Genomic DNA, 72089 nt, shown 5'->3' with positions numbered 1-72089 from the left:
TTAATTTTCGTTGAGTCTCATTCTATTTTCCTATGGGTCTAGGCAAATGTGACATGATTATGTTGTCTGAGTCTGCTTGAGGAAGAGGCGGCCCATGTTTTGGTAACTGGGAGCAAGTCCATTGGTTGTGAAGGAGTCCCACAGGAGTCTACCAATTACAAAATGATAAAAGGTGCCATTGGGGGTAGGAGAAGATGCAAAATGTGGAACACCCAGTTGTGTCTCTCACAGGATTTCTAATCTAGTTAGGGAAATCAGACAGACACAGACACTCAAAATGATGAATAATAACGTAAGTACACATGGAATGAGTCAAGCAGAGATCTATAGGATCTGGGGAATAGAAGAGAGAAGTCTGGTCAAAGATAGGGTAGTTAGAGTTGGCAAATCAAAATACAGGATGCCACTTACATTTGAATTTCAGATAAATAACAGATAATTTTTATCACACATATGTTCATGAAACATACTTGCACTAAAACATTATTGTTTATCTGAAATTCAAATGTAAGTGGGTGTCCTGCATTTTCTCTGACAACTCTAGTCAGGGGAGATTTTAGAGAAAAAGTCTAGTTTATCCTAGGGCTTTGTGGATATAAAAACCTTTAGAAAAAAAATCAGATCTTTAGTGGAAAAAGGAAGGTGTATAATGTTTAAAAGGTGACTCCCATTTGCAAAGGGAGGGTAAGTAAAATATATAGTCTAGAATTAAGAATTTATCTTGAAGAGAAATGTGGGCTGGCAGGAATTTACCACCTGAATTACATGGAAATTTTCAACTGATAGGTTCAATGACTTCTGGATTGAAGATGTGAAATTTAGGTAGATATGATTCTTTTGTTTTATAAATAAATGTATGGACTATTAATGTGGAAGAAACACTGGCAGTCATCTCTCCCCTCGTTTACAGATGGAAAAAGCACAGCCCTACGTCATGGAGCCAGAACCAGAATTCTGACCTCCTAATTCTCAGGCCAATGTTCTTCCTCTTCTCCATGCTAGTTACATTCTTCTTATTTCCCAAATGAGTAATACCAGATAAACAATGGGCCAAACCAACAATTTTTTAGGACACGGTGGTGAAAGCTAAGTAGTGAAAGTCTTTGCTAAATTCTGTCATGAATCACTCAAATCTTCTCAATTTTGGAAATCTTTCTTGGGTGTTCAGATTATTCCGTAAGGCCCTACTTCTTTCGTTAGCCCTCAGTGGGTCAAATTACTACTGATATAAAGTTTAGGGAGGCAGTTTTTCTCCTGAGTTCTGGTAGTTGTTATTTTCCACAGACAACTAAATTCTCCACACACAGATTTGTGCCAGAAAATAATCTTCCATGTGTATCAATGTCGTAAGCAGCAACTGGCCTGGGCTGAGCATGCAAATAAGATTTGGCTTCACTCAAATAATTATTCCCTTAGTTACTTAACTCCTCTTTGCACTCCCCGCAGGAACCCTTGCACTGACCTAGGAGTAGCTCATGTGACACCCTTTCCTAGGCCTACCAATACATTCAACCATCATCAAAACAATTTCTTGAAAAGAACCCAGTAATTCATAAGGTTAAGTCAGTGCTCCCCTTCCAGGTGTGATAACACTTATAATGAGCCAGCATCATTAATGCCATAGAATACTGAAGAGTCTAAAATGGAAATGTCATCTCAGAAGTCACCAAGGATTGAAAGTCATGTTTGAGCTGAATGTTCATGGGTATTGGTGGTAACCGAACATTTTCTGGCAACCCCGAGCCCATGTCTTGTGGATAGTTATCTACCTTGTTTATATGTTTGTTGGGTCAAAAAAATCAATTCATTCATTCATTTATCAGTGGTTTGGGTATCTTCCATTTGTATTGCACTGTCATTGCCTCATTAAAAGCTACAGCTGGGGAGAGGTGATGTTTAGAAATTGTCTAGTCTTCTCTCTATTTTACATACTATTAGGAAACCAAAACTCAGGGAAGTGAATTTCCTAAAGTCACATCTTATGAACAAATCTTATGGCAAAATCCTACTTCTCCTGTCCTCCAATCCAGACTCATCCATAGATTGTCTCAACCTTGATGGAAATCAGTTCATAAAATGTAACAATTGGAATTGCATCCCCAACACAAAATAGCTACTAAAGATTACAGCTGATGTTTGGCACTTTTACTGTTAAATAAACACTAAATTGACACTACCAACTGCCAAATGCTTTCTGCTAGTTTGGAGAAAGTGGTGATTTTAGGGAAAGTCACTCTTCTTTTTGAGTTTCATATTCCTAATAGTTTAGGATGAGAAAAGGCATAAAGAACAATGGGTCAATGTCACACTGCTTTTAAAGGGATAAAATGGGAAGCCACATACTACCATTATTAAGATACCAATGTGATTAGCTGCCTGTACAGTAGTGAGTTTCTTGTCAGCTGGAGTATTCAGCAACTACACGACCCTTTGGCAGAGATACTGTATAAGACATTTTGAAATGGGTGGGAGATGGAGCTGGAAGATGTATTTAATGTTTCTTCCATCTCTAAGATTCTGTGATCGGAAATACAAAACACTAAAGGAAAACCCACATCTGATCATTCAAATCTAGAAGCAATGACAATAACAACATGAATGAGGCATCATATAGGACGCCTAATCATAGTACTGGCTCAAATATGGAAATCCAGTATCTATATAATCATGTTTTTCCTTTCATCCTCATGCAAGTAAGAGTCAAAGTGTCAAGAGTAAAGGAGATTGCCCGAGAATTTCTCTTTTTACAAAAAGGAAAAAAAAAAAAAAAGGAAAAACTTACTGGATGGAAGTGGGAAGATGACTCAGCAAAATAACCTGAGAGAAGTCAGGTCTGCTGTGAACCCAGGTGTTTGGGTGCTGATGGGCTAATGAAGAGGCCAATAACTTGTCAGTGGCAACTGGGAAGGTTTTAGAACCTGACTTGGAACTTGAAGCATGAATGGATGACCACAAATAATTTTCAATTATTTTTCCACTAGTAATAACTACTATTTAAAAGTAAATTTCCTTTAGATGCTTAGAAATGAAATGTATAGCTCTGTTTGCTAGCAAGCTGGCTGTGGTACTACAGAGAATCTTAATGCATGAAGCTGAAAGAGGGGCCTGAGATGCTGCAACACACCCCTCCCCATTTTGCAGAAGAGGAAACTGAGCCCAAAAGTAGTTCAACAACCTGTCTCAGGACACATAGCTAATAAGTGACAGAGCTTAGATTAAGATCAAAGTTGCCTGGTTTTATTTTGATTGAATTGGTGGTCATATATTAAACCATTTCCCGAGTTTCACTTTAAAGGGTATTATGGAGTAAGCCATTACCTCATGTGAGTGTATGTTACTAGGTCAATTTTTGCATTGATTATGTTTCCCTCCCACCCCAGGGCAGCCCCTGACCTGGGCTCATCATTTCTATTTTAAAGCACAGGGCAGATCAGATATGTACACCTAGGAAATGAGTTTTCTTCCTGGCAGGGAGTGTGTCACAGAAGATCTCTCCCACCATGTCAGCATCTCTATTAAGAATGACACTCACTCTGCCTTCCCCCAGTGATGACAGAGTCCTGGCCGTTTTTCTTCTTTACCGATGGATTTCCAGGTGACTGACAGGTGGTTGTAAGGGTAATTCCTCCTCGACAATTTCCCCCAAATTCTATTCTTTGCCCCACCATTTTCCTAACTACTATCTTGAGAATAATTGTTCTAGGGGGACCACTCTAGCAAGGTTACACATATTCTCTAATTTGCACATTTCTCTCAGAACTGGGAAGAAATAAAACCCTGCTAAAGTGGAGAGAGTCTGCCAGAATCACCACTTAAAAAAAAGGCAGAGTTTGAATGTCAGTCCTAAATTGCCATCCGTCCCTGCTTCGTTCCACTTCTAATAATAGTCTCATGTACCCTTCTGCACACACACGCTCATGTGCTTATTAACAGAGAATTCAGGAAAGAATGGGTCTTGACCAAAACACAAGAATTGGATCCTAGGATGGTGCATTGAAAATTAGGCAGGGTAGCAGGGGGCAGGAGAAGGACTGGACATGTTTAAAATATGTGAGAAAAGGAACAACCCAGTGGATGGATGGATCATGCATATGAACAGAGAGCTAACAGAAAAGGAAATGCAAAAGGCTCTTAAATGAAAAGATGCATGAGCTCATACATAATAAGATAAATGGAAATTAAAATCACACTGCAATCCCATTTTTTACTTATCAGATTGGCAAAAATCCACAAGATCACAAGCATACCCTGTTGTCAAGGCTGTGGGGAAACAGACCCTTTTTAGACATTACTGGTGGGAATTTAAATAAGTACAACCCCTATGGAGGGCAATTTGGTGATATCTGTCAAAATTACAAATGTAAATACCCTTTGACCTGTAATTCTGGTCCTGGGAATTTATCCCACAGATATACTTGCACAGGTGCAAAATGATACACCTACAAGGTTGTTAATTGCAGCCTTGTTCATAATAGCAAAGGACTGGAAACACACCAGGAGTCTGTCAATAAGGGCTTTAAAATAAATCATATATCCACACAGTGAAATAATATGTAGCTTTAAAAAAGAAAGGAGTTCTTTGTATACTGATTTAAAAAGCTCCCCAAGATATTTTTTTAAAAGGTGAAAAGAAGTCAGTGTCATAATATACTGTATTTAGTGATTTGAAATGTAGGGGTAAGAAAACATTAAAAAAAATTCTCTGGAAGATTCAGGTGTGGCCAATACCATTAGTTGTGTGTGGCAATGCCGAGGTCTTTGTGTGTTAACTGGGCAGGTGGGGAAAAAGGAATGGGGCTCTTCACTCTTCATACTGTTGAACTTTTGTGACTTTATGAATGGATCATGTTCCATGGAAAATAGGACCACAGGCCTAAGGTCTTGAATAAGCTGTTTTCTAAGGTGACAGGAGGGAAAAAAAATAAGACTCAGGTTCAGTAAGTCACACCACAAGCTGTTCATTGTGACGGGTTACAACACTGTGGAATATTCTGTGGTGCTGACTTATTACTGGGCCATGAGGTGAGCAACCTTGAAGAGCCTGCTGTAAAGGGTGCTGACAGCATACTTTTGAACGAGGTTATATTATTTGTTCAGGGGAGTAAAACATAAGGGTTTTATCAGCTTGCTGAGCCCTTAATTGGCATTCTATTTGACAAGTAGCTCTGTCTATTATAAGGGGCTGATTACTTCTTCAAGTATCTGGTCAAATAAATAAAATTTTAAAACTATACCATACGACAATTCTCTGGCTAATAACTTTCTATTACTGCCCTGTAAAATTCATGTGAAGAAACAGAATAGAGAATATATCCTTGCAACCAGGTAAAAGGATGCCAATGAGCAGACTGCCAGGGAGGCTCCACTGAGGTCTACACTGGCTGTCTGCCTCTGCCAACCCCTAGGAAGAGAATGAGCTTGCCCACTTGAAGTTGTAAGCACAGCTAATAATCACTAAAGGTTGCTAAGCACCAGGCATCGGCAGGAATACTTTGCAAATGCTGATTCACTGAATTCTCACAACCGTAATATGTGATAAGTAATATTTATATTTCCATTTTATATTTGAGGAAACTGCACAGAAAACTTGCTCAAGTCTCCTTAGCTAGCGAAGAAGCAGAAGCAGGATTTGAACCCAGGCAGTCTAATTCCAGAGTCTGTGTAATCTTGACCCCAATCTTAGCCCCTTTCTCTGGTTGAGAAACAGGATTTGCACCATACAGAAAATTTCCATACCATTAGTACTCATTGTCCAGCCTGAATTTTTTTTTTCACTTCCTCCCATTGCCAACTAATACTTCCATTTCTATGGCTTTCTATGGCTACTCACAGATGGAAACCCCCCAGAATAACATTTTTTACAGTCCTGGCTAGAAAAATAGGAAAGAAAGGCTAAAGGTGACAAAATGTCTTATTTGACTTGTTGACCATTACTCCTTCCAGAAGCCCCCTCTTCCTGTGGCTGCATTCACCTACCCTCTCCTGATTTTCTCTCAGAATTGTGGACCTCTCTCGCCTAATCTGATTTGCTGGCTCATTCTCCTCCCTAGCCAATGAATGTGGAGTTCTACATGGCTTGGTCCTAACCCACTTCTCTATGGAAGTTAATTCCTCTTTCTTGGAGATCTCAAGGACATCCAAAGCACAGGTCCATTTGCCAAAGACTCACAAATCTCCCAAATGAAGCCCAAACCTTTATTTTGAGCTCCAGATCTGTATTTTAACTGCCTTTTGACATTTCTACTTGGATGTCTTCAAGGCTCCTCTAATTGCAATCTTACTAAGAATAACCTCATGCTTTCTCTTTCCAAAACTATTTTTAAAATTTATCTCAATGAAAAACTCTGCCAGCAAAGCTGCACAAACCAGAACCTAAGGGGCATCCTTGACTCCTCACTCTTCTTTGTCTCCATTCTTCCAGCACATTTTGTTATGTTGCTCTTCACAAAATCTCTCCATTCTGCCCACTTCCTGCCATTCCTACCCAACTACCAGCTCCTGGCTGGTCTGTGTCCATGGTTGACACCCTAATTCATGTTCTTCTCTCCAATCAGGTTGATCGTCTAAAGACTAATTCTAGCATATCAATCACTACACTGCTTAAAACCTGGTTAGTGGCATTTCATTGGTTTTAGAATGAAGATCAGTGTCCTTAAAAAGAGCTGGCAGGGTCCTACCTGAGCTGGCCTAGGCTACTTTTCCAAAGCATTGTATTATATCCTCCCTTTTATACATCGTGTTCCAGCTGCAGATTTTCTTTTAGTCCTACCCCAGTGTGTGTTGCATGTACTGTTTCCCCCACCTGGAATGCTCTCCCTCCCATTCTTTTGATTAGCTCCCATTCACCCTTCAATTATCAGATTAAATGTTAGTGCCAGAGGAGTCTTCCTTGATCACTTCCAAGATTGGATTTGTTTTTGTTCTGGAATATATATTCATTCCATTACTCTATTGTATCCTTACAGTGTACAATAATTCACAACTATATATTTGTGGGATTATTTGTGGGTCCTTCCTGAGACATGCGATCAAATATATTTTTATTAGTAGGTTATTACTGGTGCTTGGCATAGAGTAGACATGCAATTCATAGTTACTAAATAGCCATTTGTTTTGAATGAATAAATGAATAAAAATGAAAAGGTAAGCCAAAGTAAAGATTTTGAGATGAAGGCAGAGTAAGGACACTAGTACCACGATATCCCCTGGTTTTTCATGTATTTCAAAGATGAAATTATAGAAGATGGAGAAGTTCCCTATCAGAAAAATGTCTTCTTCAGCCTATGCTTCAGCTGCCAACCCAAGATTCTACTCACACCCAGGAGGGTAGAGAGAAGAACCACAAGTAAACAACACAGCCTGCTTGTGGGTAACTAGAAGATTGGGCTCCATGTCTCTTCCAGGAAGAAGCAGCAATTTGTTTTCTATTAGAATCCACAAACACAAAAAACACTTAAAACAATAGTAAAATTGCATATCAAAATATAAGAAAAGTGAACGGCTATGAAAAACCATTTAGTATAGAAACAAGATGAAAATCTGAAAACAGTTTTGCATTCTTAAGAAGCACTAGAATTCAGTCTACATAAGAGTGACAGTCATATTAGGAAGGAAAGTAATGAAATAAAAACATGAGTGGATGAAATGAGAGATGGGTAAGACTAAAAAAACTGCAAGAAAACATAGCAGAATAAAAGCACACATTATTGGCATTAAAGAACAAGGAAAATATAATAAATCAAACCAGTAAATTAGAGAACAAACCTGAGAAGTTTTACATTAATATGAAATGAAAGCAAAGTAAATTATGAAAAAAGAGAAAAGATATAAATGCTTCCAAGTAGAGAAATAGCAAAAGAATTATAGGCATTCCCGAGGAAGGAGCTAGAATAATTGGAATAGAATCACTAGTCAAATATGCAACAATAATATCAAATTTTATCAAACCCTTGTGTTATGCCAGGTCTGTGCTAAAGCATCATCATAAGCACATAATTACTGCCACATGGAACAGTACAAGTAGAAGCAAAGTTTTATCTCTACAAATAAGAAAACCGAGGCACCAACAGGCAAAGTAATTTGCAAAAAGATCTTCAACTTACACATGAGAAATCCTTGATGCATACCCTAGCTATTTGACTCTAGTGCCTGTGATCCTATTTACTATGATTATTTAATAAAATATTTTTGAGCTGAAGGAAACATCTGATCATGTAGATGGAAGGTGTTAATCACTTTCTCAGTAAAATCGGTCATTAGAATACTGCTACAAGTCTACAGAGAAATTTGTAAAATAGATGGTTGCTGGAAATGTCACCTGGAGCCTCCTTGCCTCTGACAGATACAGGTAAACAGTCTTTAATCCCCAAGTCTGTTGCCTGCGACAAACTGAAGTCTTCTCAAGTGACTTCTGAAAATTCCCAGGGAGCTTACTTACTCTTTAGTCTCTTCCCAGACACTGCTCATTACACCCTTATCAATTTGCTTGGTAGAATCAGGCCCTTCATCAGTTTCCATGGATCCTGTATCACAGCACACCAATCTATTTGCATCTATGAGTTTAGAGACTTGGGAAAGGTCGGAGAGGCCATTGCAGAGCATGATGTGGCCTTTTGTCATCACAGTGGCTTTCCTCTCTCCCATCAGCCCATTTCTCTCCTGTCTCCCACCATGGCCTCAGGCTGCAAGTCTAACCAGCTTCCTTTGCCATAGGAACATGCCTTCAGAGTCTCACCTTCAAGTTCTGGCAGTTTCTCAATGCACTCTTTTGAAGAAGGAAGAAAAAAAAAGAGAAAACAAAACCCAGGGTTCTTCCTAAAAGTTATTCTGTGAATAATGCTTCTGCCACATTGTAAGAAGAATAAAGATTTTTTAAATTCTCCTAAACATCCAGCTGACATCAGACCTTTCCTCAGTATCACTGAATGCTGAAGGAGAACACAGCAAGGTTATCGCAGAATTTCTTTTTGTTTAAAGAACATTGTGCAGGTGAACTTAAACACAGTCTGGATTTCATAAATGAAAGAAATTAAAAACCATTCTCTGGAATATAAGGGTTCAGAAAATATACTACAAAAATATTGTTTTTGAAAAAAACCTGACAACCTATAGAAAGATTAATTAAAATTAAGAACTTACAAATGATAGGAAGCAGAGCAGATCTGGAAAAAAAAAAAAAAAAAAAAACAAGGGCTGAACACAATGCCTCATGCCTATAATTCCTGCACTTTAAGAGGCTAAGGCAGGTGGATTGCTTGAGCCCAGGAGTTCGAGGCCAGCCTGGACAACCTAGTGAGATCTCGACTCTATAAGAAATAAACAAAACATTAGCCAGGTATGGTGGCACACACCCATAGTTCCAGCTACTTAGGAGGCTGAGGTGGGAAGATAGCTTGAGCCTGGGAGGTTGAGGCTGCGGCGAGACATGATAGTGCCACTGCACTCCAGCCTTGGCCACAGCGTGAGACCCTGTCTGAAAAAGAGAAAATGAAACAAAGAAAACATGGGCCTGGAGCCTGATTCACTGCTGGGTTTTAAATGCTGTCTCTGTTGCCAACTAGCCATGTGACTGGAGCAAGTTATTATCTCTGCCTCTGTTCAACTGTAAAATGAGGACAATATTAGCACTCATCTCATAGGACTGTTGTGAGGATTAACTGAGTTATTATTCTAATGTGCTTAAAATTCTTAGTACCTAGAAATGACTATGCAGGTATTTGTTAATTATAAGAAATGTGGAAGTTGAAGTATTAAAAAAATGGGAAAATAAGCATTGAAATTATTCACTTAAACATAGAATTAAAACTGAATAATTCTTGTAAACATAGTAGCTTAAAAATATCAATGTTACAGAATTTGAAACATGAGTTAAGAATTGTAAAAAGAATTTGGGAGGCTGAGATGGGCGGATCATGAGGTCAGGAGATCGAGACCATCCTGGCTAACCCGGTGAAACCCTGTCTCTACTAAAAAATACAAAAAACTAACCGGGCGTGGTGGGGGGCACCTGTAGTCCCAGCTACTCAGGAGGCTGAGGCAGGAGAATGGCGTAAACCCGGGAGGCGGAGCTTGCAGTGAGCTGAGATCCGGCCACCGCACTCCAGCCTGGGCCACAGAGCGAGACTCCGCCTCAAAAAAAAAAAAAAAAAAAAAAAAAAGAATTGTAAAAAGAATAGTGATTTATTAACAGGCTTTGTAAAAACCTCAGTTTATATTTTAAAGGAAAAAGGGATGTCAAGGAAGTATAACAAAACCATGCTAAATCCCTTCCCTTGTTCAGCTAGGATTCAACAGATTCCATTCCATGTTTTTACTTTAATAGTTATAGAAATATCAACTAAAACTTAGTAAAATGATATTTTTGAAAAACTGAAGAATTCAGAACATGGTATAATCCTTTCAAGTCTCTGGGACATATAAAATCAAATAATATATTTTACACAGCAAAATAAGAAAATAGTTTACTGAAGCCTCATGAATAGAAAATGGGAAGCAATGTGTTATTCAGAGACACTCTTGGGCCATCTAGGGTGAGAAGGGGATTCAGGGAAGAAGGGGCACAGGACGCTGTCCCAGCTGACTGGATGGAGAGCTGGTATGCTGCACCACTGTGGGCCTGGTTGTACTCTGCTCCCCAGCCTCAGGTAGCTCCCCAACCAGAGCACTTGTTCCCTCACTGGTTCACCACTGCAGGCCATCACTGTGTCCATGTCACCATTTAATGTCCCCAGATGCCATCAACTGATTGCTCTCTCATCTCCTCCCCTCCATAGGACTTGCACACAAAGTCTGTATGTCCACAGGACTTTGTACATCACTCTCGCAAAAGGACTCTCTTTGCCTTGCTTTCAAACTCCTTCGGGTGAGGGAATAATTGAGTTTGCCCACTCAACACTCTATGGGGTAACCTGTTGAGATCTTGGGTGCAACCATTTCAGAGGCTCTCTTTGGATCAAGCGCTACTCCCTGCTCAGGGTGGCAGAGGTATAAAGCCTCAGGAAGGCGGTGTGGGTGGGGCAGGCACTGTGGCCTCACAGAGGGAGGTAGTTTCACGCACTGGATCACCGCATGGTCTTTTCAATTACCCCCACGGAGGGCCAAATAAAAGATGGCAAGAGGGAATGTAAATTCTCCCAAACCTGCTTTTATCAGACTCTCGGTTTATAAAATTCCCAGGTACATATGTAACAGAATCAAGCAAATTCAAGCATTAAAAAGAACAAATGACAATATAAATTTCAGATAAACTAAAATTAAAAGAAAAATTGCACAAAACAAGACAAGGGGTCATTGTAATTGATAAATGATGTGTTCTGAAACAGATTTATGTACCAATTAATAACATCAAAATGTATTTGAAACCCATAAGCAATATAAAAAGAAATTTACAGAAAAACAGGTTACTTTAATATATCTGTGCAACTCTTTATTAAGTAGATTAAGATAATTTGAATATAATAATGAGGTTCCATTAATATGTAGTAAACAAGAGTTTATTTTTTAACCTGTACAGTTTCTCTTTAAAAACTTGGGATAAGAGGAAATCAAAAGTATAATTACAAACTGGTTAAAAAGTTCCGAAAACGAGAGAGTATTTATCAAAATATATGATTTATGGGCAACTGGCAAAATCACACCATTATATGTTTTTGTTTATTAAGCAATAAGAAATGAAAGTAATTAAGCAGCCAAGTAAGTTTCAGAGGATTACCACGCTAACCTAAAAAACAGAGTAAAAGAGTATGTGTAAAATAAAAATTAGTGAATTATGAAATAGGAAAATTAGATAAACAGACTTTTAAAAATAATATTTGGTACATTAGAAAAAATAATCACAATAAATGACCTTAGGAAAATTGAATCAGGAAAAAAGAGAGGATAAGAGACACAGTACTTTTAAAGTAACAATATTGTATAAAACACTATAGTGATAAATTCAAAGAAATTGATCGTTTTCTTGAAAACGACTTTTCAACATTGATTTAAAAGGAAAAAATAACTGAAAAGAATTTCTTAAAGACTGCAGCTGATTTGAAAAATGTGTTATTCAAACTTTGAAAAGATAAATAATTCTTATGTTTTACCAGGGCATAGAAAAAGATAAAAAGTAATTAGTAAAAAAATTGACTTTAAAACTCCTAAGGCCAACAAGAGTATTTTATAATATAAAAGATATATAAACATCAGAAGCTTTCCTATATTTCACAAAAAAACAGAAAATATTATTAAAAATCCTTTTAAAAAATAAAAATATATGAAGCAACAACAAAAAATATATTAAGTAGAAGAGTATAAAATATGCTATAGTTTCATTAAGAAAATCACACAGCTGTCTGAAAAGCATGAAATATGACTTAATACATGAGAAATATGCTACATTTGTACATAGGAAAATTCATATAAATATGACAGTTCTTCTCATTGTAATTTATAGGTTAATTCAATCTGAAGTGATTCTAGAATTTATCTGGAAGAATAAAGGCTACGGATTGCCAAGAAATTTTTTTTAAATAAAAATCATGAGGGAATAATTAAAACAGTACCGTATTGGTGCTAGACTTGACAGATTGGTGACTAGAACAGTATAAATGGCCAAAAACAGAGACTGGTATAGATTAGAATTATGAACAGTTAGATTTGGAAATGTAGTTCCTGGGTCCATCTGTTCATAAGCCCAAGTGATGATGAGGGTACTGTTTACGCTGGCTTCCCCCAGTGCGTTCCCACTGAACCAGATTGAGAGGTCGTCTTTCAGTGCTTTAAACCCAGGCACACCCTTCAGCTTCTTGCTGATCCTCCTGCAATGGCTTATCCTTTAGGAAACCATGTCAGTTCCGTGAAGGCTGATAACACCTCTCAGGGTAGGCCGCTCCCTCCTTGAACATCTCTGTATGTGCTTGGAGACCCTCAGCAGTTAAAATAACCTCAACTTTTATCTTGCTGCACACTTTGATGTGCTGATTTGAATAAGCCTTGAACTGGGATGGATCAGCAGCCTACTAGCACCATATAGAGCTTTTATTTTCTCAAACGCCTATCCTCTCAGAACATTTACCAAACAAGCCTCTGATGTTCATCATGTTTCTTTAGCCCACATCCAAAATATTTCCCATTAGCTTTGTTTGTTAGTGTAGATTATTTTTTATTACAGAAGAGTCTGACACTTTCCTAGGCTGCACAATTTGCTTTTGTCCATCTGAGTCTTTTCTTTCTTTTCTTTTCTTTTCCTTTTCTTCTTTTTCTTTTCTTTTCTTTCTTTTTTCTTTTTTTTTTCTTTCTTCTCTCTCTCTCTCTCTCTTTTGAGACAGGGCCTTGCTTTGTGGTTCAGCTGGAGTGCAGTGGTGTGATCATAGCCCACTGCAGCATCCAACTCCTGGGCTCCAGCTATCTGCCTCTCAGCCTCCCAACAAGCTGGAACTGTAGGCAGCACCACCTCACCTGGCTAATTTTCTAATTTTTTTTTTTTTTTGTAGACATGGGGTCTCAGTATGTTTCCCAGGCTAGTCTCAAACTCCTGGCCTCAAGCAATACTTTAATTTTGGGCTCCCAAAGTGCTGAGATTACAGGCATGAGCCACCATGCCCAGCCATCAGAATCATTTCTGACTGTGGAACTCTTCATTGTACACATGTGTGCAATATTTACCAGTTTCTGAGTGCTTGCAATCATTAGTAATGTTCTATTTTTTAAAACTCTGCTTAAAAATGGTCTTTACTTTTGTTTCTGTCATTATCTTACTATATTCACACTGCTATTGTATTTTTCTGATATAATAGGGTTAATGATGTTAGAAAACTCAAATTTAGCAATGAAAAAAGCAAATACATATAGTAAATGAACTAAAATGACCACAGGTAACCACTAATGCCACTCTTTGGTGGCAAGTGTAGTCAAAATACTCTTGCTCTGGAACATAGCTTGATTCCTATTTAAGTTCATAAGGAGAGGAGATTCTATAATAATGTCATCACCAATCAGGAGAAATAAAAAATGAAGAAGTGGTTTGTGCAGACACAGTACTTAATTATTCAGAATGGGGTAAAGTTAGATCCTTGCCTCACACCATGCACACAAAACAATTCCACATGGATGAAACATCTAAATTTAAAACATTGAGATGCCAAGGAAGAAAACGTAACTACTGACTTATTTAATCTTGCAATAGAAAACCACTTTTTAAGTATAAAAGTAAAGGGAAAAAAATCACATATCGTAACTGAAATATTAAACAAGGCATAAGTAGTAAACTTTCAGCTGCAATTCACAGAAAATCTAACTTTTGAATGGCTTAAACAATAAAAAATAGTATTGTTTTACAACATCCGAATCCAGACGTAGAGCAGGTTTCAGAGCATTGACTTTGTCCAGTGGGCTCAGTTCCTTCTCTTTGTGATCACTTCAGCTTCACCCATGCCTGTGGGTTGGCTTTATCCTTCAACAAGTTCCTCTCATGTTGGGAAAATAAATATAGTAGGTTCAGGTTTCACATCTGCACACCTTCTTAGCTTGAATTTCCCAGAAGGAAGGACGTATGTGCATGTATTTTATTGGAAAGTATAATTGAAGGGAAGTAGGAGTGAGGAAAAATGAGAATGGAGTAGCAACGAGTGGAGAGCCAGTTCCCTAGCTGGCCTCTGCTTTGAATCGGGCAACATGGATTGTTTCACTGCGTCTCACACTGGATCCACTTAGTGCTCCAGAAACATTTGTGTCTCCTAACAGTCCTTCTTAGGAAGGGAGAAAAAAGAATGTATTTGTCACTTGTCTCAAGGGTCAAAGGATTGTTCTGCACGGGGATATTTTTCTTGAACTTGCAGGTTGTGCACACTTTGAATGGTTCATGGTCTCTCATGCTTCATATCCACAGGGAAGATCTAAAGCTTGAGGCAAAAGGCATGCAGTGTGAACCTCTCAGATTGTGGCCACCTGAGGCTGGCCAGAGTCTACACAGACATGGTTACCTCCAAGGAGCCTGGTATAAGAATAAGCGACCTTTGCCCCAGAATCGGGAGGAATAGAAGGAAACGTCCTGAATCTGATGAAGGGCATCTACAATAAACCTACAGCAAATGTCATGCTTAATGGTGAGACACAGAATGTTATCTCTCTAAGGTTGGGAAGAAGACAAGGATGTCTACCCTATCACTTCTATTCAACATGGTGCTAAAAGTTCTAGCCAGTGAAATATGGCAAGAAAGAAATGCATCCAATTTTGAAAGAAAAATATAAAACTATCTTTACTTGCAGAAAATATAGTTATTCATGTAAAAAAACTAATGAAATCTATGAAAAAGCTACTAGAACTAATAAGTGAATTTAACAAGGTATCAGGATTAAAAAATATATATACAAAAATCATTTCTATATACAAGCAACAGCCATAAACTGAAATTTGTTTTTATTTATTTTATTTTATTTTGAGACAGAGTCTCCCTCTGTCGCCTAGGCGGGAGTGCAGTGGTGCGATCTCAGCTCACTGCAAGCTCCGCCTCCCGGGTTCACACCATTCTCCTGACTCAGCCTCCCGAGCAGCTAGGACTACAGGCGCCCACCACCACGCCTGGCTAATTTTTTATATTTTCAGTAGAGACGGGGTTTCACCGTGTTAGCCAGGATGGTCTCGATCTCCTGACCTCGTGATCTGCCTGCCTTGGCTTCCCAAAGTGCTGGGATTACAGGCTTGAGCCACCACACCCAGCTTAAAATTTGTTTCTAAATTCCACTTATAAAAGCATCAAAATGTGTAAAATATTTAGGCATAAGTTTGACCCAAATAAGACCAATACAAAGAAAACCACAAATATTGCTATGAGAAAATAAAGATCTAAATAAGTGGAGCAGTATACATTGTTGATAAGTAGGCAAATTCAGTATTGTTGTCAGTTATTTTCATATTAGTCTCTAAATTCAATACAATCTCAATAGAGATGCCAGCAGTCTTTTTTGCTGTTGAAATTGGCAAAATGACTCTAAAATTCCTGTGAAAATGCAAAATACCTACAACCCAAAACAACTTTGAAAAACACAAATTTGGAGTAATAATATTATGTGATGTCAATGCTTTGTATAAATCTGCAATAATAAAGACTATATAATACTGGTTTAAAGATAGACATAAGGTTAATAGGACAGAGGGCCACTTTTATATATGACCAATTGGTTGGTGCAAAAGCAAACTAAATGGGAAAGGATAGGCTTTTTTTCCATATATAGTGTGAAACAATTGGATATTTATAGGCAAACAGTATTTCACATCATCTACAAAAATTAACTCAGATTTAAATGTAAAACCTGAACTATAAAACTCATAGAAGAAAACATAGGGGGAAACTCTGGAGACTTCCAGTTTTAACCATGCATGTATACAGCCAGGAAGTCCTCATTTCCTTCCTTACAAGAATAGCTGGACAAACAGAATATCAAGAATTTTTCTGGACCCATCAGAGGACTGCAGTTGCAGGACAAACTGCCACTCCCAGATCTGGAGAGACAGAAGCATCCAGAGAGTCATAGCCAACATTCGCTTAACTGGAGCATACACCGTTACAGTCATAAACTAGTAAGAATACTTACAAGGTGGTTGTGAAGAATTGTTGAAGACTGGGTGTAACCTACTATGAGAGGAAGAAACTCCCAGAGGCTGCCATCTTAGGGAGAGCCCCCAAATTTCTGTGAACTTTCCATCCAGGGATTCTACCATGTTTTTATGGTGAAGATCCTCTCATGGCTCTGTCTCCTGTAGCTGAAACATCACATCACTCCAAGACACTCCTTCACCACGAGATTCCTTGATATGAATCACTTTCTCTGCCAGGATAATCCCCTGCAGTCACTGCGGGGAAGCCATTCGATAGTTTTCAGAAATTACTGTTGCCCACCACAGCACAGCCTGGGTGCTTTTAGAAAGCATGAATTACTCAAAAAGTTAAATCACCACCCAGGAATATTCTGCATTTCCTTTTATCTCAGAGTGTTTAGTATACTTTGGTAACTGTGGCAGAAACACAAAAACCTAAGCAATGTCCTGTATGGATCAATCACAGAGAACCAAAGGAGATTTGGATGAGTTCTGTGGTTGACTGGGTAGACAGACAACCTCAAAAGTTTAGATGGAGCCTTCACATTGCCAGGGGCCATGTATGCAGCCCAATTTTAAAGACAGCTTTTGAGATTGAGGTGGAAAGAATGCCAAACTGAATAAAGTGAAATCTCTGCCACCAACTCCAACATAATAGGACTCCCAATTAGAATTAAATTGTGGAACAATAAAGGTTTTAATCTGGGGGAACTAAAATTGTGAACTATGATATATCCCCTAGGATACTCCTCTTAGGATGAATAACTATCATTGTTTACTGGAGGCTGAGAAGGAAATAATCTTGGCACCACGGTGTTGAGTGATGCTTTGATCATCTAGCACTTTTATGGCGTTAACGTGTGGTTGCCAAGAGCCCCCGAGAAGATGAAGCCACCTGATGCCCATCCAGAAAATTATCTATGACTTGGGCCAAAGGCATAACTTCCAGATCACTTCTTCTCTGTGTTCTGCTAATTACTCCCTTTCCTGATTTCTGCTTCTGATTAAAAAAAAAAAAAAAATAGTTGTTTGGTAATAAGAGAATTCTGTTTTTGGAGAATATTGTGGAAAATGTTTATCTTTGTGAAAATATATCTTTTGAGGTGAGATTGAGTCATCTTATGCCAGTGGGTGTTACAAATTCAGAAAAGTTTCTTAAAGAGTCTATGAAATAGTAGGTTCCGGTTTTTTCCTACATTATATTGGGACTTCAGGACTTCTGTGGCTACTTAGGAAGTGTCCTGTCAGTGGAAATGGAGGGTATTACCTAATTTATCAGACCAGTCTATGCTATAGCAAGTCACTTCACTGCAGGTTCTTTTATTTTTAAGCCAAGTGAACCTTCAGAGCAGTCTCCATGGGCAAAGTGAGACTTAGATTAGGCTACACAGAATGTTTACATATCCTGGGTCACCAGATTTCCGTGTTGGGAGGGTGTAATTTAAAGGGTGTTAGAAATTAAACAATTGAGTATGTCTATAATTCAAGGGCCCTTATAAATCAGACGTGGACATTTGAATTCAAGATGGTAGAAGATGAAGAGTTAGTGTTGGTAAACCAAAAATATAGTTTGAAGGAAGTATAAGAGAGGTAAAACTTTGTGGGCAACTGAAAGTAGTGCTGTATCTTGCCCCATTACCTATCTCCTATTCTGCCAATGCTCTCAGGTAAGAACTTAAAGAATCTTTGGGCACCTCCTCAGTGATGATCATCACTAATTCATCCTGGCCATTGATCCTGATCTTGTTGATATCCTGTGTCTTGTAAGTAGGTTACCATCTTTTCTTTTATGTATAATTCCCGGTTTTGGTAACGTACCTGCAAGCCAGGGTGCTCTGGGACTCCAATTGAGATGCTCCTAGAATTTTCTACCCTTATCTGTTTTCCAGCTACCTGTCTTCATAGGTTCAGGGTACTGCTTAACGGCATTAGTATTGCCCATCACAGGACCTCCAGGATCCCAGATTTCAAGTCCCTGCCTGAACATCTTTTCTTTCACCTTCTCCCAGATTTTCCTGCTCCTAAGAACTGTAAGTCAAATTCTGCAGTGAGGGTTTTCCTTGTCCCTCCCAGACTTGAAACTTTCTTTCCTTGCCCAACCAATTCTGCCTTCGATGGAGTATGAAGGCAGCCAGACCTAGGAAATTTCCAAAAAGAGAGATTAAGTATGAGCCAAAAATCAAAAGCTATTTGGACAATTGAGAGTTCAGGACACCCTGTGGTGTCAGAAGGCAATACAAAGGCAAGGTTGGAAATAAAGTATGAGTTATCTGACAACGTTCCAAGAACAGCTGAAAGTGGGAATACCTCTGCTTGCAGACCTCCTGTTGAATGATTCCACAAATATTTTTTGAGCTCTGTTACATGCAATGTAGTATGCTAGTTTGGTACATGCCTTTTCCTAGGTTTGGGTTTTGTAACTGTTTTCCGGGCAAAAGCCAACCTATAATCCTGATGTGGAAACAATTGATTTATGTGAAAAGCTAGTAAGTGGCAAACTGGATGTGATGTGTGATGAAAGATACTGACAAATATTATAGAGGACTGGAATTATGCTCAAAGATTACATGCTTGAGCTTTGTAGTCAGAAGACTTGAGTTCAAATCCAGACTCAATAATTATGAGCTCTGTAACCCTGAGAGCAAAATTCTCTCAGAATCAGGTTATTTCAGTTAAATGGGGATAACAATACAACCTGCTTTATAATGTTCTTATGAGGGTTGAATGGGATAAGGCACAAAAGCACTTGGAAGTGTCCCTGGCACGTTACAATACACCAATAAGTGTTGTCTTTCTTGTTGATAGAAAATAAATCTGGCAGCCAAATGTAAGAGGATATAGCCTATGGAAAAACTGTCATCAATAGATAAAATGTAGATATTGTAAAAGTATGAAAAAGTAGAGTAGAATGATCGAGACCTTGGGTCTTATACTTGGACTTCAGTGGTCTCATTAGTTGTGTTACATTGGCAAAATTATTTAACCTCTCAGAGTCTGACTTCATACATCCATTAGGTGTGATAATCATGTATGTTTCACATAACTGTTAAGACGAAGCATGCCAAATGCTTAAAGCAGTGCCTAGTGCTTAGTAAGTGCTCAGTGACAGATGATGAAATCAGTCATCCATGTGGGGGGAGTTTAGGACCTTTGCTTGGGTGACAATGGATGCAAAATCACAAACTGACAAAGTAATAAAGAGCCGGGGTATGTGTGTCAGTAGGCAGGCAGTCCCATCCCTAGGGCAGTCCCATCCTAGTTTACATTTAGATGAGCCCCAGCTCTCAGAGTTCCCTGGGAAATGTCACCTCTTGGCCACAGAAGATTCCCCAAAGCACAAAAGCTGAGATGATGGTCCTGGTTTTCCATAAGATACAGCTGATACCTGGGTCCTGAACAGGACACAAGTCTGTAAGCCACATTTGAACATAGGGGAAGGCTTTGCAGGTGAGATAAGAATAATTTGTAATTAGCACATTCTCTGTTTAGCAGAATTATTTGCATACAAAGTGATTTTTATAATTACTTGGGAACCATTTGTTGACCTTTCTTCTTTAGTAGGCTAAATATTTTCCTGTTCATATAATAATTATCTCTATAAACTCTTCCTTTAGATATTGCTTGGAGAAGCAGCATATTAAACTATAAAAGTTCTCCAAATCCTTTTCTGGGGATAGACAAATAAATGAGTATTGGCACTTTGTGTTTAAACTGACAGATCTCAAAGGACGACACATTTACAAATCCTGCTTTAGATTCCTGGAGTAGATGTGAAAAACATAGTTTCCCTCCTCCCATCCTAGGCTGAATGAAATAGAGCCTCTGGGTGGTTCTAATAGTCTACATTTTAAACAGATGTCCTAGATTATGAGTGTGAGCAGTTGGGTTTGAGGATTAGTATTTCAGGTCACTCCAAGTGGAATTTCTGCTACTGAATCAAAAACCAAATTGGTCACCTGGTTCACCTCCTGGTTTGTAATAGAGATGGGCCATGGCAGTGATATAAAGTTCACCAGAATCCACATCTCCTGATCCCCAGGCCAGCATCTTTTCATCGCATTCAGTTCAGTGAGAACCAGACACGTTTCTACCAATCCCATGACATGAAGTCTACCCTGCCAGCTTAGTTTGTGCAAAGCATCCACTAAGAGTCAGGCACTTTTATCCTAAGGGATATCATTTAATTGATAAACCAGAAATGAAGGTATAATTATTATCCCGGTATTACAGATGAGAAAACTAGCACTCAGAGGTGGGCAATAATTTGTCCAAGGCCTCACAGCTAAGAACTCCAGGGCCAGGATTATAAACCAGGTCAATTTTCTGCTACTCCATGTGGCCTTTTATTAGAAGGAAAATGAATCATGTTTCCCTTGTTCCAGGAAGGGCATTTTGGCTCTCAGTGGCATGTTACAGAGGGGGAAAACGTGCTTCTTGAGCTGAAGTACCTATAGCTCAATGGGGAGACAGGAGGACAGCCCCCGTGGTGTCCCAGCTGGCATCCAGCTCCATGCCCTCCCAGCTTTCCTCCTCTGGGTTCATCTCTCCCCAAGTCACATTCTATACTAGATTCTGACCCCAGTCCTCTCCCCCAATAGACTAAGCTCCTTGAAGGCAGAGGCTGTGCCCTGTTGAGGCCATGTTCATCCCAATTCCCCTCTGTTAGCCCAGCAATGCTGCCTGATCCATAGTCTCATTCACACATTATGTGCAGTGGATTGTGTAAGAGAATAAATAAAATGGAAGCATATGAATTAAGGAGTCCCAGATATGTCTAAATCAGAGAGACATGATTCAACATATCTCCTGAACTGTCAGTTCTTCCTGGGGTCCCAGAAGAACAGGAATGTCCAAGGTAGAAATTACACAAATGTACACATCCATATAACAATTGTTTCAGAATACCTTCAATTATGGAACAACTTCTAAGTCATGTCCCAAAGGAAATGACATTTTAAGTAACCAATTAAATGATGTATCTTGGTTGTCAAGTCCAGTTCGGGCTGTTTCTCAGGGACTTCAGCCAGGGCCCTCTTTTGTCTCCACAAACTAGGTCCCTTGGAGGGAAATTCTAGGGCTTTCTCCAAATAAACCTGCCCTTTCATCTTAACACTGAGACTCTGGGAGCTTGTCCTCACTTGTGGCATGAGACCTCGGGGTGTCAAGCAGACACCGCTGGGTGTCCACCCACCCACTGGGTAATTTATGTAGTGAGTGGGAGAAACCAGGTAGAAACAAGAGGAAAAAACCATGAGTAGATCTGGAAAGGATATCTTGCCTCTGCAGAAATTGGGAATGTTTATTCTGGACAAGAGGTATCCTAAGAGGAGTTAGGACAGCTGCCTTGGTATATTTGATGAACTGTTAGGAGGAAGAAGGAATAGCCCCAAAAGAGGAATTACAATCTGTGTGTGTAAATAAAACTTGCCTATTGAGGAATCCCAACTCATGAGAATATCCATATGCTATGGCTTTTTATTTTTCTTGTCTCAGCTTTCAACTGTGCTTCATTGAACCCCTCTTCCCTGCAGAGTAGCAACAGACATCTTGTCCTGATTCTAAAATAGTGAAATTTACTCTAGTCCCTTTTCATTTTCTTTTTAGTGTACTTGGAGGTGTGGTATCCGGCACATGTTCCAAACATTATTTTTCAGTTTTATTGAAGCCTAATTGACATATTACAAACTGCCTACACTTAAAGAATACAATTGGATATGTTTTGACATATGTATATACGGTTGTTTCCACTTCTTGGCTATTACCAATAAAGCTGCTGTGAGCATCCATGTGCAAATCCTTGTGTAAATGTATGTTTTTATTTGTCTTGAGTAATAAGGATTGGAGTACCTAGGATTAGAATGGTGGTAGGTGTTGTTTAATGTTTTAAGAAATGCTACATGGTTTTCAAAAGTGCTTGTATCATTTTACATCCCCATAGCAGTGTTCTGTTTCCTTCGCATCCTTGCCAATACTTGGTATGCTAAATCTTTTTCACCATTCTAATAGGTAGTGGTGTTTGTTTGAGGTGGAGTCTCGATCTGTCACCCAGGCTAGAGTGCAGTGGTGCAACCTCAGCTCACTGCAACCTCACCTCCCGGGTTCAAGCAATTCTCCTACCTCAGCTTCCCAACTAGCTGAGATTACAGGCATGTGCCACCAGGCCCAGAAAATTTTTTGTATTTTTAGTAGAGACAGGGTTTCACTGTGTTAGCCAGGATGGTCTCGATCTCCTGGCCTTGTGATCCGTCACCCTGGCCTCCCAAAGTGCTGGGATTACATGCGTGAGCCACCACGCCTGGCTGGCAGGTAATGGTATCTTATTGTGGTTTTTATTTTCCTTTCCCTAATGAGTATCTTTTCATATACTTATTTTAAACCTTTTGTCTTCTTTGGTAAAATGTGTGCTGAAATCTTTTGCTCATATTTGTATTGAGTTGGCTATTTTATTATTATGTTTCAAGAGTTCCTTATACATTCTGAATACAAGTCCTTTAGCAGACACGTGTTTGCCAATATTTTCTCCCAATCTGTAACTTGTCTTTTCATTCTCTTAAGAGTCTCTTTCAAAGAGCAACATCTGTAATTGTTATGAAATCCAGTTTGTTAAATTTTTCTTTTATGGATGGTGCTTTTGATGTTATACATAAGAAATTATTGCCTAAGCTAGGGACATAAAGTTTTTCATCTGTTGTCTCCTAGAAGTTTTATTGTTTTAAGGTTTACATGTATAACCCTTTTTGATTTGCACATAGGACAAATAATCAAGTTCACTTTTTTTTTTTTTGGCATGTCTTTATCTAATTATTCCAGCACCTTTTCTAGGAAAGATCATCTTTCCACACCGAATTTTGTACGTTTGCAGAAAATAAGTTGGTCATATGTGTAGCAATCTATTTCTGGACTCTCCATTCTGTTCATTGATATACTTGTCTATCTTTCTGTGACTAGCACACTGTTTTTTTAATTATTATTATACTTTAAGTTCTAGGGTACATGTGCACAACGTGCAGGTTTGTTACATATGTATACATGAGCCATGTTGGTGTGCTGCACCCATTAACTCGTCATTTACATTAGGTATATCTCCTAATGCTATCTCTCTCCCCTCCCCCCTCCCCACAATAGGCCCCGGTGTGTGATGTTTCCCTTCCCGTGTCCAAGTGATCTCATTGTTCAATTCCCACCTATGAGTGAGAACAGGCGGTATTTGGTTCTCAGTTCTTGTGATAGTTTGCTGAGAATGATGGTTTCCAGCTTCATCCATGTCCCTACAAAGGACACGAACTCATCCTTTTTTATGGCTGCATAGTATTCCATGGTGTATATGTGCCACATTTTCTTAATCCAATCTGTCACTGATGGACAATTGGGTTGATTCCAAGTCTTTGCTATCGTGAATAGTGCCGCAATAAGCATACATGTGCATGTGTCTTTATAGCAGCATGACTTATAATCTTTTGGGTATATCCCCAGTAATGGGATGGCTGGGTCAAACGGTATTTCTAGTTCTAGATCCTTGAGGAATCTCCACACTGTCTTCCACAATCGTTGAACTAGTTTACAGTCCCACCAACAGTGTAAAAGTGTTCCTATTTCTCCACATCCTCTCCAGCACCTGTTGTTTCCTGATTTTTTAATGATTGCCATTCTAACTGGTGTGAGATGGTATCTCATTGTGGTTTTGATTTGCATTTCTCTGATGATGAGTGATGATGAGCATTTTTTCATGTGTCTGTTGGCTGTATGAATGTCTTCTCTTGAGAAGTGTCTGTTCATATCCTTTGCCCACTTTTTGATGGGGTTGTTTTTTTTCTTGTAAATTTGTTTGAGTTCTTTATAGGTTCTGGATATTAGCCCTTTGTCAGATGAGTAGATTGCAAACATTTTCTCCCATTCTGTAGGTTGCCTGTTCACTCTCATGGTAGTTTCTTTTGCTGTGCAGAAGCTCTTTAAAGATCCCATTTGTCAATTTTGGCTTTTGTTGCTGTTGTTTTTGGTGTTTTAGACATAAAGTCCTTGCCTATGCCTATGTCCTGAATGGTATTACCTAGGTTTTCTTCTAGGGTTTTTAGCACACTGTTTTAATTACTGTAGCTTTATAATATGCCTTGAAATCAGGTAGTGTTAGCCATTGACCTTTATTCTTCTTTTTCAAAGTCGTTTTGGTTCTTTTAGGTTCTTTGTATTTCCAGAGGAATTTTAGCACCAGTTATTCAATTTCTACAAAAATTCCTAGAGGAGTTTTTATTGGAATTACATTGATTCTAGAGAGTAATCTGAGGAGAATAACACTTTGACAATATTGAGTTTTCTATTCCATGACTACAGTATCTCTGTCTATTTCTTTAGGCCTTCTTCAATTTCTCTCAGTAACATTTTGTATTTTTCAGTGTATACATCTTGCCCATATTTTGTCTGATTTTTCCCAAATATTGCATATTTTTGATGTTATAAATGGCATTTCCTAAGCTTTCTGTTATTTGCTAATAGAAAGAAATAATGTTGATTTCTGTATATTGATTTTATATTCTGCAACCTTGATCAACTCCCTCATAGTAAACTTTTTTGTAGATTCCATTGGATTTTCTCCATAAATGATCATATCATCAGTGAATAAAGATATTTTCCATTCTTTCTTTCCTATATGAATGAATGCCTTTATTTCCTTTCTTTCTATATTACACTAACTAGAATCTCTAGTACAATGTTGGCTAGAAGTGATGAAAGCAAAAACCTTGCCTTGTTCCTGATCCTAGGGAGAAAGCCTTGAAATCTTTTACCAGCAAGTATAAGGTTAGTTGTCCATTTTTTTGTAGGGTCACCATCAGGTTGAGAAAGTCCGCTTCTATTCCTAATTCATGACAGTTATCAGAAATAGATGTTAGATTTCGTCAAATGCCATGGAAATGATCATGTGGTTTATTTTTGCTCGCTTGTTTAGATTTTACTTTTTCTTGATAAGGTAAATTACATTTATTTTCCAGTGTTAATTTAACTTTGTATTCTAAGGGTAAACTCTACTTGGTCATGAAATAGTCTCCTTTATATGTATCATGAGATCTAATTTGGCAAATTTGTCTTATTGTCTTTACATCTCTATGAGGGATATTGGTCGTAGTTTTTGTTTGTTTTTTTCTTTGTTTGTTTTTTGAGATGGAGTCTCGTACTGTTGCCCAGGCTAGAGTGCAGTGGTGCCATCTCAGCTTGCTGAAAACTCTGCCTCCTGGGTTCATGCCATTCTCCTGCCTCAGCCTCCCGAGTAGCTGGGACTACAGGCACCCACCACCACACCCAGCTAATTTTTTGTATTTTTAGTAGAGATGGGGTTTCATCGTGTTAGCCAGGATGGTTTCAATCTTCTGACCTCGTGATCCGCCTGCCTCAGGCTCCCAAAGTGCTGGGATTCTTTTCTTTTAATATCAACCTTGCAGACTTTCCCAAATCTTTATAAATAATACTCTTGGAAATCTCCCTTACCTGGCTTCAGGTGTGAATGGGCAGAGAAAGAAGAAACTTCTTTCACTAACACTGCATTCCATAAAGGCAAATGTCTCAGTTTTTTCCTGCAGTCCTCTCCTTACTGAGACTAGTGATTCTGGCCTCTTCCTATTTAGATCTGGAGAAAGAAGAGCTAGTAGCATAATGAGGGAGGAACTATCTGTGGCCTCTCAGAAAGTCCTGAAGGGAGTGTCTGGCCACAGTGTTTCATAAGGAGTGTAGACTTTGGCCTTAGCCACAATCCAGGACAATAGGAGATGCTCCAAAAAGCACCTGGTTACAGAAGTTACAGAGAAAGAGTTCCTTATCAAATGTGCTAAAGAACTTCTTACCAGTTAGAAGATTGCTAAAAAGGTTGAAGCAGATACCAAATGATTGGGGAATAAGAATTTTTTTTTTTTTTCTTTGAGACAGAGTCTTGCTCTGTTGCCCAGGCTGGAGTACAGTGGCATAATCTTGGCTCACCAAAACCTCCACCTCCTGGGTTCAAGTGATTCTTCTGCCTCAGCCTCCAGAGTAGCTGGGACTACAGGCACATGCTACCATGCCCAGCTAATTTTTGTATTTTTAGTAGAGATGGGGTTTCTTTATGTTGACCAGGCTGGACTTGAACTCCTGACCTCGTGAACCATCCGCCTTAGCCTCCCAAAGTGCTGGGATTGCAGGCATGAGCCACCGTGCCCGGCCAGGAACAATAAATTCTTATCTGGAATGTGGGGAAAGTAATTTCTATATCAGAGTCATGAATTCAAAGTAGCTGCTCACATTCAACATCTCTTAAAATATAATAGAATAGCATACAATGGGATAGGATAGGATGAAATGGGATGAGACGGGATAGGATAGGGCAGGACAGGATCTAGTAATATAATATTGTTAAAAATATTAGACAAATTAAATTGAACAGAGTTTAACTGAGCAAAGAACAATTTGTGAATCGGGCAGCCTCCCAAGCCAGAATAGACTCAGGGAGACTCCAGCACAGTCACCTGGTGGAAGAAGATTTATGGACAGAAAAAGGAGAGTGACATACAGAAGATGGAAGTGAAGTACAGAAACAGCCAGATTGGTTACAGCTCAGCTTTTGCCTTACTTGAACACTGTTTGAACAACTGGCCCCCTTTCATTGTCCAAAACTCAATGACTGGCACAAAAATAGGTTACAGTTTGTTTACACTTCCATTTAGATTATAGTTCACTATGTACCCAGAAATGTTTAGACTAGAGTTAAAAGAGGTAAAGGGGCAGTTTTATGCTAAAGTTGATTTAACAATATCAAATGCACCACACACGGTAGTTAAGAGTTTGCTGAGACTTTTTTTCATTATCATTCTCTTTCTCTCTCATTCAATCACATGTATGTACTAGGTCACAATGTAAAAGGTGTTTCTTATTGTGGATCATAGTTGAAGATTTTTGAAGCTACTCAGCTAAAGGACTTTCCCTCTGTGAAGCTGTGATTCTCTAAAGTGGCCAAAGAAATTATGCAGTAAGGTAAGGTTTACAGCTATTGCTGAGGTTCTTTCTCTAAGTCAAAATCGGCTTTGAGTTTGCCAACCTTACGGTGATATTGAGGAATATTTCTTAAAACAGACAGCTGCCTTTGTAGGACAGTGGGGAAGCATGATTACAGACCATCTGAGGGTGCTCTGTGCCCCAACTTAACCCACCAAGTGTGACTTTGAAGGAAGCCCAAGCCAGAAGAGTGAATGTTGTGTCTTCTCTCAACAGCAGTCAATCAACACAAAGTTAATTCTCTAGTGCCTTGTAGGTTGTCAGCAAACTTCTCAAACTGTGTTTCATACCTGGAGCTAGGGGCTGTTCTCAAGGGGCTTTTCCATTTACTTGGCAAAAAGAACTAATATCCTTGAAATAACTCACACACCAAGACAACATACAAACAAGAGCTAAGCTGCATGCAGCATAATATAAGTACAAAAGGAGTTTAGCAGCACAGAAAACGAATGAGCCAATGGGGAAGACATCTCTAAGGTAGACTTGGACTAATGTTGGAATAATTACAAGGGTGTGCTGGCTTCAGGAATCCAGAGGAAAAAGGTAGGGGCATTTCAGAGTCAAAAGACATTAGACATAGATTTTGATGTGCCACACACATTTATCTTCCATCATGTCCACACTCCAGAAAAAAACAGCCTATTGTGCATTCCAACTAAGTCACTAAGCTGGGAGTTAGTCTAGGACCATGAAGAGAGAATTTTCCTTGTATCTAAATGCATAATTATATTTTAGATTACTGGTTACCTTTCTCATTCACTTGTTCTATCTCAAAAACCTGTGGTGTGAGACATTAACTTGGCTCTTTAGAGAGCTGCATGATACATAAAAGACCTCTATGCTCAGATTTTGTCCAACTGATGAGGAAAAAATGTGACCCAGTAAGAGAAGTGAGAGCCTATCAGTATCAGTCAACAATATTCAAGCTGTCCAGCTCTATAAACAAGGAAGACATTCAGGGTCAAAAATAGGTCATGGTGAAGAGCAGTATAATCAGAGAAGACATCCTGGAAGAAGTTGAGTTTGTGTTTGTGACAGTCTTGTGGGTTCTATCCGACCAACTCTTCTCAGCAGTGACTCAGCAAATTGATTTCAGAGGCAGCCTCTGAGCACTTACATCCCACTGATGGTTTTATAATGAAAATGCTGACGCATTCCTAAGTCAAACCAGGACTCTTGAGCAGCACTACAGAACTGAGTGCGTCATTTCCCCCTGAACAATGCATCTCATTCATTGCTTGAAGTGTGACCATTCATGTTGAAAATGAAATTCCGCAGAGTGATCTGTTTGGGGAAATTATTCCGAGCTACTCACTTAAAGATCTTGCTATCTTTTGTGGTTCTCAATTAAGGCTCACAAGAACCTCTCCAGGGTAAATTGGTGCCCATCTAGACATTGAGAGTAGAAGAAAAAATGAAAATCTAAAGCTCGCAGGAACTTTCAAAAGTCATTTCTAAGGCCCCTAGGGAGTAGATAACATACAGACCAAGTTATACTGAATATAAGTTATACTGATTATAACTAGAACATCTAGAATGTTGGTATAATGAATGAAAATAAAACATGGATGTGAAATTAGGAAGTGTTGGTCTTAGCCCTGGTTCTGCCTATAGCTACCTGGGTGCTTTGGAGTTAATAAATTATTAGACATAGAATGATAATCCAGTCCAAATATTTTTTGTTAAAAACAGAAAAACATAAGGTATGCAAAGGAAAGTTGAATAATACCTGGGTTTCTTTCACCCCTAATTAATAATCATGAATATTTTGCTATATTTATGCTGTCTCTTTTTTAATACACAAATCATAAACATATAAAGTTTACCTGAACCCCTCACCCAACACTCAAACACTATCATGAGTTTGATGAATTTGATTCTTTCAGTCTATTTAAAACATTGTATCTAGTTGATCACATATATGCTGCATGCATATTATAATTATTAAGGATTTTAAAATTTTACATAATAGACATCAATGCTATATACAAAGTCTTATTCTATAATTGCTTCCCCCATGTACCTTTGGATTTATTTCTACCACTTTATTTTCTGTTCTCTATATACTTTTGCTTTACTTCTCTATTTCCCTCATTAACAGTCTTTTTTGAATTGATACAACATAATTTCCTCTCTTTGTTCTTTTCTCTCTTACATGGCTTTGTAAGTTATACATTTTATTTCTATTGTATTAGTGGTTGCCCTCAAATTTTTAACGTATCTGTGCCATTACAATTTTTTTTAACAAAATGCACCAAAGAGGACCTTAGTATACTTCATATCCCTTAGATCGCCTCACTCCCAATTTTCCTGCTACTACTGTCTGGAATTGTAATTCCAACATGTTTTAAAGATAAAGAGAAGCATATTTTCTCAATTATTTACAGTAAACACCTATGTATTTTTATCATCACAATACTTAGTTTCTTTGTGCACCAATTTTCTTGATTGCCACTTCTTCTGGATTTAATTTTTTTCTGATGAATTATGTCCTGTAGTAGTTTTTGCACCATCTGATTTGATAGTATTAAACTTAGTCCTTAAATGTCTGAAGATGTCTTCCCATTTTACAATTACTCTTGAAGGAGTAAAATTGTACATACACAATTATTTTCACATAACACTTTCACCAGGTTCTTTTATTAATGAAAAATAAGCTGCCAACCAGATTGGTAGATTTTATGGTCTCTTTGTTGCAATGCCCATGTGTAGGTTTATTTTTATTCCTCCTGCTGTGTGCACATACTGGGCTTTTCTAATCCGGAGGCTCCTATGTCTTTAATTTTAGAAAATTTTAGTTATTACCTAACTCTTTTAGACCGCTTCCCAATTATTTGTATTTTCCTTTCTTCTAAAATTCTTACCAGACAGATATTGGTGCTTCTTAGCCTCCAAGTCTGTTAATTTCACTTTCACTTTTAAAAATCATGTTGTCTCTCTTCATCTTGAAAAATTTGTTCAGTTCTTTCTTTCATTTTACAATTTCATTAATTGTGTCAGCCTAGTATTTAACTCATTGTTGAGTTTCTCACCTCCATCCATAATTTCTTTAAGGATTTCATAGACACTCATTTTAAAACTTATTTTCAGATTTTCCCATTATTTCTATTTCCTTGAATTAGAACCTCCCATTTCTTTGGTTTCACTCATCTCTCAGGAATTTTTCTCTTGTGCTCCTTCCTGTAAAGCCATTTGATGTCCCCTCAAACCTCTTGGTTGTATGGGTTGTCTGGATTCATAGGGCTCCTTATATTAGCAGCTAAGCTGAAATTTTCCTTTCACAAAAAGCTGGCAATTCCATTCTTAATGCTCATACCTACAGTAGCCTGGGAACCATGATCATGTGAGAATCTTGACTTTGGCAGTAGGTTTTGGAAAAACACCATGTTTCTAGAAGCCACCCTGGGCAGACAAGAGGGGATGTTCCAATCTCTATGAAGTGCAGTCTGTGTCTGATCAGGAGCCCACATGTCCCCATTAAAGGATCCCAGCTGGGCCATCATATGGAGCTACTTTCAACTCCCTGGTGGCCACGGGGCTTTAACCTCTGCCTATACCTATAGATTTTCTTTCTTTTGGGATCCTTGAATTTTTTTCTTAATATTTAGTGCAGTTTTTTATTTTAAAATATAAATATATTTATTGTATTCTTCGTGTTTGGAGTTGGGGAAAAGATTATACATGAACTTTTCTCTGCTATGGAAGTATCCTTCATTTTTCAGACAGGAAAACTAAACCCAGGAAAATGGAATCAGCTTGCCTAAGCCACAACCTGACTGTGGTCAATATGTAGATTAGGAAACACTTCTCTGCCTTAAATACATTCAGCATGTGTCTCTTTGCCCCAAGATTTGGATGTTCAAAATGGAGAAACTAATGCCCGCCTTACCTTTATCAATACATTAGTGCAGTAATTTGAAATTGCAAATAAATGTGAAAGTGTTTTGAAGTAAAATTTAGTCTCTTATGAGCATCATCATTTTAAAGTTCTGCTGTGTGTATAAGTAATGGCAATATTTTCATTGCTGAGAAATTATTTCTGATTTTTCTACCATAGAATTTACTTTTTTCATATGCCATTTCTACCCTCAAAGTCATTTTTAGTATTAAAAAACTCTTGGGTAGAAAGTTACTTTGGGTAAACTCACAGAGACTAAGGAACGAATTTTAGTTTTTCACATTCAGTAACACCTGTTGAATGCCATTGTTCTCATGCACTTAGGCTTTGCATGGGATGCAATATGTAGATTTCTTTTTTAAAAAGAAACTTAAAGAGTAGTTTTATACTTACAGAAATATTGCAAAGTTAGACCTCCCAAATACCCAATGCCTGCTTGCCTCTATTAACAGCTTCTATCATTATGGTATATTTATCACAATTAACAAACCAATATTGATTAATTATTATACTTTTATTAGTGTTTACCTCTTCTTTTCTAGGATCCTATCCAGGGTACCACATTACATTTAGTCATTATGTCTCTTTAGGCTTCTCTTGGCTATGACAGTTTCTCAGACTTTCCATTTTTGATGACCATGACCATAACAGTTTTTAGGACTATGGGTGAGGTATTCTGTAGATTTGTCTCATGTTTTAATTCTGATTAGAGTGGTGGTATGGTTTTTTAGAGGAATATCACAGAGAAAGGTGCTATTGTCATCACTTCCTATCAAGGATACAAAAAGATGATATCATTTGTGATGTGAGGTAGTGTTAGTCAGGAAATCTCCCCTTTCCCCTGAGCATGCTGTATGCACTGTTTGGAAGGTAATCATTTTGGCCAGCCCACTTAAAGAATAAGGAGTTATGTTCTATCTTCTTGAGGGCTGAGTATCCACATCAATTATTTGGAACGGTTCTGAATGGGAGATTTGACTATTCTACTCATTTATCTATTTAGTAATTCATTTATATCAGTATGGGCTCATGGATATTTATTTTACTTCACTTCTTTATTTGTTTTTCAAGTTGTTTCAACTTGAGCCATTGGAAGCTCTTGGCTCTTGTGTTCCTTTGACATATCTAACACCTCCATGTATATATGTGTGTATTTTGTGTGTGTGTGTGTGTGATTAAATACTTCTTGCTTTCTGGGATTGAAAGATTCTCTATGCTCATTTTGTATATTTCCTGTTTCAGCCTTAGAATCAGCGATTTCTCCAAGGAATCTTTGTTTTAGTGAGTAGATTATTGACTAAAAGGAAATATGGCATTGAATCCAACATGACTGGACATTATTTTCTTTATTCACTCTCACAAAATATTTGGTACTTTTTCTCCTGTCAGTTTCACAGGAATAGGGTGAATGGCCTTATGAAATCATTAAATTTATTTGAAAGGGGAGACTTTCAAAATGGAGAAATGTAACTCCTGGAGAAAATTAAGAAATTCAGCCAAGATAACAGAGAATTTCACCCTTAATTGGCAATTCAGACCACCCATCTCTTCTAAGAATGGGTATAATAATGAATTATCAAATGAACATTTCTTAAATGCAAGAACAAATTAACTTGGAGATATACTAAATTTCGAGAAACAAAATCCTTTTTCTTTAATCAGAACTAAGGGCAATACTTCAGCAGGTATTAATAAGCTATTGTTGCTGTTTTAAACAAAACAACTTAAATGTTTATTGTTGCAATGTATCTTTTATGTGTGCCCAGACTCCAAAGCCTGATTTTATTTGTAAGGTTCCCCAACAGAGTGGTTGCTATAGATATAGTAAAAGCCCAAGGGACAGCATGCTGAGCCTTTGGAAAAACAGTTTCATTTCCAAAGGCAAGGAATAGATATTGAGGCTTAAAGAGAGTTGATCCTTAGGATGAAGTCATAGCTAATGTAAGATTTTCAGAACAAAATCTAAGATTTCAGAGAAATCTAGGGACCAATTATGTGATGTTCAAAGGAAACAGTGAATACAAGTGAGCCTGAGTTTTTACCCAACACTTGAGGCAAATATATGCAAGTTGTTCTGCTCACTGTTATGAAACATAACACTGGGGAGTAAAATATTATTTTTGTTTCTTTTTGTGATAATTACAACAAAGAGGAGGAGAATGAAATGAGGATGATGAAGTCTGGGGTTCTAGTCTCCTAGTTTTAAGTTACTCAGTTTGGAAATTACTGCAGTGGTGTAACTGGACTTCAGTCTGGTCCTCTCTCAAAGAGAAGGGAATCTGATTCTATGGGAAGAGTTTCTCTTGATCTCTTCTTTGAACCTGCCTCTCCCACCTGAGTTTCATCATAAAGTATGCTCATGTACCAACATTCAACATAGCCAATTAGTTTCTCAAATGGAGTTTTCCACCCGGAGAAGACCAGGTGTACAAGTCCTCCTTATCTTCCATCAGCTCAAAGACAGTAAGATTTGTAAAAATTTAACCTCTCAGTAATGTGTAAAGAAAAAAAAAAAAAAAAAGGAGGAAACCATATGGTAGAGGGGAGACCAAGCAGAACCAGAGTGGCCAGAGGAAGAATCACCGTTCCAGTGGTTCTGGCGGGGCCGCTGAGATGGTTTGTCTGGCTACTTAAGAAGCAAATTCTCCAATGGGAAAACAATCAAGTCCTTACATATCACTTGGCCATTGAAGGAGAACAGGATGCTAATGAGAGTATTCCAAGGAGAGGTACTTCAAAAGCAAATCTCCTGAAATGACAAGCCCACATTAGTGCTGAGGGACTAAGGAGTGGGGAAGGACTGAGTGAACCAGGAGAGCAACCCAGGAGAGCAAGCCCCTGGACACCTACGTGCCTTCCAAGACGGCTGTCTTCTTTGCCTTGATCACCTGAGAAGGACTCCACATTCTTACCCAGTGTGGTCTCCTAGGTGACATTGACTACTCTTCTCAAAACCATCACTTCAAGGTTCAGGCGGAACTGTGGGGTAAGGCATAGCTCTTTCTTTAATGTTGTCTCTTCTTACTAACGTTTAGAAATCCTTCTTTTCTACCTCCACATGGGAGACATTATTGATTTCTAAGTTTCTTTTCATTTCCCTTCCCACCTACCAAAATAAAAATACAACACTGTGTGTATGTATGTACATCATCACTTTCCTATTATTAAAATATCTGACCTGCTTGTCAGTCAATAGTATAGGTAATTTGCAAGCCTTTTGAAGATGGGATACTACTTTTGGTGGCATGGAGTAATACAGTTGTGATTTCACATATGGCATCTTTCAATTTCTAATTCGTTTACTTTCAACAGCCCCCCATACCCTAATCCAACACCAATTTAGATTATAATGTTAAAAATATCATCATAAAATGTAGCCTTATGCAAAGATATGATCTAATTATTCAGCCTTGCTGTATCAGCCTAATGAATTATGCGGTCTTGCCTGCAGTATTTCACCTGAGAGAATGAGTGTGTCAAACACTATAGTGCATGAATTCTCCAACCAGTCTGTGTAGGTGCCAGAGCAGTGAGTGTTTAGTGCCACGATCTGAGAGTTAGTTTTACAGAGCTTGAAGAGTGAATATTCGTAATTCACATTTTTTTTCTGTAGGGGTTGGGAATAGGCATTATCCTGAGGGGCTTGTATGCACATAGAATATACTACATGTGATAATTGTTGTATATTTAATAATGTTCATTCAAACAAAGGGTTGACTGTTACATAATTATTTGCACATTATTCCAGAGTGGTAATAAGAAAATCTAAAAGGAATCCCCCAAGAGTTCCAACAAGTTTATTTGGGACAGATGAAAATCAACCTCTTGAGGCTCTTGTCAGGAGAACAAGAGGACATATTTACAGCTCCATCTGTGCACATGGGAGAAAGCTCAAACATCTATTCCAGCTCTTTAGGTGTACTGAATGGCCATTAAATGGAAACCTTTGGGCCTACCTGATTGTCTGTTCCACCGTCACCATGTGTGATTGTAGAGCTGGCTTGTGCAGTCCCTGTAGGCTGTGGAAACTTTTGACTGGTCTGATGGAGAGTTGGCATTTGATGACCTCTGAGAACATTGCTTATCAGTGCGTTTAGATTCGGTATAAGTGTGGGTTTAAAGTCAATGATAGTGACCATGTATTCTTATTTTGTCTTATAAATAATACTCTCAAGAGTAATGCATACATTGTAAATTTATTGTGGCTAAAAAGCCAAGTGCTCATTGGCATTAGCAATAAAAGAGTGATGGTCAACAATTTATTGCCTGATATTCAGGTTAACTGGCTGATGTCAAGGGAAAATTTATTGGACATATAAGCCATGATTTTATATCAGTGAGCCAAATTCAACCAATGCATTTTCACGAATTAAAAGCAGCTTCCAATTTTAAACCTATCATTGAGGTTTAAAAAAAGAAACAAAACACCTTTCCCAGAGAAGGTACTTACCTCATTGCTTGCCAGAAACTTTCTGCCTCACACTCCACCTATGCTAATGTTGCATAAAAAGAGAAGTTTGCATGAAGAAAAAGGGAGGAGGAGAGTTGGCTGAGTGAGGAAATACCTCCCTTGGGTATCAGCTCCCTCAGCTTTGATCAGAAGACCTCAATAGAAGATGTAAGTATTAAGGCACAATTATGTCTTTGGCCATGGTATGGAACTAGGTAAGAACTGGGAATTTCCACTTGGTACTGGACATAGGGACCTCTCTGTGTCGAGATTCTTTTCCCCAGCATGCCGGCATCCTAATGGCATGGGGGCCTAGACCTTCCCCTAGCAGCACCAGCTTTCAGGCAGCATAAAGGGCCAGGGATTAGTATCACCATTCATCCACTGAGGAATGATGGATGATATTCTCAAATCAGCAGGCCAAAGGTGGTTTAGGTATAATTTATATAAGTACAGGTTGCATGAACTTTAAGCCAGTGAATGTGAAGGATGGGCTGGACTGTTATTTTATCAATTACCTGACAGAGGATCTTTAATGACTTCATGCTGTAAGTTGCAAAACATTTTATTAGCATCAACTCTAAATTATCTGGGGATGGAAGGAGCAGACAAAGATGTACATCAGCATTTGTTGAACTGAGCCATATAATGAGGACCACTGGGGGTTAAACACAGTAGTAGGGAAAAGGTCATTGTGGTGGTGGTGCTTAAGAGCCCTTGATGGAAAAATAGATTGGGTAGATGCAATTCAAAGACACACCACTTAAGACTTCACTTCTTGCATTGAAGCTAAAATCCTGTCACTAGCGAACCAACATAGTGGGTTTTAGAAATCTTTTCTGTGTTTCACATATTATAAACTTGAAGATTCCGTGGATCCTTCAGAGAACAAGGCCTTAGAGAATGGTCCCTGGCTGGACCAATCCAGGAATCCATTCATTCTTTTATTGAACAAACAGAGTGAGCACTTACCCTATGTGAATCCCTGTGATTTCAACAAAGGAATCTGTTGCTCTCCCCTTCCATGCTAGTGCAGGAGGACAGCATCATGGAAAGAGGGAGGGGAATCCCAAAGAAAAGAGGAAAGTAATGACTTAGTCCACCAGTTCCAGCCTAGAGCTCTGCATTAATCAGAAGACTCTCCATTTACTGTGAATCCAAAAGATGATTTGAAGAGGCCAGTGGAGATGGATAGGCCATGAAAATATAGGAGCAAAATGTGTTGTTTCATCTGCATATGTGAGAGGGTGGTCATGGAAAACAGAGTTGATCTTTACACTGAAATTTAAAAGATAATTGTTCTAGTAGACCAGATGGTGATGCAATCAAGTTTTTGACCTTTTCATGTAGTGTCCCATGTAGCTACTGCAGCTCAGTCACTGGAGAACATACTTTCCTGAGAGACTGTTGGTGCAATGGAAAGGCTGTAATCCTGGAAATCTGAAAGATCAGATTCTTGGCTCACCTTTCCCATCTCTCCTGGTCCCTTTTTCATTTGTGACATGAGGGTATTCGATTAAAGAAGCCCTAACAATGATCCTCCAGAAATATCAGTAAACACACAGAGAGAGAGAGAGAGAGATTTGGCCTAAAAATGAGTCCTGCCTAAGACTATTCAGCAAGGTTAGCCTTACTGTGCAATAACTTGCAAATAACTTTATTATATTTCATCTGGTTTGAAAATTCTATGATTACATTTTTATATGCCTTTCTCCTTTATAATTGAGCAAATTAATTTTTTATAATTGATTATAAATAACTAATCAATTATATAATTGATATAATCAATATATAATTATATAATCAATTATATAATTGAGCTATTGCAAATCTTTTATTTCCTAGTGTATATTACTTTCCCTGTGTAGGTTTTAAGGAAAGCTGAAACACTACATTTTAAAGACAAAAATAATCTGAGCAGTTGAGTGCCATAAAGAGCTGGTAGGCGGGTACTAGTTTGTGGAGTTCTGCAACTCAGGCCTCTGGACGGGGGGTTACACACACCAAGAGCTAAGGATACCCACAGGATGCTGACTTGATCCATTAACAGATCAGCAGTCTACAAACTGAATATCCAAAAATCAGAACCTGTTGTCTTTCAATCCATTGTTGAAATAAGGGCCTTTATACGGACTCCAAGAGTATTCTGGTCCAGTGAGGCAATAATTCTCATCATATCATAGAAAATGTATTGCCCTAATAGGACATGGAATGCCTGGGAATGTTCTTCAGTATTCAAGTAATCTGCGTAGTAAATAGCATATTAACGATATCATTTACTCTGGCACCTAATGGTAAATAGCATACAGTTAGGTATATTTTTTAACTACTAGAGCATATCTGTGTGCTCTAGAAAAAATGGTGAGGCTTTGTAAGCATTTTAAGTAGACAGGGGCAAGGTAGAGGTAAAATATCCCACTTTAGTCAAAGATTCATGTGGCATTTTCTTATTTGAATGTGTATAGATTCTTGTTGGAGGAAAGGGAGAGATGGTGACATGAAGGAAAGAAGAGAAAAGTAGGAGAGAGAGAAGGAAGGAAGACAAAAAGGGAGAAAAGGAAGGATAAGGGAGAGAGGGAGGGGAAAAGAAAGGAAGGAAAGGGAGGGAGGGAGGGAGGAATAGAGAGAGAGAGAAAGGAAAGAAAAGAAAGAAACAAAAAAAAATAAGTGTAGAGGATGGAAGAGGAGAAGGAAAGTGAAGAGAAGGGGAGGGGAAAAATAAACCTAATAATGTGTGTGCATATGTGTGTGTGGCACGTGAGTAGTTGAAAATCTAAGGTTGGAATCAGAATCTAAAATGGAAATTTCAGTCATAATACTTAACTGGGTTGCTAACAACAGCTTGACCATCAGCCTTCAAACAATAAAGAGAATAATTTTTTGTTAAGAAGTTGACTCTGCCAAATGTAATGTGAAGAGAGTTAGAGATGGGTCATAGAGCAATTACACAGACATAGGGGAATCATGTTTCATGGTAGAAATTAGTTTAGGGTGGTTAGAAATACTTGTAGTATTGCATGTTTTTTAAAAAAGCTAGAGATGCCCAGAATGTTTTCTTAATAATAACATTTGCAGAGCCTCTTATAGTTGACAAGGCATTTACAACAATTATCAAAGTGAATTCCCACAGTTACCCTATGAGTTTAAATATTAGACTTCCTATTTTACAGCTGAAGGAACTACTACTCAGGAGGTTAAGGGGCTTTTCTCAAAATCAGTCAGGAGTCGGCCATAAAACTGGGACCCAAAGCCAGACCTTTTCACTATGAATTGCCCTCTCAGCCTCTCTGCCTTCACATCCATTGAGGCTTCTGCAGTTACCTCTCTATGACAAAGCTGTAACCACCTAGAGAACAGATATGCACTTCTCACAAGTCCATGGCCACCTAAAGCTACTTCTATAACCAACACAAAAACTTGGGCTTGGAGATCTAGCATTGCAATAAAATTGTTTAAAATACAGAACTAAAATGTATATATTTTTTTCTCAAATGCAATTCTTTGAAGTATGCCTAACTTCTATAATAATAAACTTTGTTGTGATAAAGAAATAAAATCATATGAGTTGCTGAGTCATCAACAGTGACCCTGCTTGTGGACACTCATTTTTGAGAGACATAAGAGCTAATGACAGGCTTATGAGTTAACACAGGTGGCCAACTACAGTGGTTACAACATCCCTGGGTCCACCTCTGCTTTCAGAGGAACCTGCAATAAGAGACGTTAAAGGCAGGGGACTCAGGAACGTGTGTGCCCTGGTTAGGGATCAGAGTAAGCCTCATTAGTTAAACTGAAGGGCCCACCTTACAGAGCATCGGAGTGAGAACCGAGAGAGAGAGAGAGACTGAAATGGCAGACTGAGAAGTTGGGTTTTATACTGAGAAGAGAGGGGTGTCATGATGGATGACAGAGTAGAAAGAGGGCAGAGTGAGTGTACTTAGGGAAGACAAATCTAGTAGGAGCATGGAGAATCAATCAGATATAAAAAGTTGGGGGTTTGGGGGACCTGTTGCAAAGATATGGTAGTATTATGGAATAAGGTAGTCTGAACGTAGAAATACCGGTAAAAAGAAATTATTATTTCTATTATTAATAAGCAACATTGTCAGAACTGGCTTTGAACCATTTTGAGATGTATGATCAAAAATGCATTTTGAGGAATACTGGTGCCTCTGGAAACTAACAGACATTAAAAAAAAAAAAAAAACAACACTGTGGCCGGGCGTGGTGGCTCATGCCTGTAATCCCAGCACTTTGGGAGACCGAGGCAGGTGGATCACGAGGTCAGGAGATCGAGACCATACTGGCCAACATGGTGAGACCTCGTATCCATTAAAAATACAAAAAAAAAAAAATTAGCCGGGCATGGTGGTGGGCACCTGTAGTCCCAGCTACTTGGGAGGCTGAGGCAGGAGAATGGCGTGAACCCAGGAGGCAGAGCTTGCAGTGAGCTAAGATCACGCCACTGCATTCCAGCCTGGGCGACAGAGCGAGACCCCGTCTCAAAAACAAAAAACAAAACAAAACAAAAACTATGGTCAAAATGTATAGAAATTACAGGTAAAATCAGGTTTTACAAATTTAAAGCAGGATTTATGAGAGACTTTACTATGTAAAATGTACATTTTTCATTTCTGAAAGGATGATAGAGAATGCTGCATTTTCTGAACATTTTAAAGTAATTAGAATCTCCCCCCCCCACCGCTTTTTTTTTCCCAGTAAAGAATCTTTTAGAATTTGTAGAAATGTCTTAAAGATTATTCTTGACTGGGAAATCAGAAACCTAGGTTTCAAGTTAGTTAGAATCTAATGGTGTAACCTTGGACTGCTATGGACCTTGATTTCTTCATTCATCTTGCTAACCTATTTTTCAAGATTAAGAAGATAAAAAGAGACTGCAGGGAAAGAATCAAGCTATTTGATTCAACAGCGAGTATAGCTGATGGACATGTTCTCTTATTGAGGCAATAATTAATTGGTTGCAACTATGCCCAGCGCTCCTGATTCCACTTGCTATAGTCCTCTAATACCTCAGGAAATTATCTACTGGAAACAAGGACAAGCTTTAGAATTTTCCTCTAGTTTTACAACTTTATGCATACCATGTCAGTATAAATGCCCCCAAATGGGATGGGAAAAGAAAGCCCCATAGCATCAGAAGTGTTCCTTCTCACCAACGCATGTCTTACCTCCTCAAATATCCATGCAGGCAACCCCTACTGTTGTCTCCAGATCATGGTCGCTTGAGCCCAGGGAAGGATGCTAGGCTTTTATGCCAAGATCTAGGGTCTGCAAAACAGAAACATCCAGGATAGAATGAACATTTCATACCCATAGATTGAAGTTGGTATCACTTTCTGCACCTGATATTCTCCAAAACTGTGTACAGATTGAAATGGAGCTTTACTGAAAGAGATAACACTCCAAGAGCAGTACTACTTTAAATAAAACAAAGGTGGCCTGGCATGTTGACTCATTCCTATAATCCCAGCACTTTGGGAGGACAGCCTGAAGCCAAGGGTTTGAGAGCGGCCTGGACAGTATAGTGAGACGCTGCCTCTATGAATATTTAAAAATTAGATGGGCATGGTGGTGTGCACCTGTAGTTCTAGCTATTCAGTAGGCTGAGGCAGGAGGATTGCTTGAATCCAGGAGTTCGAGGCTGCAGTGAGTGATGATTTCTCCACTGCACTCCAACCTAGGCAACAGAGCGAGATGCTGTTTTGAAAGAAAGTAAAGCTGAGTATTGTCGTATGCCTACGGTGTGCCAGGCACTGCCACAGGCATTTTGAATGTCATCTAAGTGCAGTATCATGGACCACAAAATTGGTAGTGGCTTCAGCTTACCCTTGGTCTTGAGTTTTTGCTCTGCCATCTACTAGTGTAACTTTAACCAAACCATTTAAATTTCTCATCTGTAATATGGTACCAATGTATAGGGTTGTATTGAGCATAATGTGATATAAAATATGGAATGTGGTGCTGTGCATTCTGTAAGTGATTCATTCATGTTAGGCTTTATTAACACTACTACTATTTTTCTCTCAATGTAACTTCAAATATTCTCTAACACAAATGAAAGAAACAAAGACTGGGGCCCAGAACGACAAAAATCTACTTAGGAAATTTGCTAAGTGGAATTTTATTATTAAAGGCAACAGAGAATATTTTCCTATATCCCCTTTTCCTGAGTTGTGGTCTCTCATTTCAGATAATGTACTTTCAGATCTGAAGCACCAGAGAAAATATCTCTATTTTGCTTTGACTTTTCTAGAGGGAGCTATCATGACTTCCATCCAGTTTTGGAGTGCCAGAGTTCACCCTTTATCATGCAGCCAAAAAGTCAATTTCTTAACAGCACAACCAACATATTTCCCAGTGCCCAAAGTACAACTTGATGGAATGCTGTTTGCCTTTCTCCCCCTTTTCAATCCCACAGTCTCAGCCGGGGGCTCAGTTCTTAGCACATTAGTCTTTAGCCTATAGGAAAACTAACCAATCTTAGACCAAACAGAAAACTGCACGAAGTTTAAGGTGAAAAATAGAATGATCTGCAGTGTGCAAGGCAGATATTTCAAATTCCACATTGTTTGAAATGACTTATTTAACATTTGGGGAGAAGAAAAAAATTGCAAATTAATTCAAATTTATTGTCTTGTTGATCTCTCCACAATTCTACCCTCTTGTCCTCATCATCTTCTTTCTTCTTACCTTCTCTTTCCTCGTTACTCTCCTTCTCCTCTCTGCTCTCTCCCTCCTCTGCCTCTTTTTTCTCCTTCCTTATAGCCATCATAATCACCAGTGTTGACTTTTATTCAGCACTTACTCTTTGCCAGACACTGTGCTAAACACTCAATGTACACTACATTCTTTAGTCTGTCTCACAAAAACACAATGTACAGAATAATGCATTTTCTGGACAAAAAGAAAGTTAAAAGGCTGATGCCCAAAGGCTACCAAGTCTCCAGTGACAATAAACCAAAGCCGAGTGGGCTGAGTTAAGATGAGAGCCAGCCATCTCAATAGAAAAGGTTTTTCCTACATCACAAATGGAACTTGTATTGTTACCTTAATGCTAATGTATTTTTAGGAAAGTAGTGAATGGCTTCATTTAGGTATACATGTGGATTTGATATATCCACTTTAAAATTAGTTAATATTCTTTTAAATGACTCTCATTTTAATTGAATCACATATTGGAATTAATACTTACGTATTTTTCTGTTATAGGGGTCTTTAATAATTATCCTGGGGTGAAGAGGGGAAAGTGGAATGCCTTATTTATTCAACTTTTTATGTATATTTGTAGTCCAACATAGATCGACTTTTGCATTGAAGTTATTTTCATTTTGTATAATGCACATGCGAGTACTATTTGTGCAAACATACCACAAACCATATTCCCTGGAGTTAATTTGCACATTGTAAGAAACTGTAGCGAGTCAATGTGGTATGAAGCATGACTGTATTATGGTTTTGAAGCTTAGCAGAACTGGATTTTAATCCAAGCCCTGTAACTCCTTAGCTATGTGACCTTGGACAAGTTCCTTAACCTATATAAAGTCCATCAAATTTCCTTTGGTGAAAATGGGGCAATAGTAGGCACCTCTTGCAGCTGTTGTGAAGGTTACATGAGAAAGCACATGAAAAGGCCTGGCACACAGTACATGCAACAGAATCTAATCCCCTTCCTCCAACGTGATTCTTATTTATTGTAATAATGGCCCCCAATCTGTAGCTACACCTATATTGATCCCATATCTACATAATCTAATGTGCATGTGTGTTATATTGTATATGTGTGCACATGTGTAGAGATACACTCACAACCACAATCATACTCCAAAGAACACACACATATGCTACCCCAGGTGTGCCCTACAATGTAAGGTCAAACCTAAGGAGGTATAAAACACCCACATACACCCACTTTAGTCCGTTGGTACTCCATTAGGACCTGGCCTATACAGAGTTGTGAAAACTGATCCCATCCCTCTGTTCTGCCGTGGTAACAGTACCCACGTTTGCCATCGATGTGTCCTGGCGCCATCTAGTGGGGGAATCCAACTTTCTGCCCCATAGTGCCTCCTTAGGCTTGCTCCAGCCATTGCTCCCACTCACCATTTTGTAGGCTGCCTCCATCATCCTAAAAAGCGACCAAGCTGAAAGAGCTCCTCTGTATTTCTTTGCAGACCCTTTCCAGTTTTCATCCTGGGTGTTTCTGAACAGGATTATATCTCATTGAAATATTTGCACCTCTACCTACAGACAAGGAAAAGGCTTGGAGCACCTCCATTCATTGTGCCAACAGGACCTGAATGACCGTGAGTTGACCTGCATCATTTATAAGTCCATGTCTTCAGGATCTAGAAGGAAAACTCTGTATGCTGTAATTATATGACTTTCTGAATTCACTAAATTTAGGAATATTTTATATATTTTTTTCAGGAAAAAATATATTCTTTCTTTCAATAAGAATATTGACCCACAAAAAGATGCCACCAGTCAATTGTTTCAAAGAGATGAGATGGAACTGGTCATCCTTTAGCTATGAAGGAAGCCACGGTGGTTATAGGAATTGTTACTACTATACCTAGATTAACCCATGTTATTCAATTTTCATTTTTTTAACTACTAGATTTTATATACCAAAAGCATTAATAATAGCGGAGAAAATGCAGGCCATTATGGCTCTGTCTATACAGCTAATTAGTTTTGTAAGTTCTTCATCCCATTCAAAATGTTAAAGGTGACTCAGCAACATGGAAGAGGATGAGGTGAGGAGTAAATGTACTAGTTTAAATCTTATTGATTGGTTAATTAGTCCACATAACTAGTAAATGTTATTAAAAACCAGTCAAATCCTTATCAGTGTTCCAGTGAAGTGACCAGTTAAATGAATAATCCTGTTCAGGCTGCTTAAGTAACAGTAATGCATACACAGTTTGGGGGGAAAGTATCAACCCATGATTCTTGCTTTCCCATCATCTGCCCCAGATCTCTGCCAGGGCCCAGGGAAGTTTGGACTGACTACTTTTATTATTGTTTCACATTCGTCAGACCAATCGTAGTGCTGAAGATGTTACCTATAATACAATCAATAGAAATGGCCGAGCTTTCTGCCTAAGCATGCCCCACCTGCCAGGATGAAAGGAAGGGTATAGGTAGGGAAAGGGTATAAGAGTGGCAGAGATAGGTGAGATGAAGTTCATTGCTGGATAGATTTGACCCAAACTTCTGCTACATTACTATGCCAAACCTTATTGAAGAAGATAGGAATTCAGACAAGAAATAAGTAGATTATTTTACTCTTTGTGTGTACGTAAATGAGAATTGCATAAATTTACTCAACCTGACTCATATCATGAGAACTTAACTCATTTGAAAGGGTTGGGTTCGTTTTGGCAACAGTCGAATGCTCAGGTTTGCCTTCCTGCTCCTTTGTTTAAGGGGCAAGTGACGTGCATTCTGTGTATCTTGAGGAAAATCAGAATCTCAGTCTCTGGGTTGGGGAGATAGGGAGGAAAGGAAAGCCCTGTGCTTTCATTATGCTTGAAGTTACTTATTTGCAAAGAGGTTCTTCATCAGATGAATGTATCTGTTATTCCACAATGGCCTCTCAGTTCTGCTGCCTTTGTTGTAATGTTACATTTTGTATCTAATATTTCTTGCTACTGCTTAGAAATCACTGTGACTACATTGGTCTTTATCGATAATTTTATGTAGTATAATCCATCACCATGTTAGATGTTGGGGCAGGGAAGAGGGTATTACTTTGTCTTTCACTTGGTGCTCAGACAGCTCTCTCACATTGATTTCTTGGCTTGCATGTTTGTTAAATGATGATTTGCACTTTTCCAGTATTGTGTTTATCCAGATTATGTTTCAGATGTGTCTATAACATATCATCATTAACAACAAACATTTATTGAACACTTACGGTCTGTGGATCAGGCTCCAGGCTAGGTACTGGGAATAATAAGAGAAATAAAATGTGACCCCTACCCTGGGGGGTTTTATTATCTATTGGACCGTGTCTGTTAAAAAAAAAAAAAAAAAAGAAAAGAAAAGGAAAAAAAGATACCTAACAGCTTATGTCCAGTGAGTGCTACAGGCAATAAGTACTCTTGGAGTTTAGAGAAGGCAGTGATTGGTGAGGACTGGATGGTCAGGGAAGGCTGTAGGAATGAGACGAAATTTGAGAGGCTTCTTAAAAGATGAGAAGACTCTTTTTATGGGATACTGAATATATTGAGTTTCTAAAAACCATCGTGCCAGGGAAAAAAAAAAGCAATGCCTGTATCTTTAAACTAAAATTGCCTTATACATTATTCATGAGTTTAAGACTAAGAATCAATATTCACCTGCTTTCCACAGGGCTTTGTGCTGAGTTCTATTGTTAGTAGCCTTGCACGCCTGTCTTGCACACCAAGGAAAAGTCAGCCCTGTTAAGTTTGTCATTTAAATTTCTGTAGCCTAGTCAACTTTTAAGATTGTCTTTTGCTTTGTCTAAAATTTGCCCTAGTTTTTCCCTTATTGAAAGCCTTAGTCAGAAAAAAAAAAAAAAAAAGAAAGAAATGGATGTTCAATGACTTCTTAAGGTTAAATGAATTTTAAGATAAGAAAATAGGAAAGGGAAAAAAAAAAGTGTGACTTCCTTGTGAATGCTGCTTCATCGCATCATAAGAAGTCAAGTTTGACCCTAGAGAGGATATTAGTCCCCCAAGGGAAATATCCATTTATGAGAAGTTCTAGGGGTTTTCTTCCATAGGGGAGAGATGCTTAAACATTTTTGAAGATTGAAAACTTCGCTTATTACTTCTGTGGGACTTCACTGGTCTAGATAGATATTTGCCTCAGCTTATTGACAGAAAGCTTTGCAGGAAGACTGTCTGTGACTATGATTATTCGTATTCTAAGGACTAAGCTCTATGACTTTCCCAGTACCAGTTCTTTTTACAGAACTCTCTCCGTGATTTCTATAATGGTATTTTTTTTTTTGTCTCTCTGTTTTATAATTTATTTTGGCTTTGGTGGAATGAGAGGCAGGGAAGAAACGAAATCCATATTTTCTTCTTTTTGTTTCTTCATACAGCGTATATTTAGGGACACCTACTGAGTACATAACATGAAGCATTCCACAGATCTCCAGGAAACTCTAGCCTGTTTGTTGTGCCAAACATGTAAAAAGGAGTGAACATTCACACACTCTGAGTTAATGGGTCAAAAAATAAAAGAATAAACTTTTTTTTTCCCCCATAACCGCTATCCTCACTTCTACCAATAGTAGTGGGGTAGATTTAAGTATTCCAATTAAAGCCATTTCAATCTTTTGTATTTTAAAATAGTTTTTTTTTTTAGTGTGATTTGGTCTAATTTGGGCAAATATTTAGGGAATTTCAAGTATAAATGCTCAATCAGGTTTATTTTCCCTTTTGCAAGAAGCACCTCTGTGTCCCTTCCCAAGACGTCAATGTGTGCAGGGAAAGCTATGTCTTCTGGGACAAGGGGGTGCCTGTGGGCTGTCCTCACTGCTGGCCACCAGAGTGAGGCTGGTCTGGTCTGATTCCTGAATATTTTGTGCTGGCATCTGCTTGCTGTGGCTAATCTTATCGGTTTTTTGGGGGTGATGTGTTGGTGCTCACAGCTGAAGCCCATAGTCATTGAAATATATCAGTGTCGGAGAGGCCGTGGACTTTTTATTCTTCTCATCTAACTCACTGTTACAGACTCTCAGCACCCCTCTGTCCCCCACCCCACAATATGCGGTATATGGGAACTCACAGTACCCCTGCATGCAATGCACACATCATGTGTACTCAGAGCTCTCTCTGAGACCCACCTATTTGAGACTTCCCTCCATTTTGGACATAGAGGGGCCGAGCAGCAGTCCTGGGTGTTCTGGAAGACCTCATTTTGTCTAGTCCGATGTTTCAATCAACTTACTTCCCACCTTTAGCCAAGGCCCAAGAAGGGTAGAGCCTTTGATTCTCAGAGAAGCAAACTATATTCTTATCCTGGGGACATCCACACAAAATCCTCCTCCTCCTTATCTGGAAAAGAACTCTCCTCTTCCTATCTGGTGAGAACTTCCCTTCTTGTCTATTCTCTACACTCTAAGTTAGGGTAATAGTCTAACATTGAGTTGCCGGGATTGGCTGCTGATCTGGAAAGAGGAGATTTTGGAATTTCAAAAAGCCCTTCTCTCTTGGCCAAGCTTGATTTTCATAACCCTTATGTCTCTATGGATTCAAAACCCAATTTTCCTCCTTTTCCTTGCACTCCTGTTTTAATAATCCTTATCATCCCCAAAGCAACAGATGTTTCTAACCAAATATGGAGAGCACATTAAACTACATAAATATAAATATTTATATATGTTTTTATATATAAGCCAAGTTACATATCTAATATATAATATACATATATTACATATATGTATATTATATGTATATATATCATCGTATATACATATATAATGTACATATATTACATATTGTGTAATATGTAATATATATATATGCCAAGTTACAACATCTATCAAAAACCATTGAATAAGAAGAACAAGTCTCCACATAGTTATGAGTGTGATTATAGTAGCCACAGTGGGTTAGAACAATGAGGAATGGCTTCTTTTAGGCAGTGGGTCTTGATCTGGACCTCAAAGAAGGAAGAAATAGCGTAGGTGAGAAGAAGAGGGAAAGTGTTCTCAGACTTCATGTCTTCCTCCCCCATATGCCTAGAGCTCTGTATTTATAACTCATGCACATTTAGCACAGTCTTTGTTATCACCAAGTTACTCACAGACATGTTTTCCTGTAACATTATAAATTACCTGAGGATTGGGATAACAGCATTTTGTATTTTGTATTTCTGTCTGTAATATTTTCTGGCTCTGTGCTTGTATATGGTTGGTCCTTCTATATATTCAAAAGTTAACATGCTAAAAACTTAGGATGTTAAAATTATTTTTCTCTTAGCTCTGCATTTCAAAGTTGCTGTGTTGTTTTACCTCCTATATCACAGAAGAATATTTTCAAAAAAAATATCCAGGGAGAGATTTGCCTTAAATGTTCTTCAAATACCAGTTATTCAGAGTCTCCTTTCTCTTCATCCTTCTGATCTGTGGGATTTCCATAAGGTGATCACCTCCAGTTACTTTTTTTATTGTAGTAAAACATAAATAACATAAAATTTACCATTTCTTTAAGTGTACTGTACATGAGCATTAAGTACATTAACATTGTTGTACAGCCATTGCCCATCTATGTCCAGAACTTCATCTCCCCGAAGTGGAACTCTTTAATCATTACATTTAATAACTCCTCACCCCTTCTTTAGCCCCTGGCAACCACCATTATTTATGTCTTTATAAATTTCATTCTAAGTACCTTATATAAGTAGAATCATAAAATAGTTGTTCTTTTGTTCTAGCTTATTTGGCTTAGCAAAACATCTTTAAATTTCATCCATGTTGTAGCATATATCAGCATTTACTTCCTTTTCAAGGCTGAATAATATTCTATTGTATGCAGAGGCCACATTTTGTTTCTCTCTCATCTCAAGTTCATGAAGAAGATAAAATGCTTCTTACCATCCAATCGGCATCTATATGCATGCTAGTATTTTTGGTAACCTGATTCCCTTTATATTGTGAAATATATGACTGTTTGACTTAAAAGCTTGAATACAGACCTTCCTAAAAATATATGCCATGTGGTACCAACCAGAAATAGCATTTCCTCTGGGGCAGTAAATAGTAATTCTGAGGTCAAGTCGAGTAATAGCTTGGATTTTTAAAAGAAAAACAAAACTTTTAAAATTTTATGTCTTTAAGCTTTCTTTCTTCTGCAAGTCTTTGAAGTGGCTAGAGACATCAACCACTAACTGGAAGAACACTAGTTCCTCAGACTACTCATCCTAAAAAGATGCCCTGCACGAAAGCAGTATGGAAGGTCAAATCGATTTGCGAGTGTAGCTTTCAGTAGCATCCCTTGCAGGTCCTCTTGGTCCACATGTACTAAATCTCTGAGAAGTCTTGCTGCTTTTTTTTTTTTTTTTTTTTTTTTTTTTAAAAAAAAGCTTCATTGATTTTACTCAGTGATTTCCAAACACATCTGAATTCAGAATTAAGTTTTAGTTGTTATTTTGGTAATACTTTGAAATATGCTGGATTAAAACAGGATAAAATCTTTAAGAAGACAACAAAAGTCAGGGCATCTGAAAAACAAAAATGTATAAGTGAGTCCTCTCAAAGCGCTGACCTGAGTGGATTGTGATCCATAGACAAATTTGCCTCAATTTTCCCATCGTTAGGACAAAGTTACTTAGATTCATAGCCAGATAATTCATATTATTCATTTTAAAATCCTTTAGCTAAACTGAAGAATTTTTCTTGCCTGCATAAAGAACATGGAAAAACCAATGCAGTAAACCCTTTTAATACCCTTGTCTGCATTTTTGTGAAAGACATATAGCAATGGTATTTATATAAATTTGTTTAAATAAAATGCTGTGTAAATAAAATTTTTTCTATAGTCTTTTGCTCTATGGAGAAAGTAGTAAGTGAAGGCAGTTAAGTCCTTTGTTAGAAGCATATTCACAACAAAGGAAACTGATTATTAACCATGGGGTCGGTCCTCATGTGGTAGAATCTAGAGAGTAAGAGGAGGTGAAAGGCAAAGGGTTATCAAAGCCATGGGTGAAATATTCAATGGGGGCTATATGAGACTCATGGAGAAAGATGCATTTGCCAAATAGCAAAGACAGCTGAAAGAAAAATAGTTCCTTGTTTTCGTGCCTCTGAAAACCTGAAATACCAGTTACAAAGGACTTTTCACAACTTAGTAAATTTCCTATTGTTTGTTTCTAACCTGCATTTCAAACTTTCCTACGTAAATATCTTTAGTTTACTTTTAAACAAGCATCAGGGTTATTGAGGGACAGGGAGGCAGGAAAATACATGTGGAAACTATGTTTTAGGAAGGGGAGAATCCCTGCAATAGAATGGATGAGTGGGCAGTGATAGGAAAAGACTGCAGAGAAGGAAAAACAACCAACAAACAAAATCAAATGTAAATAGACCACAAAGCTATTTAAGGTTGAAGAATTAGTCCACATGGCAGAGGGTTAAGACTTGCAGAGGGTTAAGACTTTGAATCTTAGCTCAATGATAGATTTTCTGTCAGAAGTTAAGGTGGCCATGCTACTTTGTTTTCTGACAGCCAGTAGGCTTGCAGTAGCTATCTGGTAAATGAATGAGAGTCTAACCTAGACTTAGATCACATTATTAGATTTTAAAAAAATGATCTTGCTCTCTATCAGCTAAAGTCATCCTAATAGAGCTAGGAAGTACCCATTCCTGATAGTAAGCAAGTAGCTGATTTGGAAGTTGGAAAAATGTCCCTGGAAGGATCACCTGGTCTTCGCCAAGTGACCACCTTCACTGGGTTTATCTTGCAGGAGAGTCTGTGTGAGGTAAACACCATCTAGAAGGAAATGCCAAGTGGTTTTTGCAATCAGACTTAAAGTCAGTTTTGTCATTACTTAGTCCCAGGTTTCTGGATTCTTTTAAGGGGAAAAGGTGTTTAGCAAACAAAAAATTGGGGGCAGCCACTAATTCATCAAACTGAGGCAGGGTTTTGAACTTGCCTGTTTTAAGCTTGACCTGTGTCCCTAAATGAGTCTACAGTGAGCCTGTCTATCTTTCTGTTATCACAGGCATTGGACCTTGGGACAGGATAAGAAGCCATTTGGGATATAAGTCACCATTATATTTGCTGAAGGCATTTGACATCCTGCACTCGTGTCCTTTAATTGCGAGACTTAGAGACTGATCATGAACTAATTTGAACTAAAAAGGGAAATGTTCGCATATGTATTAATTTGTTAGAGCTGCCATAACGAAGTACCATAGACTAGGGGGCTTAAGCAACAGAAATTTATTTTCTTGTGGTTCTGGAGGCTGGAAGGCCAAAATTAAGATGTTGGCAAAATTGGTTTCTCTCTTTTTGGTTTACAGAGGGCTACCCCCTCACAATGTCTTCACATGGCCTTTTCTCTGTGTATGTACATTCCTGGTGTCTCTTTTCTGTGCCCAGACTTCTTCTGTTAAGGACACCAGTCATACTGGATTAGGGACCATCCTAAGAGTCTCATTTCAATTGAATCACCTCTTTAAGAGCCCTATCTTCAACTACAGTCACATTCTGAGATTTTGGGGGTTCAGGGTTCAGTATATGAATTTGTAAGATGAGGGCACAGTTCAGCCCATAACAGGGTCGTTTGATCAAACCATCTAACTGCCAGGGGTATAGCTGGACCAGGAAAATGAGAAATCATACATGGTCAAGATTCTTTTCTTCTAAATGTTGTCTTTGCTCTTTCCTTTCAGTCTGCTTCGTTGTTCCGGAATAGCTCATGGCTTCTAGCACCTCTGGCCTCATATCCTTATTGCATTGTTAAAGATAAAAAGAAGTGCCCTCCTCCCAGTTTGTGTTTGAAAAATCCAGGGGAAAGACTCTGATTGGTCTATCTTGCATCCTGTGGTCTCCTACGGGCCAGTGTGGCATGGGAGTGAGACACTTTTACTGGTCCAGAATCAGCCAGTGCTCACTACCAGATCAGTCACTGCAGCCAGGGAGGCAGAGTGTAATCAAAATAGCAGCCCTCATCTGGAACATATTTCAAGAATGAGTGGGATGGGAGGAGGAGGAGTTCTCCCAGAGAAGCTTACCACCAGAAAAAGTGTGACCCATACAGATACTCAATGTGTCATTTGGGGGTCAAAAACTGTCAGGTCAGCAGGAAAGTTTCAATGCAACATGAGAAGTACCCTGAATAGGGATCTCATGTAACCTTCAACAGAAAACATGCAAAGGATTTTACAACAGCACTTGGTGGGAGCCAACAGTGTCTTAGAGTGTGTAGAGGTCAGCAAAGACTTCGCATAGGAAAGGGTCTTCAATCTAGCCCAAGGAGAAGAAAGCTAGCCACATAAAGTAAGGCATGGGAAAGATAGGCAAAGGCTTATGTAGGAGCTTTAGGGGAACTCTAGGAATTTCACAATAGTGGCATGAAATATAAAAGTTGAGGATGGGGAGGGTACACATCCTCAAAATAAGCAAATGTTGGAAGACCCACGGTGGATCAAAAATGAGCATACATTTCTGGCTATTTTCTCAATGAAACAACAAAGGTCAGAAGTCCATTAAGATACAAAAAGAGAAGACAGAGAACATAATTTGGTTTGGTTCTCTCATGGAGTTTAACATTTCCCATAGCTTGAGTACAGAACTACCAGTCTGGGATTTGACATTAACTGTGACTTTGGGCTAGAAACTTCTTTTCTTTGGTTCTCAGTTTACTTGTTTATTTCAAATAAAATTTGGACTGTATAAATGTTTAGGATCCTGCCAGGTCAATTAGTTGCTACTTATCTTTCTGTCCAAAAATGTATTAGTATGTTGCTTGAATGCTGGTTATCAGCTCCATCTGGCCTCAGTACTGACCTGGTTTTGTGGAATGCAAAAATCTGCATTTGGCATGAGTCCTGTCCATGAAGAACTGCAGACTAATCATTGGGTCTTAAATGTGAACAATGGCATATTAGTGCTAGGTCACCATACTGAGACTGACATGTGAGAAGTACAGACAGTTCTGTTTTAAGGGCTCAGAGGAAGGAGGGGGCATTTGGAGAACAGTGGTGAGAAAAGCTTGACGAGAAGTGGGATTTCAACTGGGCTTTGAGGACGATTCTGATTAACACAAAGATAAGGAGAGAGGTCATAGAGAATGGGGGTTGGGTAGCAGTGTGAACAAGAAGGCAGAGGTGAGAAAGAGAAAAGCTTATTCAAGGAAGAGGCATTCAGGCCTGCAAAGATCACCAACTGCCCTTCTGATATCACTGCACGCTATCTATTTTAAATATTCCAGGGCATTTTTATTCCTTTATTTAATACTTCTTATTCACCTGCTTGGATCAACTTCCCTAGAAGTTGGTCCTACTCATATAAAGCAGCCATTTATGGGGCTTGGATAGTGTAAGATGGTCTCTCCCTTTCTCACTGCCTGCGTTCCCCAGTGATACTCAGCTGAGGCCACAGAAAACCCTTTACTTCCCACTCAGTCCTGTGCAGGGCCTCAGCCAGTCCATCAAGACTAACACTACACGAGGAGGGTGTAAGGACTGCCATCTTGGCCTTCATGCTTATCACCATGGACCATCATGGCCAACAGGACTACATGCTAAGGCGTTATAGTTACTATTTCATTTAATCCTTCCAGCAGCCCTATAAGATGGGGTCTGTATTATCTCAAATGAGGAGAATATTGCTTAGAGAGGTTCAGTGACCCACCCAAGGTCACAAGATGGTAACCAATGGAACTGGGACTTAGGCTCTTGTCTCTGATGGCTGGGAGCTCACAATCACTGCGTGGAGGAGGTCACAATGACGGAAGTTCAGGAAGGGAAACAGCCCACCAAGGGTCATGTATTAAGCACCATGGAGAAAAGGAGAGAAAGACAAAAGAGGATCCTTTGATAGATGTGTGTGTGTGTCTCTGTGTGTGTGGTCTCACACCTAGAACACAAGGGAAAAAACATTTCTTTATTACTGGCCTGAATGTCAGAAATAATTAGGGAAAACCAAATACAGTCAGAAATCCTGGTCTCTGCTAATGGATAGTCAAGGAGGAAACTCAGTCTCAGGCTCTTCTTTCCAATGGTTAGTTTTCACGGTGTGTGTGTTGGTGGGAGGTACACACACCCCCTCCCCTGGCTAGGCTTCCATGGCCAGTCTCCCCAAGGAGTACTTATGTGGGAGGTAGCACTCTTTCCCACTGACCAATGGGAACACAGATGCCCTCTCCTAGCTCCCTTAAGGACTCTAAGACTCAGCCAGCCCTAAGGTCCAGGGGCAGGAGATCAATTGCCTTGGCCAGAGCCCTGAGGTGGGGCTTTGGAAGCAGGGAGACCTTCAAGGCTCTAGACTCATCGGAGCTGAAGTTGATCTCTGTGGGGCAACTCCAGGGAAACAGGCCCTTTGTGAAATGCTCCTTTGATGAGAAGCATAATATACATACAAATTGCTATTATGTCAGCTTCTGAGAAGCCACTTCAATCCATTTGGGCACCTTTGATTTTTTTCCCCTCCAATTCCTCTCCTTCTTTAAAAAATTTAATAAGAGCATGTTTTCATCTGGCCTCAAGAGAGTAATTTATTTATTCAAAGTAATAATAAAGTTTCAGCATAATCCTTAGTTCCCAAGGGGTAAAGAGACTCTTTGAACAATTTATTTTTCCCATTCTTGAAGTGCAAAGGAGACCAAGAGGCTGCCGTGCGGTGTCCTAGAGCCCACTACCATGGCAACAGCCAAAGCCTCTTGACTGCCCAGCCGTAGGCTGCTGGGAGGCAGAGAGATGGGAAGTGATCTCGTAATGCTCTTCTTCCCCTCTCTCTGCTACAAGTCCTCTCTTTAGGAAACTGATGGACAGAATGGATGAAGCCCTGGATCAGCTGTGGGAGTAAGAACAGCAACCCTGAAAGCTTATTACAACCAATCAGGCACCAGGTTGGAGGCCCACAAGAAGCAGGTCAGGACAGATGGGTGGGATGATGGCTCTGAATTCACATTCACACTATGGAGTCAGAACACGGGGCTCTGAGGGCTGGGTGAGTGGGCCCAAATATGGGAGACAGGAAACCTTCAGAAATCTTGGTCTTCAGTGAGTGCTGTGGGATGATAGAACCACCTCTACCAGGAAAACCAGTGCTATTTGACACTTATCTGCCAGCCAGTGTTTTAAGCATTGTATGTTCATTATCTCATTTAGTATTTATATGAGCATATAACACTGTTATTCCTATATTTTGGATAAGTAAAACAAAGTTGTGGAAATCAGGTAGCTTGTCCAAGTTCATACAGCTAGTAAGTGACAGACCTGGGATTCAAACCTGACTGGCCTGTAGAACTCAATTTTGTATCCATTACGGACATTGCCTCTTGGTTTGAACTGGTTAGGGAAGGCTGATGAGGGTAGTTCTATCAGTTAAGAATAGTTTCGTCAGATGGGTAGATTATAAAAATTTTCTCCCATTCTGTAGGTTGCCTGTTCACTCTGATGGTAGTTTGTTTTGCTGTGCAGAAGCTCTTTAGTTTAATTAGATCCCATTTGTCAATTTTGGCTTTTGTTGCCATTGTTTTTGGTGTTTTAGACATGAAGTCCTTGCCCATGCCTATGTCCTGAGTGGTATTGCCTAGGTTTTCTTCTAGGGTTTATGGTTTTAGGTCTAACACTTAAGTCTTTAATCCATCTTGAATTAATTTTTGTATAAGGTGTAAGGAAGGGTTCCAGTTTCAGCTTTCTACAGATGGCTAGCCAGTTTTCCCAGCACCATTTATTAAATAGGGAATCCTTTCCCCATTGCTTATTTTTGTCAGATTTGTCAAAGATCAGATGGTTGTAGATGTGTGGTGTTATTTCTGAGGGCTGTGTTCTGTTCCATTGGTCTGTATATCTGTTTTGGTACCAGTACCATGCTTCTTTGGTTACTGTAGCCTTGTAGTATAGTTTGAAGTCAGTAATGTGATGCCTCCAGCTTTGTTCTTTTGGCTTAGGATTGTCTTAGCAATGCGGGCTCTTTTTTAGTTCCATATGGACTTTAAAGTAGTTTTTTCCAATTCTGTGAAGAAAGTCATTGGTAGCTTGATGGGGATGGCATTGAATCTATAAATTACCTTGGGCAGTATGCCCATTCTCATGGTATTGATTCTTCCTATCCATGAGCATGGAATGTTCTTCCATTTGTTTGTGTCCTCTTTTATTTCGTTGAGCAGTGGTTTGTAGTTCTCCTTGAAGAGGTCCTTGTAAGTTGGATTCCAAGGTATTTTATTCTCTTTGAAGCAACTGGGAATGGGAGTTCACTCATAATTTGGCTCTCTGTTTGTCTGTTAATGGTGTATAGGAATGCTTGTGATTTTTGCCTATTGATTTTGTATTCTGAGACTTTGCTGAAGTTGCTTATCAGCTTAAGGTGATTTTGGGCTGAGACAATGGGGTTTTCTAAACATACAATCATGTCATCTGCAAACATCCAGAATCTACAAAGAACTTAAACAAATTTACAAGAAAAAAAATCAAACAACCCCATCAAAAAGTGGGCAAAGTATATGAACAGACACTTCTCAAAGGAAGACATTTATGCAGTCAACAGACACATGAAAAAATGCTCATCATCTCGGCCATCAGAGAAATGCAAATCAAAACCACAATGAGATACCACCTCACACCAGTTAGAATGGCAATCATTAAAAAGTCAGGAAACAACAGGTGCTGGAGAGGATGTGAAGAAATAGGAACACTTTTACACTGTTGGTGGGACTATAAACTAGTTCAACCATTGTGGAAGACAGTGTGGAGATTCCTCAAGGATCTAGAACTAGAAATACCATTTGACCCAGCCATCCCATTACTGGGTATATACCCAAAGGATTATAACTCATACTGCTGTAAAGACACATGCACACGTGTGTTTATTGCGTCACTATTCACAATAGCAAAGACTTGGAACCAACCCAAATGTCTATCAATGACAGACTGGATTAAGAAAATGTGGCACATATACACCATGGAATGCTATGCAGCCATAAGAAAGGATGAGTTCATGTCCTTTGTAGGGACATGGATAAAGCTGGAAACCATCATTCTGAGCAAACTATCACAAGGACAGAAAACCAAACACCACATGTTCTCACTCACAGGTGGGAATTGAACAATGAGAATGCTTGGACATAGGGTAGGGAACATCACACACCGGGGCCTGCCATGGGGTGGGGGGAGGGTGGAGAGATAGCATTAGGAGATATACCTCATGTAAATGACGAGTTAATGGGTGCAGCACACCAACATGGCACATGTATACATATGTAATAAACCTGCATGTTGTGCATATGTACCCTAGAACTTAAAGTATAATAATAATAATAATAATGAATAGTTTTGATTGCAAGTAATGAAAACTGGACTAACTGTCACTTAAATAAATAGAAGTTTATTTTCCTCTCCTAATAAGAGTCCGGAGGTGGGCAGCAGCTGGCACACACTCAACAGCTCAGTGACAGAGGCTATTCTTGTGCTCTTTCTCTCATGCTCAGCACCTTCTTGTCACAAGAAGGCTGTGCACCTCCAGACGTTACATCAGTATTCAAGGCAGGAAGAAGGAAAGGAGAAAAGGCTGATGCCAGCACTATCTGTCGTCTTCTAGCAGGAAAGAAAATGCCTTTCTCTCCCCAGCAAAAGCAGACTTCTATGTGTTATTGGTGAGAGTCACACTAGCCTCCCCAGCTGAAAGGCAGGCTGAGGAATGCAGGAATTTGTCTTTCCATGCCCTGCAGTGGAAGGACAGGAATGGCTTTTTGCAACTACTTTCCAGCAAAAATGTGAGCCGGGCATTGGATGGTCAAAAAGAAGGACGGAATGCTAAAGGAGAAAGTTGCAAGTATGATGACAGTATCTCAGTCCATTTGTGCTACTATAACAGAATACCACAGACTGGGTACTTTATAAAGAACAGGAATTATTTCTCACAGTTCTGAAGGCTGGGAAGTCCAAGATCAAGGCACCAGCATTTGGTCTGGTTAGATCCTTCTTGCTTCATTATCACATAGCAAAAGGCAGAAGGCAAGCTAGCCAAAAGAAGCCTCTTTTATTTGGGCCTTAATCCCATTAATGAGGGAGGAGCCCTTCTGGCCAGATCACCTCTTAAAGGCCCCACATTTTAGTACCATCATATTAGCAATGCCTGACTTTTGGAGAGGCCACATTGAAGCTGTGGCAGATGGTGAAGCACTTCTAGGTCTGGATCTGGGGTTAATATGGAGAACTGGTGGGAGAAAAAATTGGAAAACCAACTGGGGCTTAGGCTGTGGTGCAATGTAAGTACCAATCCAGAAAGCCAAGCTTCATCTTTACAAGCATGTACTGTTTCCACACTCCTGTCAGCCCTATTCTCTTGCTCCTGTCTTTAACAAGATACATGTGTTAGTTATTTTAATTTGTTAAATTTCAAAGTACTTATCCCAAGGCTTGGAGCTGGACTTCATTGCAGGAAAAAAGTTCTAAATTCATATATAAAGAGATCCTTTGTGTTTCATTTAAAGTGGATTGTATCACTTTAAATCAATAATAGATTAATTCTTCCTTTTCTACTTCCATTTTCTCATTGCCATTGGCAATGTTCATTCTATAAGACAAGAGAGAATCTGCCATTGATTAAAGGGATTAAGAGACAATGACAATAGTGGTTGTGTTAGGTGACAGGATATGGGTTGATTTAGTAGTATTACAACGTTTTCATGAAAGTTGAATTTTATTTTGTTTAAAACAAGAAGGAAATATTTAAGATCATTGGAAAAGAATATTTGGTCAAATTACTGTGACAGTGATTCTAGAAGAGAAGGATGAGTCTTAATAAATATAATGGTCAGAAACTTTTCTGGAAGGGGAGCTGTTACCACAGGCTTAGGGGTGGACTCTGGGAGTCCTCTCTTAGCTGTGCCTTGATGTGTGGATGCCCTTCTCCCCAGGTGAGCCCACTGCCACCATGGGAGGCCTGCTTTGGCTCTTGGGTTCTTCCAGACTGGACTCTAAGGCAATTGTAATCTCTGGGTGACACAGAGTTCATGCCCAGGTGACTGCCATGATCTCAGGACACAGGTCCTCAGTGTCCCTCTTTGTAGGAGATTTCTTCAGAGGGATTTCTGGGCCTTCCCTCTTCTCTTCTCAGTGAGAGGGTGGGGAAGACATCCTTTACTAATCTGCAGGGAAACCAAAAGTTGAGGGTATCTCCAGAAGGCCCTCTCTTGAACTCTTCCTTGGCATCAGATTGTCTTTCACCCTCATCATATCCGGATGTAAAATGCCACTGGTCACCATTTTCCTTAAGAAAGCTAATTGTGTTCAACACTCTGTAAGCTTAGGACCTTGACAGAGGCTTTGAGAGGCCCCAGTGCATATGGCGAAGGCTTTGGCTGTCTCGCCTGAACCTCATGCTTCTCAAGCCCCTCTCTAACATCCATATTCCTAAGCATTGGCTTGGTTCCAGTGTTTTCCAGGGCCGTCCCCAGCACACACATCCCCCATAACCGTCACCATCTGTCCCAGAAATCATGGAAACTGCCCAAATCCTGTATCCAAAGACCCTCTCCAACTTTTAGAAAGACCATTTACCATGTGTATGTTTCCCTACTTTTGCACTGGGAATTATTGGCCTGTAGTCTTTTCAGAAAGTAGACAAGGCACACATCCTCAATAAAATACGTTCAAGAACACATGACTCAAGTCATGTTACTGAATTCTTTTCTTGGAAGCTCCTGTGCTGATTTAGGCTCTGTAGTAGATGCTGGGGATACATGCAGATTGAAGCCAGGTCCTGCCTTCCGGAGGACCAGAAGTCAGAGGCCAATAACTAAGAGGTTAAATGTTAAGGAAAAGAATCGGAATTTGAAAAGTAGATACTAGATATAGATCACCTGGGAGTTAAGACAGCAATGATCCCTTTAGGTTTTTGTTTGTTTGTTGTTTGTTTTCTTAAGTCCTCTCCCACTGCCTTCCCACTCTTGCTTTCTTGATAGGTCAGGCGAGGGCTAAACAAGTTCTGCAGTGTCACTCCTTCACTCTGAAACCATCTATAGCTTCCATCTATCTATAGATTAGAACCTGAGTGCCTAGCATGGCCATACCTACATGATTGTTTTGAAGCTACTTTTCCTGCTTGTATATACTGGTATACCCTCCTGCACTCTACATGGTGCCAGCTCAAACTCTTCATCTTTCCCCAAGCACAGAGGTGTTCCTATGACATTGTTCATGTTACTTGAGCTACATAGTGGCCTCAATGGTCTGTTTACTCAAAATCCTACTTACCAGTTCAAGGTCAAGCAACCTTATTTAATCTGGGAGGTTGCTTCTGGGTTCCCAGGTGCAACTCTTCACCCTGTGGAATGAACATGATTAAAAGTATAAGTTCTGAAGCCAGAACGCTTAGATTCAGATCTTGGATTGGCACATGCTTGCTACGTAGCCTTGGGCAAGTCAGTTAATATTCTCACACCTCAGTTTCCACCTGTAAATAGGGTCAACAATAAAACATATCTCAAACATTACATAAATTAATCTGTATATTGCTTATGATGGGGCCTGACATGTGGTAAACACTATTTGAGGGTTATTGTAATCATCATCATTGTCATTAATATTATTGGCTGATCCCACTCTTTCAGAATTAATCCCAGGTGCCTTTCATTGTTGTGATTTCTCTCCTTGTTCCTCCTTTGTTACTTCGTGAGGTCTGTATTAGTTTTCTATTGCTGACAATAAAAAATAACGACAAGTTTGGTGACTTAAACACCCCAAATGTATTATTGTAAAGTTCTGTAAGGCAGAAGTCAAACATGGGGCTTGCTGGGCTAAAATCAAGGTAATGGCAGCATTCTGGGGACCTTCTAGGGAATAATCCATTATCTTGCTTTTCCAGGTTCTACACTACCTACATTTCTTGGCCTGTGGACCCTGTCTTTCATTTTCAAGGACAATGACATTCTTGAATGTCTGTCTATTCTTCCACTGTCATTCCTCCCTCTCTGGTCACAGCCAGGAAGGGATTTTGTGAAGGAGTTGTGGGATCAGATTGTACCCACCCAGACAGGTTAATCCAGAAAAATCCCCCCAACTCAAGGCCCTTAATTTAATCACATCTGCAAGTTTCTGTATCCATGTAATGCAACATATTAATAGGTTCTGGAGATTGAAACGTGGATATCTTCAGGGGCCATTAGTCTGCCTACCACAAGGTCCTTGAAGGCAGATCTTCTTTTTCCCCCTAAGTATTCCTTGTAAGGGTTGGCATAAAAATGCTTTTAAGAAATGTTGAACTGAATCTGGTTCTCAGAGTGTCAGGGAAGGAAGACTCCAGGAGAGTTCCAAAGAGCTGGTGGTTGTCTTCCAGAACATAGTTTCTTAATATTATTTGTACAAATTATTGGAATGAATAATTATGCTCTTTTGAGTTAATACCTCAGGCAGGAAAAATATTTTTTGAGCCCAGGTTTCAATTATGTTAAATGTTTAAAAAGAACAACAACAAAAAAGATGTATTGGCAAGAGTGCCAAAGGCTAGGGTGTTTTACATTATCCTACCAGCCTCCTGGAAACATCAAGGAATAGAAGGGCATTACTATCCACGCTTTGCAGGGTAAGAAATTGATGCACAGAGAAGTTAAGTAACTTGTCCAAAGTCACAGTGGACAACCCAGAGGCAAAAGCTGAAATATTAACATCTTGGTACCTTTTTTAATTTTTATATTTATTTATGTATGTATGTATGTATTTATTTATTTTGAGGTGGAGTCTTGTTGTGTCACCCAGGCTAGAGTGTAGTGGTGCAATCATAGCTCACCGCAGCCTTGACCTCCTGGGCTCAAGCTATCCTCCCACCTCAGCCTCCTGAGTCCCTGAGATTACTAGCATGCATCACCATGCCTGGCTAATTTTTTATTTTATTTTTTTTGTAGAGACAGGCTCTTGCTATGTAGTCCAGACAGGTCTTGAACCCCTGGCCTCAAGCAATCTTCCTGTCTTGGCCTCCCAAGTGGGAAGAGCTGTGATTACAGGTGTGAGTCAATACACCCCTCCAATCATGGTATCCTGATGATTAAGCTAGTCCTTTCTCACAGCTTGTGACACTAAAAACTCTTCTTTGTCTCCAGTCAGGGTACTGTGACCGTTCCTTTCTCATCATTAAACACTTGAATTATGCCCAATTCGTTGTCTTCATGCCATCCATGACGTATTCTCCTAATATGGCCATATGCAAATGGCATGATCAATAATAGTGCAGGCAAGTGGGAGGCATGTTTGGAGAATGACACACATTTCAGTTATTCTATGCTATGGGGTGTGTGTGAGGAATTTGGTAGTTCATTCAGTGAGTAGTTACTGAGCATCTGTAAGTGTTATGAGTTCCCCTGCTGTCCTTGTGGAGTGTTTATAGTGTGGTGATGAAAGCAATCCTTCAAATAAATAAATATGTGTGTGAAAAGTGTTAACAAAGAAGAAACACAGGCTTCTCTGGGAAGAAGCAACTGATGAAGCTGGAAGCCTTTCATATGATGCCTTGAGAACCAAGCTAAAGGATATCAACGCGGAGTCCATTGCAATAGTGAAAAAAGCAAAATGATGAGTGAGTTTACCAGAGTTGAAGCTATGGGAGTAGAAAGGGAAGTGTATTGTTTATTCTCACACTGCTAGCAAGAACTACCTGAGACTGGGTCATTTATGAAAAAAGAGGTTTAATTGACTTACAGTTCCACAGGCTGTACAGGAAGCATGGCTGTGAGACCTCAGGAAACTTACAATCATGGTGGAAGGCAAAGGGGAAGCAAGCATGTCTTACATGGCAGATCAGGAGAGAGATAGTGAAGGGAGAAGTGCCACACACTTTCAGCCAATCAGATCTCATGAGAACTCACTATCATGAGAACAATGAAGAGGAAGTCCATCCCCATGATCCAATCTCCTCCCACCAGGTCCTGCCTCCAACATTGGGAATTACCATTCAACATGAGATTTCAGTGGGGACACAAAGACAAGCCGTATCAGGAAGAATCAACTAGGTGAAAATTGTAACTTGTCTATACCAATTGTTCTAATTCTCCGGCATTCTAGCAATCATTTAGACATATGGAAGAATTAACCAACTTGGTTCCAACTTTGAAGATTCATTTGTCAAACCAGGGTACACCAGGCTGTCACCATAGACAATCTCTTTGTGAACCAACTCAAGATACTATGTACATTTTGGATTGTTACTTTTAATAAGTCTGTCATAACTTCAGCTTAATTGGTTAAGTCAAAAGGGCTTTAAGAGCTCCTCCTGTGTAGCCAGCTCAAGGCTAAATGTCATGGGAGATGCTATTAAGCAGCTTATAGGCCCATTTTGAGGCACATTCATGAAACCACAAAAGGGTAATGTGACTGAAAACATAGACTCAAGTTCCAGGCTGTGTGTAACTGGCTACCAGTGCTGTGTTGGTTCAGGAGGGCCATGAGATGAAAAGGTATAGGTTGACTTCTTGCACCCCAATTTTTCTCTACGTTAATTGTCTGTAGGAGATTTTTACCACTTGAAACACATTCCTTTTGGGTGAAACAATTTCCCCCTCTTGCAGTTGTCTTTGAACCTGAGAGAAGTGTTAGATTCCTTTAGTTTCACTCTAGGGAACAACTTTCTAACACTGAGAATGGTTCCACAATGGAATCCACACTTCGGAGTGGTAGTGAGTTCCTGTCGCTGGAGAGGCTCACACAGAACCTGAGTGAACATCTTCCTGCAACATTGAAGAAGGGATTTCTGTGTTGTTTAGGAGATTTCACAAGTTGACCTCTTAAGGTCAGCATTCTCCTAATCTGTGCTCATGTAACGAACAAAAATGTATTGTTGGAATGCTACTTGTTCAAGATAAACTATCCCCTCCCCAAAATCAGCTCTGGTTATACAATTTATGTGACTCTTTGCCCCTGATGAATGTGTTGTCTTTTTCTCTTCATATGGGTCAAAGTGTATCATAGGAGTATTGGACACCTAGAAGCACTGGAAGAAACCGAACAAAGAAGTCCCCTATTTCATGGTCTTGCCTGGGCTCCCTCCGGTGTATCATGAAAATGTTTAGGCAGAAAAAGCAATCTCTGTGGCTCTGAAGAAAAAGTTAAGTTGTGATTGGACAAGTGTTTAACACCCTCATTAAGTTCCTAGTTTCCTTAGGCTTGTTGGGTTGATCTTTCTAATTGTCTCTTAGCCTTATTGCCTCCCAAGGTGGTCTCTATGTTTCTGGGTCTATTTCAAAGTACTCATCATTTTTTTCCCCACCCAGTGCCCCCATCTAAAAGCATTTTTCAGTGGTCACGGGGCCTTTATGTAGAAAAGTGGAGTTGCTTCTCACCTTCTCACTTCCACACATTTGCCTCTGTGTGTTTTTGGGCAAGGAGTGAGTTTAGAGCTACCTATGAGAAAAGTGAGAAATTAGCTCATTAGCAGAATGCAAGCTTAATAATAGATAAAGAAAGACCACCAAGACTATTCATTGTCTAGACTACTTACAGCCTTCCAGGTATTATCAGAGGTAATTTCTGCACACTATACCTCCAGCCAGAATCAATTATTCTTACTGTTTGAAAAATTAGGAAAAATTAAGTGCTGGTAACTAAATTCCTTAATCTGCCCAGCACCATCAGATCATTCATGAAGCTCACTGGAATTGTAGATACAATCCTGGGCTAAGAATATGGAGCCTTGGCTACCAAAGATGATTGCCCTAAGATATCTCCAGAGGGCTCATGTAGGGGTTGTTAGGTGATCTGCAAGGTGTGAACTCATTTTGGAAAATTACTATTTATCTTTGAATGCATATAGTCTTAGAGTGTTCAAATACTCCATTTCAGTGGATTTACTTATTGGGCATCTGTTCAATCTTTACTTACACAAAGCATTCTGTGACTAAGAACATTTTAAAACTACTGATTTTAGTCTAACTCCTTTAGTTCACATTTAGGAAAGAGATCCCAAAGTGGCTAAGAGACTTCTAAAATATCAGTCAAAATTTTGGAGGTAAAGCTAGAGACCAGCAGTTATTTAAGTGGAGATGCATAGACTAGGTGTAAATTAGTAACACTTTCCTTCTAAATGTTTTCATTTCAGTCATTCCATTCTTTTGGCTTCCCTTCTGTGTTCACACCACAAATCAAGCATGCTTTATCTTTAACCTTTCGTGGGGAACCCATTTTAATTCTCTACTGCCTGTTGGGAAACGCTATCTGCCTGGAAGTTTCCCTGGAGTTTCTAGAACCAAACTCTATTTCTACTGGGATGAATTATTTATATAGCAGCATTTTGTTTTTATTATTTAGTGATTTTTTTCTTTTTTTTTTTTTTTTTTTTTTGCTTTTCAAAATACTTGTTTCTTTATCCAATACCTTACTTAGTCCTCACAACATCCCAGTGAGACAGATGAAGCAAGTGTTAGTAAAGAACATCACTCAAATAGCAAAGTGTCTGTGGAGGTAGAACTTTTGGTGTGTGTGTGTGGTTTTTTTTGTTTTGTTTTTTTAAACAAGAGACATTGTCTTCTGTTTCATTGTGTAGATGGGCATAGAAAGTCACTTTGGAACTCTTCAAAGCTGCCTCTTTTCTGAACAAACAAGCAATTCTTCTAATCCGGCAAATGTAAGATGTGAGGGGCTAAGCCTTTATATGCTTTCAGCATCTTATAGTATGCTTATCTGGAAAAGAGATGAGGAAATGTGCATACATGCCAAGGGGTCCCCTGGCAGACAAGGGACACTCAGATTCTAAACAGATTCTCCTTTTCTTTTCATTAAAATGCTTTGCTTGTATTATTTTAATTGACACATAATAATTGTGCATATTTATGGGATCCAGTGTGATATTTTAAAATATATATATTATGTGTAATGATCAAATCAAAGTAATTAGAATATCCATCACTTCAAACATTTATTTCTTAGTGTTGGAAAAATTAAAAATCATCTTTTCTAGCTTTTAGAAAATATATAATAAATTGTTGTTACTATAGTCACCCTACAGTACTATAGAACACTAGAATTTATTCCTCCTTATCTAACTGTAATTTTGTATCTTTTAACCAACCTCTGTATATTCCCTTTGCCTCTCTACCTTTCTTAGCCTCTAGTAGCTACTATTCTACTCTCTACTTTCTATGAGATCAGTTTGTTTGGTCCCCATTATATGACTGAGAACATGTGATATTTGTGTTTCTGTCCCTGGCTTATTTCACTTAATATAATGTTCTTCAGCCTCATCCGTGTTGCTGCATTCATTTTTACGGATAAATAGTATTCCTGTGTGTGTGTGTGTGTGTGTGTGTGTGTGTGTGTGTGTGTGTGTGTGTACACACAGACACAAGGGAAAGAAGTATATATGTGTGTGTATATATATATGTGTGTGTGTATATGTGTGTGTATGTATATATATATACACACTTTTTCTTCATCCTTCATTCATTAATGGGCACTTATCTTGATTCCATATCTTAGCTATTATGAATAGTGCTACAATAAACATAGGAGTACATATCTCTCTTAAACACAGTGATTTCCTTTCCTTTGGCTATATACCCAGTAGTGGGATTGCTGGATTACACGGCAGCTTTAATTTTAGTTTTCTGAGGAAGCTCTATGCTGAAACATTCCCTTTTAGATCTTCTGTGATAGCTTAGCAGAGTCAAACAATGTCTGTTGGTGGGAAATCACTTTAAACATCTGAAACTGTTGGTCTGGTCTCAACCCTGGGGCCTGGAAGGCTTGGGGGAAAGCCCAGAACTTGCGCTGCTGGGCATATGAGTTTAACCACTGACAGCTATAAGTAGGAGGTCACAAGTGAGGAGACCCACTACAGCCAACAGCAGAATGGAGACCAGAAAAAGACACCAGCTCAGCCACAGAACGAACATAGAGGACTGTGTGGTATACGGCTATTTTCATCTGGTGGCAATAGAAACAAAGGCAGCTCAACTGGAGGCTCACCAATAAATACACGAGGGCCCCAAATTCTCTCTCTTCTGACATTTGAAATGAAAATTAGCCTATTTGGCAGAAGTTCTTGGATAATTAAAGAAGCCTCAAGAGGAAAACACTAGACCCCTTGCTTTTATGAACATCCAGGATCCCCAGGAGGGTGTTTCTGGCTACCTATAGATGAGGTGAGGTATAGGTTCTAGGTAAAGAGTTGAAGGACTGTGCCCAAGATCACATGGCTAAGCAGATCCCAGCACTCAGCCTTCCTTTCCAGCCCCTTGCTAGTTCTCTAGTTGGCACAGCATGCTTGATTCACTCCTAATGACTCTGCCTTAACTACGCTCCCCATTTCTCATGCCTCTGAGTGGAAATGTGACCTTGGAGTGGTGGCGAATCATAAATCCTCCTGAGCCTTTCTCCTGCCCAAGCGTTGGCTGTTTCCCATCTAATTTTTCATATTGTTAGGGACAGTTCTCGGAAACCATTAGATGTATCATCTAAGGGCCCTTAGGCACAGTTCTGAAATGCTGAGAACTCTTGTCTTGTTTGTGGGAGTCTGGAGGTAAAAGATGATTCTCCTTCTCCAGACGCTTCCTGAGAGGCTGACAGTAAGACCAGGGGCACCTTAAGGTTTCAGCAGAGTCTGCAGGGCCCCTGGGAGTGCATTGTCCTGGATCCCACAGACTTCCATTGTGGTTGGTAGTATGCATGATAATGGTAGTTTAGTTCTTTTCCCTTGAAGATAGCTTTTAAATGTGCTCTGTTGGCCTCTTGATGAAATAGCTTCATGCATATTAATGACATCTTTTATTTACTGAGCAGCACCATTAAGCACTTTGAAATACCAGATTCCACCCAAGGTCTCCAGGGAGACAAGCCAATATCTCTAGACTTATTGGATTAATTGGAAACTGAGGAAACAAAAAAAGCTCAGTAACTTCCTGAAAGCAACACAGAAAGTCCCTGAGCTACATGTGTTGTCTGCCTAGCAGATGGTTATGGTCTTGATTGGGTAGTATTATATCAGGCTTCCGGCATGTCCATTCATTCTTATAACAGGCTTTTATTGAGCACTTGCCATGTGCACAGCACTATATAGGATACTGAGTGTGAAGGAAGGTAAATACAAGACTAATAAGGCACAAAATGAAAGGATAGACTCTTTAAGAAACAGTTCAGTCTCTGCAAACCTGAGAGAGCGGTTAGAGTGTAGAAAGCAAGATCCAAAAGGTAAGATGGCAGCACACTGTTGAAGACTTTGAGGGATTGCTACTTCCACGTGCTCATGTTCCTTGACCCAATACTCTACTTCTAGGAATATAGCCAGGAACAAAAATGAGTTAGACACAGGTGACTTGTAAAAAATGACCTTTATGTAGCATTCAATGGGGAAAAAATCTTCAGACCAATGATTTGATTTTTATAAACTGCCTATGTACATGTTTGGGATTGTATGCATATATTATGCATGTAGATAAATAGATGGGAATAGATAGGTAGGTAGGTAGGTAGATAATAAAAGATAAGCAAAAGAGAGGTAACTAGAAAAATTAAGGAATTTCAGGAAGCATATACATACAACTAACGGCAATGTTGGCAGGAATAGAGGCACATTCTTGTTTCTAATTTCACATTGTATTTTAATTTTGCTTGTTTTTAATTTTAATTTTTAAAATTAAACAAATTTAATTTTAAAATAATAAAATAATTTTAAAAAACAAATAAAATAAAATTTAATTTAATATTAAAAATTTTATTTTAATAGTAAATTATTAAATTTTTAATATTAAATTAAACATTTTTATTTTTTTATTTTTTTATTTTAAAAATAAAATACTCAAAAATTAAGAAGGCATTGTCCCCTCAAGGACCTTATAGCCTAGGACAGAAGACAAAGAAGCATTAACTACACTATCAGAAAGAATAAAGCAAAGATACTATTAGCATATGAAGGATGTCTTCAATAAGTGTATATAAGATAAAAAGAAAAGGTGTATATAAAAAAAATGTGCACATATTGAAAGAAAGTTTCCTACTAGGAATGTTGACCAATGACTTCTTTCTTCCCTTTCTAGAGTAATACCTGCTAGTAAATCCACTCTTTAGGTTCTAGGGTGGCTCCTCCCAGATCCACTCACCTAAGGAGGAAACTACAAGCCAGTCCCATATGCACCAGGTAAAGCGTCAAAGATGAACCAACTCTTTCTAGGCTCCCATTCCAATCCCACTACCACTGTCTGTCTGTTGGAACAGAGACCGTAGGTGTATTAGGGCTGATCTAGGGAAAGATTTTGGTAGCTTTGTTGATGTGAGTTTTCCCAGGGATGTTGAGCTTTGCTTACCATGTGTCAAGGCTAACTAGAGATAAGGTAACATAAATGAACTTTTTACCATGTGTGTATGCAACCCAGGGCAGGATCCCAGAGGTGGCACACGTTGAGGGTAAGGACGGCAAGCTAGGCTGATGTTCCGTGCAAGGTGCCTGCTACGCTCCTGATGCTGCTGAAAATCATGCCCATCAGGGCACAGACACATGTTGTACAGCAACAGTAAAAGTTCATAGACAAAAGCACATGTGGAGGGTGGAGAGGGCAAAGAATGGTGCCTCATTCTGACTGAAAAATCTGCGATGGCTTCAGTGGGGAGAAAACTCTTGTGCTAATCATTGAAGGACTGAATTTTAATTAGTAGCGAATATGGGAAGGGTATTCTAGAAAAACGAAATGCAAAATTTAACACTCAAATAGGAGCTAACATTTAAATAGCCCTTACCCTGCAGGTACTAACCAAGGATCTTCACATAGAGTGAATGAATGAATCCTTGTAACAATCCAATGAGGATTATTATACTTACCATCATGTCCTCCAGGCTCATCAATGTCACAAATGACAGAATTTGATTCTTATTTATGGCTGAATAATGTTTAATTGTGTATCTATACCACATTTTCTTTACTCATTCATCAGTGGACAATTAGGTTGATTTCATGTCTTGGGTATTGTGAATAGTGCTTCAATAAACATGAGAGTGCAAATATCTCTTTAATATACTGATTTCCTTTCCTTTGGATAGGATGCCCAGTATATCTGTGATAGCTGGATCACATGGTAATTCTATCTTTAGTTTTTTGAGAAACCTCTATACTGAAACATCCCCTTTTAGATCGTCTATGATCTAAATACTGCTATTATACCCATTTTACAGATGAGGAAACTGAGGCACAGAAAAGTTCAGCAGTTTTCCTAGGGTCTTGGAGGAAGAAAGTGGTAACACTAAACTTCAGCCCAGGGAACCTGGCTCTAGAGACTTGCTCCTACCCTCTGAGAACCTTTAAGTGGAAGAATAATGAGCTCCAGGAGGAATAATGAGTGAGACAGGAAAAGGAACGGCATAGAGCACCAAAGGTAAAAAGTGCAGAGTGGCTACTCCCCTGGCATGGCTGCAATAGAGGCAGCAGCCTTTGGGTGATGAGCTGGCACTGCAATGGGGTGGTCCTCAGCCACTGAGTAAACAGCTAGGAACTTTATTTGAAGAATCAGGAAGCCACTGGACATGTTTTCAGAAAAGGAGTGACGTGCTCTGGCTGCTGTCTTAGGAAAATGCCTCTGCTGAGGACAGGAAGGCTGAACGTGAGAGGAGAGAGAATGAAGACTTAGAGGCCAGTTAGGTAAGAGATGCTGAGGGCCTGAATCAGGTAGCATTATCTGAGTGACAGAAGACAATGGAAACAAAAGGCCCTCTGTAGATGAGAAATCACCTTCTATCTGCTTCCGCTTTGCCATTGGGTCCCTGGTAGGAAGTGAATGGCGAGCACAGAGGTGCAGCCTGAAAAGAGGCAACAGCCAGCAATGGCTACCATCTCCAAGCAATCTTCTGGCCTCTTCTCAGCCTTCACTGACTTATTTGGTTTTCTTTTTTGTTTTCTGTTTGTTTGTTTGTTTGTTTGTTTTGAGACAGAGTTTCACTCTTATTGCCCAGGCTGGAGTGCAATGGCACAATCTCAGCTCACAGCAACCTCTGCCTCCCAGACTCAAGCGACTCTCCTGCCTCAGCTTCCCGAGTAGCTGGGATTACAGGCATGCACCACCATGCCCAGCTAATTTTGTATTTTTAGTAGAGATGGGGTTTCCCCATGTTGGTCAGACTGGTCTCGAACTCCCGACCTCAGGTAATCTGCCTGCCTCAGCCTCCCAAAGTGCTAAGATTACAGGTGTGAGCCACAGTGCCCAGCAACTTACTTGATTTTCAAAACAATCTTCCTCCACCAGCATCTTCTCCTAAAACTCTCCTTTTCCCAACCTTGAAACTAAAAACTTCTGCATTCTACACGCCTAGGACAGTGTTTCAGAGCACTTTACTGCACAACAAAGCCAAAAGCAGCTGGCATGATTTTGGCTTTTTCTGGTCCAGCTCCTGGGGGAGGTAGCTTGAATAATTCCTGGGGGTTTGGGAACAGATGACACTAAGCCCAGGCCCAGTTTGCTCTACTCCAGTTGTAATTTCCTCACATTGTAGATTGTAGACATTATAGCCGGGCACTCT

The sequence above is a fragment of the Macaca mulatta genome, chromosome 18 (genome assembly GCF_049350105.2).
Source record: "Macaca mulatta isolate MMU2019108-1 chromosome 18, T2T-MMU8v2.0, whole genome shotgun sequence".
In the NCBI taxonomy this organism is placed as follows: domain Eukaryota; kingdom Metazoa; phylum Chordata; class Mammalia; order Primates; family Cercopithecidae; genus Macaca; species Macaca mulatta.
The sequence above is the reverse complement of the archived record's forward strand: the minus strand, read 5'-3'. Positions refer to the sequence as shown.